General features: G+C 41.7%; 2 protein-coding genes and 1 long non-coding RNA gene across 4 annotated transcripts; 2 read left to right on the top strand and 1 right to left on the bottom strand.

Moving 5' to 3' along the window:
• Positions 1-9746: 9746 nt before the first annotated feature.
• Positions 9747-12857, top strand: LOC309486370. The gene is made up of 3 exons (XR_014201493.1): positions 9747-9874; positions 11050-11144; positions 12550-12857. It is a non-coding gene; the product is annotated as an uncharacterized lncRNA (long non-coding RNA).
• Positions 12858-36672: 23815 nt separating this feature from the next.
• On the bottom strand, positions 36673-39885 carry LOC309491210 (uncharacterized protein). Of its 2 annotated transcripts, XM_082160666.1 has the most exons (6): positions 39780-39885; positions 39131-39353; positions 38534-38685; positions 38126-38300; positions 37773-37987; positions 36673-37463 (listed from the first exon to the last, which is right to left on the bottom strand). In XM_082160666.1, exons 2-5 carry the CDS (start codon positions 39345-39347, stop codon positions 37845-37847), a joined length of 687 nt encoding a protein of 228 aa, XP_082016792.1. In that variant the 5' UTR covers positions 39348-39353; positions 39780-39885; the 3' UTR covers positions 36673-37463; positions 37773-37844. The 2 variants fall into 2 exon arrangements, with proteins under 2 accessions (XP_082016792.1, XP_082016793.1); XM_082160667.1 differs by lacking the exon at positions 39780-39885 and having other exon boundaries at positions 39131-39524.
• A 2767-nt stretch (positions 39886-42652) lies between these two features.
• LOC309483704 (uncharacterized protein) lies at positions 42653-52957 on the top strand. The gene is made up of 7 exons (XM_082149642.1): positions 42653-43030; positions 43181-43240; positions 43353-43412; positions 43547-43606; positions 43771-43830; positions 49464-49523; positions 50397-52957. Coding segments are annotated over exons 1-7 (351 nt in total). The 5' UTR covers positions 42653-43028; the 3' UTR covers positions 50446-52957.
• The last annotated feature ends 8182 nt before the right edge of the window (positions 52958-61139 follow it).

Below are 61139 nucleotides of genomic sequence, written 5' to 3' on the forward strand. Positions count from 1 at the left end.
TTCATATAGTGCACAATCACCCAGGGAACTCACAGGGAGTCCAGGAAGAGGGAGGGGCGAAGCCGCACTCTTCCACATATGGCAGCGTCGCTTAGACGCGAATTTCATCATACAGACAGGGCGGGGTACGGCCTGAACTGATGGGGAAATGTGGGTCTTACACAGTTTGCCCAGGCACATCTTTGTGCTACTGCTTTTCACTGTCGATCATCAAGCTGTGCTCAGTATATGCAGCATTCTGAGCTGATAGCATCAGGACAGATAATACTGGTTAACTAGACCGACAGCAGCCTGGCCTGCAGGGCGGGAACCTCTAGGTTGTAAAACCTTATAAATGTAGACGGGGAGGCCCAGCCCGCCGCCGTACAAATATCTTGCAAGGCAATCCCACTCGAACAGGCCTACGAAGAGGCCATGCCAAGCGTTGTTCTCGAGAACGCTGCTATAGCCGCCACATAAACTTTGAGCGTGGAAGGGGTCCTGCCCTTATCCAACAGCTCTTGTAGGAAGGAAAAGCACCTCCGTCACTCCACAGTCTGTGGGTGACACGCCACGGGCTGTGCACCAGCCCGAAAACACTGACCATTTCGAGGAGTAGAGACGTCTCGTAGATGGAGCCCTAGCCTGCGTGATCGTGTTTAACACTCCTTTAGGGAGTTCAACATATACCCGTTGATGGCCCAGACATGAAGGGACCACAATTCCGGGTGAGGATGCCAGATCGAGCTGTGGGCCTGAGAGAGGAGGTCTCTCCTCACTGGCACTGGCCACGGGGCAGTGCTCGCTAGCTGCATCACAACTGGGAACCAAGGTTGGTTTTCCCAGAACGGTGCTACAAGCAGTACTGAGCATCCTTCTTCCCTGATCCGCTCTATCACCTGAGGCAGGAGAGAGACGGGGGAAAAGCATAGAGCGGGCGGCGGGGCCATACATGAGTCAGCGCGTCCCTGCTCTTTGGAGAAAAATTCCGGACAGTGAGCGTTTTCTTGAGACGCGAACAGGTCTACTTCCGCTCTGCCGAATTTCTTCCACAGCAGTTGGACTGTCTGTGGGTGCAGAGACCATTCACCTGCCGGAACATTGTTCCTGGACAGTCTGTCTGGTCCTATGTTTAGGAGCCCTGGCACGTGCGCTGCTCTCAGCGAGCGCAGGTTGCGCTGAGCCCATACCAGGAGGCGTTCTGCCAGCCTGTGCAGGTTCCTGGACCTGAGGCCGCCCTGGCGATTTATGTAGGACACCACAGACATGTTGTCCGAGCGGACCAGGGCGTGGCGTCCTTTTATTTGGGGACAAAAACGCGTCAGCGCGTTGTCTACTGCCAACATTGAGGCAGTTTATGTACAGAAGCTTCTCCCGTTCTGACCACTGGCCGAAGAACGGTCTGCCCTCGAGCAGCGCTCCCCATCCCGAGGTGGATGCGTCCGTAGACACCACCCTCACCCTCGAGGAAGTCCCCAGGCTTACACCTGATTGGTACCAGTCGTCCGCTTTCCCAGGTTTCAGAGCTGTGACGCACTTCTGATTGACCTTGAGATGAAGCAGACCGGATGTCCACGCTCGGCGTGGGACTCGCGCTTTCAGCCAGAACTGCAGTGGGCGCATGCGGAGCAGGCCCAGCTGGAGCACTGATGATGCTGAGGCCATGAGACCCAGCATCTTCTGAAATTTCTTGAGCGGGACAGATGCGCCACAGCGGAAAGAGTTCGCTGCACGCTGAATGTCCACCGCGCGCTGTGGTGATAGTCGCGCTATCATGGACAGCGAGTCCAGCTCTGTGCCCAGGAAAGATATCGTCTGACTGGGGGACAGAGAGCTCTTCGCCCAATTGACTCTGAGACCCAAATTCTCGAGGTGATCGAGTAAAATGGTCGTGTGCTCTATGAGCACTGAGCGAGATTGCGCTAGAATCAGCCAATCGTCCAAATAGTTCAGTACTCGCACGCCCCTCATTCTGAGGGGTGCGAGCGCCGCATCCATGCACTTCGTAAATGTACGGGGTGCCAGGGACAAACCGAATGGCAGGACTATTTACTGATATGCCTGGCCCTCGAAGGCGAATCCCAAAAATCGCCTGTGACGTGACGCTATCTGTATTTGAAAGTACGCGTCTTTCAGATCTATTGACACGAACCAATCTCCTCGGCGAATCTGCGCGAGGATTTTTCTGGTCGTGAGCATCCTGAACTGTCGCTTCACAAGCACTCTGTTCAGTTGCCTTAGATCTAGTATGGGTCTGAGACCCCCGTCTTTTTTTGGTACCAGGAAGTATCTGCTGTATAGCCCTCCTTCGCTCTGAACTTGAGAGAGAGAGGCTCTATGGCCCCTTTGCTCAATAGTTTCGCCACTTCGGCTGTATAGCGGCGAGGGCGTTGGCGAAACTGCAGCGAATTGCCTCTTTTTATAATGTTTAGCACCCACTTCGAAACCCCAGGCAGCTTTGCCCATGCATCTGCATGAATAGCTAGGGGTTGAATACGAAGCGTGCTCCGTTCGCTCAGCGATGGAGAGGCTTCGGTGTGCTGTAACACAAGCGTCGCGCTCGTGACATTTGAGGCAGGGGCGCGCTGATAACAGCGGGCAGATTGCCCGCGCTCGACTCCTCTGCGAACCCTCTCGGTTGGGAACACCCCAACCGAGAGGGGGAGGGCTGGGCGAGTCCCGTAGGAACTGTCATGTCTGTGCGTGGATGTGGGCGCGGGATAGCGGGCACATTTATCACACCGAAAGCATTGTTCGCTTGAGTGAAGCGAATGCACGTTGGTTTCGTTTTTACAGAAAACGTGAGACATGCATAACGTAGTGTTTGTGGGCACTGGGTAGTGGGCACATTTACCACGTTTGATGCGCAATCGATCTGAGTCGATTTATGTGCGCGAGCCCTGTGTGACGGGCTGTGCTTGTGTGTAGAGATGGGCACTGGGCAGTGGGCATTCTTTCTACACATAAAAACACCATCGGCCGTGGCCGGGACACCAGCAAATTCACTCTTATGGGATTTATCTGGGTAGCCGTAAAAGCTCCGTTTGTGTGCAGGCAAGCGTGCTGCGTCGCCGACTTGTTTACTGCAGAATACACTGGAACAGTCACATTTACTGGAACTGAACGAGCGAGAAGTTGCCATAGAAACAGAGAGCGTCAACATGCTGGCGTTTATTGCAGGCCTGCGTGCATTACAACAGGCTCATTCACTGCAATATTGACATTTCCAGTCGCCTGAATTTCAGAGGGGAATGAGAAATGTATGAGAAAATGTAGGTCGGTCCGTCCGCAGCGGGACCAGAAACACTCTCTTTTCTCCTTACGCCAGTGACACACGGAAAACCATAAAAATGGTGTTTGGGTGCAGGCGAGCGGGTTGTACAACGCGCTCGTTGGCTGCAAAATACACATCTGCAGTCGCCTTTTCAGGGAACTGACAGAGCGAGCATTGACGGCATAATTTTATCTGCCGGTAGACCCGGGATCGAACACGGGTCTCTCGCGCGCAAAAAGCTGAGAGTCTGCCACTGGGCCACAGGGGGAGACACATTGTAACTCAGTTAGCTCGAGTATTATCAGAGAGCGTCAACGTGCTGGCGTTTGATTGCAGGCATGCGTGTATTACAACAGGCTTGCTCACTGCAATACTGACATTTCCAGTCGCCCGAACTTCAGAGGGGAATGAGAAATGTATGAGAAAATGGGGGTCGGTCCGTCCGCAGCGGGACCAGAAACACTCTCTTTTCTCCTTACGCCAGTGACGCACGGAAACCATAGAAACGGTGTTTGGGTGCAGGCGAGCGGGTTGTACAACGCGCTCGTTGGCTGCAAAATGCATATCTGCAGTCGCCTTTCAGGGAACTGACAGAGCGAAGCATTGGAGGCATAATTTATCTGCCTTTAGACCGGGATTCGAACACCGGTCTCTCGTGCGAAACACCAAAGATTCTGCCACTGAGCCACAGGGGGGAACACAAAGGCTTTCAGATGCACGAGCATATAAGAGCGTCAACATGTTTTCTTCGGCGTTTGCTTGCAGGCGTGCGTGTATATAACAGGCTCGTTTGCTGCAATATGCTGATCAGGGAACTGAGAAATGTTTGAGAAATTCAGGTCAGTCCAGCCTCGGCGGGACTATAAACACTCTTTTCTCTTTTCGCCGGTGAGTGACGCGTGAATGGGGCGCAGGGGCAGGGTAGCTTTCTTGTACGTAAAGAAAAAACTAACCCCGACCATCCGCTTCCAGCCTCCCTTGTGAACGGCGCAGTTTGCGCGGCTCGAACAGAGGGAGAGAGAAAGCTAGCCCCGTGACCGTCCGCTCCTGACATCCCCTGTGAACGGCGCGGTTTGCGCGGCTCGAACAGAGGGAGAGCAGGTTTCATCCCCCAAGCAGGCAAGGCAAGCGGGAGAACCGGCGAGCTTTGCGGGTTGGGGGGGGGGGGGGGGGGGGAAGGGGCGTCTTCAAAAAGACGCCCAGCTCTTTTAGTGCAATGAGAGTGTGTGTCGCGGCGGCGAGCACACACACATACATAAACACAGTAGCAGAGAAAGGATATAACGCCGGACAGCGCAGCAGGAAGGCAAGGAAGGCGGCGCGGCCAGCGACTTCAGTGACTCGTCCCGCTGAAGGTGCTCTCTCTCAGACGGCGCGGCTTCTCTCCAGCTCCAGCAATGTGTGTGCTTCGCTTGAAGGATGAAAAATCAGATAATTGCTGCCTGCGAGCGGTATTTATAGGCCTAGACCACGCCCGTTTCGGCGGGACGTGACGCAGCGGGCGCGAAGTGCCCTGATTGGGTCTGGCGTCACGCCAGGCCTCGCTCGATAGGCTGCTGCAGTTGCCGCAGAGCAGCCAATAGGCGCACGAGCTGCCTCGCCTATGTCTGCATGCTGCCGCAACGTGTTTTGCATTATTACAAAATTAAGGATAATTTTTGGCTTCAATATCTCGCGGAAAAAGGATTTTCCCCTAGCGTAAGATATCTTACGCAGTACGAGAGACCTCTCGTAAGAGAACTACAATTCATGAAGAAGCATTTAATAGACACGTAAAAATTGTCTTGTTTTCTGAAAGAATAAGTCAAAATTAAGTGAGTTTATGCTTAAAACAAACATAATTATATGCCAGTGCATTTTAGCATTCTAACAATTTAAATTTTTTGTTGAAAAATTTAATTCATAGAACTATGAATAGACAACTACATCGAACCACAGTGGAACCCACAGTAGTTATTTTAATTATTAATATAATTTTTTCATTTTTTTTATTCCATTACAGGTCAATCTCTAAGCAACCAGTGCTGGATATTAAAGGGTTAGTTCACCCAAAAATGAAAATTCTGTCAGTAATTACTCACCCTCTTGTTGTTCCAATCATGTAAGACTTTCGTTCATCTTCGGATCACAAATTAAGATATTTTTGATGAAATCTGAGAGCTATCTCACTCCTCCATAGGCTTCCAGAGGGACCGAAACTCGCCGGCCCAGAAAGTCAGTGAAGAAAATGTTGAAATAGTCCAAGTGACTACAGTGGCTCTACATTAAGTTTATCATGCGACGACAATACTTTTTGTGCGGAAAAACAACAAAAATAACGACTTTATCCAACTTTTAGTGTTCCTCAATGTGGGCCTCTGACGAGAGTTCACGGGAGCGCCAGGACGCATGCGCGAGAACTGAGCTTACGGCGTTCTTCTTCTACTACTACTTGTTACTGGCTGCTCACTCCTTCGGAGTATTACCGCCATCTACTGTACAGGATGACGTCCCGACATTGCCGGGAGCGCAAAACGGTCTGTTCATAAGCCGAGGAAGACGCGCACTGTATGTAAGCTCGTATGAATAAGTAATTCGACACTTATTGTGATTTCGGTCTAGATGTAGTTTTTACAATGGTTAAAAAATGTGCATTTCCTGGATGTCGGAATCGTGAGAAACCAACGAAAAAACGTAAAGGTGCTTTACCAATTCTGCAAAATGAACAGATTACCTTTCACAAATTCCCATTAAATGATCGTGAGCGACTGAAGCTATGGCTGCTGGCAGTTCAGCAGGATGTTAATTTACCGCATAAAGTCGTTAAGAACATGAAGTTGTGCAGTGAACATTTCTCAACAGACGACTTCAAACTAGTTCAACAAAACACAAGACGATTATTGAAATCAACAGCTGTGCCCAACTTGTTTTTACACAACAACAAGGTAATAAGTGGAATCTCCATGTGGTGTTTGTTAAAGTAACGATACAGTAATTTAGTTATTAGACTTTATTTACATTTCCCTATATATATATAAAAAAACTGCATTGCCTATGATACAATGAATTACATCCTTACAACAGTGACTTGAAATGTTTTAGGAGACAAAGGACCCATCACAGCTCAGTCAGGACCCTCAGTCAGCAGGTCCACTCCTTACCAGTCTTTGCCCTCAAGTAACTGATCAAAGTGAAAACACATGTACAGAGGAAATATTTTCGGCTGCATATTTAGCTGGTGTTCCCCAGTCAACACCAGTTAAGCAAAGCAAAATCCATAGTTCTACGCAAGAACCTGAATTTTATGATGGGCATAAAATGTACAATGGTTTAACTTTGTTATTTACTATTCTATTATGTTTTTGTTCTTTGTAATTTGTCAAACACAAATATAGTTTTTTTTTTTTTTCAGTATGAACAAACAGATGTTGAAAGTGAGAACCAATTTGAAGATCTTAGTCTTGATGTCAGCATGCTTTCCCTGAATCCTCAAACAGAAAAGAAGGACCTAAGTTTTGTTCCTCTAAGTTCGACCTCAACATCAACTCCAACTACAGAGGAAGATGAAGACAACAGTAGATACAAAGAGCTAAAATGGATTGTCAATGAGTCCAGCTTGATGGAGCTGTTTAGTAGATGCCATATTTGCGGAGCAGCAGTCATTGAAACCCAAAAAACAACCTGTGGTAGCCTCATATGTGTTCATTGGGAATGTTCGAATGGTCATAATGGAAAATGGAAATCGTGTGATGAAATTCGAGGAATGCCAGATAACAACCTTCTTGTGTCAGCGTGTACACTGTTCACTGGGGCAACATATACGGACATTGATGATTGGGCTACATTGCTCAACCTCCAACTACCAAAGAAAACAACCTTCTATGCTATCCAGTCCTCTTATCTAATCCCTGTTGTAGATGTTATGTACAAAGAACAACAGGATAAAATGTTGGAAGCCTTGAGGATGGAAAACATACTGCACAAAGGTGTGCATTTGTCAGGGGATGGGAGAAATGACAGGTACTGTAAGTGTAAATATAAATTGTGTGTATAAGTGAAACAAATTGTAACTTATTTTATCTTTATCAAAAAATGTTTTAACCCCATTGATGTTATTTTTGCAGCCCTGGATTCTCAGCAAAGTACTGTACATACAGTTTAATGGATGATTCAACCAATCTGGTAGTCCACTACGAGTTGGTGCAGGTCAGTGTATATATATGTTTTTACCAATTTATCAACATGTGTATTTAACATGCTTTTTGAAATATTGGTGCACTTAAAATATTTTTAGTATTATTATTTTTAAATGTTGATGATTATAAGTTATTAAGTCTTATGCAGGAATAACAATTAATGATATAATTATAAACATTCAAAAATTGAAATAAAGGTTACAGAAGCATCAAGCTCTGTTGGCATGGAGCCCATAGGCTTTAAGAGAAGTGTAAACTCACTTTTGGAAAAGGGAATTGAAATTGAGGTAATGACTACGGACAGATCTCCGTCTATAAGAAAGATCATGAGGGTTGATTATCCACAAATTCATCACGAGTTCGACATCTGGCATGTTGTGAAGGGTATGTACATTTTTCCTCAATAATTCATATGTTTGTTGACATGTATTGAATTTTATTTTTTAGGATCTCTACAGCAGTAGAGAACAGCTACTTTTCATAAACTAAAGTTTGACAATAACAAAATATAACTGCTGTTTGTATGCACTAGGCTTACCCCACAACCTCATAATGTTGAATACATAACTGTTTTACCGCGCAATATTGCAACAAAACCCAAACCAGGAAAGGAAGCAGTTATTGCAAAACATGTGTCAAGGTTTACCAAGTAAACGACTGTCAGCGGCATACTGTACTATTTTTTTGGATTTTCTTGTTGTTAGATTTTTCGTTTGGTAAAATGCTACCTCAACATGCATGTTGACGTATTTATTTTTGTTTGTGTAATAACAAATTTATTAAGTGTATAACTGCTGGGAATAACAAAAATTGCTTTTCTATTGCAGTGATATCAAAACAAAAAAGGTCCTTCATATGCTAAAGCCATACTCTGGCTGAAATTCTAAAACATTTCAACAAAACCGGTTTTATAAACTGTAATTGACAAACATAAGCCAATTTAAGTTTATGTACATTTTTATTTAACAAGTATTCATACAAGCAGTGCCCACACGTTTTATTTGAAAATATTTGTACTAATAGTGAAAAATAAAAATAAAATAGAAAATGTTTATTGTGTTGCTTTTCCTTTATTTAAATTAACCTGAAAGCTTCTTCGGCTTCCTTGAAACCAACATATGCACCAGATAATGACGGATATTTTTCCCGTATGGCTCGCACAACACATGACGGCAGAACTTTTCTGTTGTGTCTTCCAAGTCTTTGACCTTTCAGTATCCACTCTAGAACAACCCGGTAAGCCACCAGTCTGCACTGACTGTAAACAGAAAACAGATCAGAATCAGAAAAAGCTTAATTGCCAAATAGCATAGTAAAAAGATGCAGAATAAATAACTACAGTAGGCTGCATGTGTAATAACTCTACAATATAAACAAACCTACTTACTCCATAGATAGCGTGCCACCCGGTCCTTCTGGCCTCGGACGTCCCTTCCAGTTCACTTTTGGCAAATAAAACCGGGATCCTCTATTATACAGCGACATACACTTGTCGTCCCATTGTCTGCGCTATCCAAACTTTCGAGCTGTGGCATGACAGTGTCCCAATCGATGCAGCACACGCTCTCCTGTTCAGTAGGCATCGATTGGCACTGATTACATTTACACCACCAGCTGTCCATAGCTCTCTGTCTTTCAGAACCTTGAGACTGCGGTTGTGATGCAGCCTCTTCCATCTCTTGTAATTCAGTGTCTGTGTATTCTGGCTCGAATAAGTATGGTTGGTTAAAAAAACTCAAGTCTTCATCTTCATCTACATCGAAATCTGCGGACATATTGACGAATACAGTTTTACATACAGTGCGCGTCTTCCTCGGCTTATGAACAGACCGTTTTGCGCTCCCGGCAATGTCGGGACGTCATCCTGTACAGTAGATGGCGGTAATACTCCGAAGGAGTGAGCAGCCAGTAACAAGTAGTAGTAGAAGAAGAACGCCGTAAGCTCAGTTCTCACGCATGCGTCCTGGCGCTCCCGTGAACTCTCGTCAGAGGCCCACATTGAGGAACACTAAAAGTTGGATAAAGTCGTTATTTTTGTTGTTTTTCCGCACAAAAAGTATTGTCGTCGCATGATAAACTTAATGTAGAGCCACTGTAGTCACTTGGACTATTTCAACATTTTCTTCACTGACTTTCTGGGCCGGCGAGTTTCGGTCCCTCTGGAAGCCTATGGAGGAGTGAGATAGCTCTCAGATTTCATCAAAAATATCTTAATTTGTGATCCGAAGATGAACGAAAGTCTTACATGATTGGAACAACAAGAGGGTGAGTAATTACTGACAGAATTTTCATTTTTGGGTGAACTAACCCTTTAAGTTTGGAAGGTCAAGGTGTGTGTGAAGGATCACAGCCTGACTTCATCACTGGCCTGGCAGCGCTGTATGCCTCCTCCTATGAGTTCAGCTTGCAATACCAGGAAGAGGCAGCACCTTGAGTTTGTTCAGAGGTTAGTCATTGGCATATTTGCCATTCATATATATATATAAAATATATTTTAGACTGAATTGTGTCACTAACCTTGACTTGACAGTATTTATTATGTTGACTACTGGTATGAACAATATGGCCCTGGTTTCCATACAGGGCTTAGCTTAAGCCAGGTCTAGGCCTTAATAAAATTAGGGTATTTAAGCAGCTTTTATAATAATGTATCATAAAAAAATAAAAAAAACATTACTGGTGTGCATCTTGAGATAAAACAGTGGCAGTCATATATTTTAAGATATGTCAGTGCAAGTTGTTTTCAGTTGAAGGATTAGTGAAAATTCTGTCATTAATTACTCACCCTCATGTCGTTCCAAACCTGTAAGACCTTCGTTCATCTTCAGAACACAAATTAAGATATTTTTGATGAAATCTGAGAGGTTTCTGAACCACCCATAGACAGCAACGTCTTTGCAACTTTTAAGGCCCAGAAAGCTAGTAAAAACATTGTTTAAATAATCCATGTAACTAGTGCAACCTTAAAGGAGAACTCCGGTCAATTTTAACATTGAGCTCATTTTTTTGTAAATTTGGAGTGCTGTCAATACAGAGAACAACGACAAAAATCGGTGTTGCCTACACCGTGTTATCCTCTTTTTAAAATTTGCACCCTGTTGACTTCAATGGGGCAATGTTTAAACCTGCTTTTAGCCTCTTAATATCCTTGATGTGTCATACAAGTGCCCAGCCATGTGAGTGATTCCTTCAGCGTGAACACGGGTGAATCTGACTGCAGTAGATGTGAAAGATATCTTGTTGAAACATCTACAAATGTCCATATATAGGTGAAAATGCCCCTTGAAATCAATTTAAGGTGGCAAATATTACCCCTTAATAAAAAATGTTAATTTCTGTCACTGCTGTAAACTGACCACTGCATAGAATATGAAAAATATGAATATCTTTGTCATTCAGCTGTCAACAGGCCTAAACAAGCCATGGCACCAAGCACAGAAACACAATCAGTAAAATGTTATCTAATTATTATCAAGAATACGTTGAAAATATCGATCGAGACATATTTTGTCAATATTGCACACCCCTAATGCATGGTATTAATTTTGATTTCTTCGGGTCTTAAAAAGGTCTTAAAAAGCCTTAAATTTGACTTTGGGCTTACCACTTGGGCTTTGACAGTTGCAATGATATTGTTATCAATGGAAGGACAAAACTATCGGATTTCATCAAAAATATCTTCATTTGTGTCCCGAAGATGAACAAAAGTCTTGAGGGTGAGTAATAATGACAGAATTTAAATGTTTGGGTGCAAACATGCATTTTAGTCTGGTAAATCATGTTGTCATATATGCAATAAACATTGCAAGGCTTGCAATTAAGTTAAATTATTTCTGTCACAAAGGTTTGGGCTGGATTCTGGCAGTGTGTGCTCTATATAAATGGAGAGTCTAAAGACTGCCTTTCCACTGATACTCTGATGACACCGGATGAGGGGATGATATTGTTAATGAGCTGGGTGATGAGTAGACAAAAGTTGTAGAATAAAACTTTAAATCTGGCAACCCCACTTCCAAAAATTTAGTTAGTTGACAGTGTGCATGTAAACAGACACATTGGGCCCTATTTTAACGATCTGAAACGCAAGTGTCAAAGCGCAAAGCGCAAGTAACTTTGTGGGCGGGTCTCGGCGCTGTTGCTATTTTCCCGGCGGGATAAATGACTCTTGCGCCAGGCGCAAATCTAAAATGGGTTGGTCTGAAGTAGCTTCATTATTCATAGGTGTGGTTTGGGCGTAACGTGAAATAAACCAATCAGAGCGTCATCTCACATTCCCTTTAAGAGCAGATGCGCTTTTTCCATAGCGGATTGCTATTGTAACGGCGGATTTGCCAGGCGCGCGCCAGCAGCGGTTCACAGCCAAGGAGAGCAACGCTCTCGTCACGGCCGTAAAAGAGAGAAGTTACATTGAAATGGAGAAACCCACCCAAATTAACTTCGGTTAATTTGGGTAAATGTGTAAGCTAGATGTATGCTTTTATAATAAATTGTTTATCTATCTATCTATCTATCTATCTATCTATCTATCTATCTATCTATCTATCTATCTATCGTAATAATGTATGATTTGCAAAAATGAAAACTGCTGCTTCTGTGTAGATGAGAGAATCAAAGTGCGCGTTGTGCACACGCTACATTGATTATGGCCAAGCATGCGCCCTTAAAATAGCATATGAATAACATGCGCAACGCGCCACTGACTTTAAACTATTTTTTCCTGGTTAGTGGCGCAATTGTTTTCTAAACCTGCAAAATAGCAAGAAGGACCGTTTGCGCCGGAACACGCCTCCTCTTTGCGCTGAACCGCCCCCGGGAGCGCAAGTGTATTTCTTAGTTAACCGACGTGCTTCTGTGGAGGGAAAAGTCCGCTTTGCGCGGGTGCAAAATAGGAATGATACATGCATCGGTGTACAAAGTCACTTGCGCTGGGTGCAAGATAGGGCCCATTGAGTTGATGCATTTTACCAGGGCAGAAAAAATATCAGTTATTGATCACAACATCCAACATTGCATTTTTTTTTTTCATGTTGTTCAGTTTTAGACAGCTTTTGTGCTGTCTCTCTTTGTCAAAATATATACACTCAGTTAATAATATTTAATTGTTGTTTTTTTCTGCCTTAGACGCTTTCTTGACATCAATCCTGAACGTGGATCAAAAACAAAGAAAGGACAAGTAACTTCAAAGAAAACTGGCCAAGTTGTGCAAAACAAGAACACCACTGTAAGCCTACAGGTGTCCTCACTTCTGCAAAACCTTGCAGACTTTGAATGGGATTTCGTTTGCACTTTTATGGACTTCAAAAAAGAAACAGCATTTCACTGTCGTTATAAAGCTTGGAAGAGCCAGGACATTTTTTAATAGAACTCTGATTGTATTCGTCTGAAAGCAGAATGTCATATACACCTAGGATGACTTGAGGGTGAGTAAATCATGTGCTCACAATGGGGTGGCACAATGGATAAGACACATGCCTTTGGTGTGAGAGACCCGGGTTCGAATCCACTGTGAGACACCAATGTGTCCCTGAGCAAGACACTTAACCCCTAGTTGCTCCAGAGGCGTGCGACCTCTGACATATATAGCAATTGTAAGTCGCTTTGGATAAAAGCGTCAGATAAATGTAAATGTAAATTTTGCATATATTCTCATATATGCAGCAGACATACATGGGCACTAACATTATATATGTAATTTACATATATTGACATATATTACATTTCTGTATGGGACAGTATCCACACATTCTTCTCAAAACATTGTGTCAACATTGTGTCAACAACAACTCCCAGAATGCACTTGCTTCGCTTCTCTAGGAGGCCACGCCTACCGGTTAGAGAGCGCAGTTGAAAACAAGAAGGCTATGCTACTTGTGAGACTCCGTGACGAGTTTGCCCGGTATTTCGAGATCGCCCAAAATGTCCTGGATTCGGCTTTTGCGTTCTACAGTCGCCATTCATTATGTTTACTGTGGCGAGCAGGACGAGGCTGAGGGGCGCGGGAGAACAACGCGAGGCAGGTGGCGTGATTACTGATGAGCCGGTCTCGTATCTCTCACGGAGGAGCGGGAATTTTCTTAGCAATGTTAAAACGCACATCAACCGATCACTTGTTTAGCGTTCATGTAAACACTACATTCAGATTCACCGATCGGAATGAATTCAGTTAGATTGAAACAAAAGGTTTGCATGTAAACAATGAATGGCGACTGCAGAAACCAAAAGCCGAATCCCGGACATTTTGGACGATCTCGACGGCCGGACATGTACGGGAAAAAGAGGATGGTAACCCCTACTTACTCACCTTTCTCCTACTACTCAGCTTTCTCCACAGAACAAGAGCCTGCTAGCTTAGCTTCCAAAGAAAGACAGCTGATACTATGTGTACATTCTGTGAGTGAGATCCCACCCTCTATGGGCAGGCTGAAAACATGCGGGACAGCCCCTCCAACTGGCTGTAGTCTTTAGCCTCTGGCCAAAAAATCCTCCGATGACGCAAAATGACGATTTTTGCCTCATCGGAGGATTTTTTCCAGACAAAAAATACATAAATCTCTCATCTCAGGGGGATATGAGGGTGGAAAGCATGGTCATTCGAAAATACTACAGGTTTTCTACTAATACAAAGCTTAATGCTAAATCCTGAAGTATCCCTTTAAATATGAATCGCGTGTCTGCGTGTGAATGAATGAACGGCACATATGCACACTGTTGTTTACTATGTTACATACGAAATATGAAAGACAACATTTCGTTGACTAGATTTGGATAGATTATAATGTTTTTACTGTAAAATAGACTACTGCCACATCAAATAAGCTTTTGTTCGCCAGTTTCTGCTCATATGTTAAATATATAGTATGTTTTGTCAAAAATTTACTCATCAACTTGTTATTATAGTATCTGTTCCAATGTAGGCTATATCAAACTAATGAATCCTTAACTTTGAAATACGTATGATAAAATGTATACTTTAAAAAAAAGAAAGATTACGCCTTAAATATCCCATATGAAAAAAATCTGCATGTTTCACATACAGCAACCATATATCTTCCTTACTTAAATCGGCCAGAATTACCTTCTGTGTTTCATGTAAGGCCAATACATGTCCTATACAAAATCAGACCGATTATGGCCACTTTCATACTAAATAGCACACATACAACTTGTAGGGGATTTTTGCGTTATATATGAATATTGTAAAAAGTCTTATATGAGTTTTACATGACAAAAGTATGCAAAGGAGTATGGTTTTTGTATTAAATAACTGATATTCATATACAAATCATTTAAAGTTCTTGTATTGAATCACATGCTAGTCGAATTAAAGTCATGTAGGATTTATACACATTTTGTGTAATTTTTTATGCGTTTCATACAGATTTCATGTTTTGATGACCAACATCACTTATGTAGTTGGCAAATTTGGAAATTGTACAGTGCAGAAGTTGGTTCGATGATGTACTGTCAAAAATATCACTGACCTTTATGAGGACTGTTCATTTTCCTACAGGATTTGACAGAGCAGTTGAAAGGTTTTGTAAGACCGTGTATTTACATTAATTGTGAACTGTCTGGGCCTGTTGTTTGTGAACAAATTATTCAAAACATCTTATTGCAAATGAACAAAGTTGAGTCAAATATGTTTCTAGAACAGTGATTAAAATGTGGAAAATTGGCTGGAATATATTTTGTATATGTGACGAACTCTGGTGGTGATGCACTCTAAAAACTTTTAATATGATTTACTAAAAAAAATTGGTGAAACATTTGTACACTTAAAATATTGATTACATTTTAAAGCAGTGAAATCAATTACATAAACTGTATGAACTAAGTAAATGTAAGTAAAAAAAATTAAGTAGATCTGAGTAACTGCATTTGGTACATTAACAAATAAAATTGTGTAGAAATAATTGGGGAAAAAACATTTAAAAAAACAATATTTATGAGTGTAACGGTCATCAGCTGGAGTGCCCTTGAGAGCCACCTGAGGGCACTCCACATCAGACTATGGCCCTGTCCCAAATGGCACACTCCGGACTTGTGGACTTCCTCAGAGTCCACACTTTGGTGACGTCATGTAGTGCAGACCTATAGGGCCCTTGGCGCGAGTCCACGAGGGCGCATTGAGAGGTATTTTTGGGACAGACTCGATCGGCATGCCGGAAATAACGGTCTGGTTGTTGTTGGACAGGAGAAATCACATTTTTGCGCTCCGACGTCTTATCTGCATGTCCACTACACAGCCTAATTTTACAGTTCTATATTTTGATATTATGCATATCACCTGGGCATTAGACAATAGATAAATCATGCTTATTTAAATGATGTATACAGTTGTACATAATAATACATAATGTTCCATTTGAACTAAGATTACAATTTTAAAACATAATTTAAACATATTTTTTTCAATTTACAGGTTTCAATATTCATACTATGTTTACATATGACTCAGTAAAGCCCTGCCATTCGGTTCTATTAATTTAATGAATCATAATGCGATCGTATTATTAAACACGCTATTATTATGTTTGAGACATCAACCACTGGTCGATGACCATAATGTTTGTATAAACTGTAGGTAACAACTGGTAAAATGTACATTTAGGTCATAAAAACAGTAATATTTTCTTCACAGCCATGTCAACAATTATCCGTGAGTGAAATCTCCTCCCATCTGTTGTCTGATTGGCCTTTCGCAAGGATTCCTGGGTAGTTTAAGTGCGTGGAGCCTGCATCTATGCGGGCTTCGTGGAAGACCGCTTCAAGGGTACAAAGGGGGCGCTGCTGAGCACACTTCAGAGCGGTAAAATGCTGAATGGGGACGGCCTACGGACTCGTAGACTCAGCGAGCACGCGCAATTCAAGTCCACGAGACCGAAAGTCCGCATGAAGTGCGCCATTTGGGACAGGGCCTATCATTATTCACTCACAACTACAATATCCCATAATTCACTGCCCGGACTCATCATCCCTGATTATCACATTCACCTGTGACTCATTATATTGTTTAGTTCACCCCATATAAGCCTGGTTCACCTCATCATTCCCTGTGAAGTCTTGTACGTTATTACACTGCATTTCTGAGCGTTTCCTTTGTTGTCATTGTTCCTGGTTCTTGATCTCTGCCCGTGTCCTGGTTTTCCTGTTTCTGCCTCACTCTCTGGATTTGTCTGTTTGTTGGATTGCTTGCCTGTGTATGACCTTTGCCTGGATTTTTACTACGACTCTGTATCCCCTTTAAATAAAACGTACTCGGTTACCTAACGTAACCTCTGTTCTCTCTAGAGAGGGAACGAGTATTGCGTAAGTTTAGCTTACGCTACGGGTAAAGTCATCTTTTCTCGAGATATGAAGCAAAAAAATGATCCTTAATTTTTATATCTTGTCAACGCAGTGCGGCAGCAAGCAGACCTAGAGCAGGCAATCTAGCGTGCTCATAGGCTGCTCTGCGGCAACTGCAGCAGCCTATCACTGAGCCCTTGGCGTGACGTCACGCCCAATGAGCGCGAGCAGCGCGCCTACGCGTCACGGCCCGAGGCGGGGCGTGGCAGAGGGTATAAATATGGGCTGAGAGGCTGCTTTCACTGGTTTTTGTCGCAGAAGCGAGTGAGCTCGTGGCGCGAGCACGGCGGGTTACGCAATACTCGTTCCCTCTCTAGAGAGAACAGAGGTTACGTTAGGTAACCGAGTACGTTCTCTTACGAGAGGTTCTCTCGTATTGCGTAAGTTTAGCTTACGCTACGGGAACTCCCTTGTCAACGCCGTGTGCGCCCGGCATCCACTGAATGAGTCCCAGGGAAGCCCGGGGAACACGAGAGTGTGAGCCAGGCGGCCAATGATATGGCTAGCGCAAGTACATAAGCACATAGTAGGGGGAACAGAACGGCGCGGCCGGTCTGACTAACCAACCCTTATATTGTACAGCTCAACCAGGAGGGCTAAATCAAACAGCAGTAGCCCGCGCACAGAAGTGGGCCGGCCTACGCGAGATTTAGACTGATAAAAGTTTAGCCTGCAGGGCGGGAACTTCTAGATTGTAAAATCTAACAAATGTAGACGGGGAGGCCCAGCCCGCCGCCGTACAAATGTCATGAATAGAAATTCCGCTAGTCCAAGCCCATGACGAGGCCATGCCTCTAGTAGAGTGGGCTCTGATGCCCAAAGGGCATTGCAGGTCTTTAGACGCATAAGCAGCTGCAATAGCGTCCACTATCCATCTGGACAGAGTATGTTTCGAGGCGGCGAGACCCTTGGTGCGCCCACCAAACGAAACGAAAAGCTGCTCCGAGCGCCTCATGGCGGGGGAGTGCGTAATGTAATTTCTCAGCGCTCTGACAGGGCAAAGGAGATTACTGTCAACTTCGCTGCCGGTAGCCGGCAAAGCTGAGAGAGAAATGACCTGTGCTCTGAAGGGTGTGCCCAACACTTTGGGGACATAACCGTGTCTCGGTTTGAGAATGACTTTAGAGTCATTAGGTCCGAACTCGAGACATGCCGCGTTAACTGATAACGCATGCAGGTCACCCACACGTTTGACTGAAGACAGGGCTATCAGAAAAACGGTTTTGAGCGTGAGGTATTTCATATCCACAGTTTCCATGGGTTCAAAGGGATGCGCTTTCATGGCCTCTAAGACCAGGGAAAGATCCCAAATAGGAACCGAGGGGGGTCGCGGGGGGTTCATCCTCCTAGCTCCTCTAAGGAAGCGGATAATGAACTCATTCCTCCCTAATGCGCGGCCCAGCGCCGAGTCGGAAAAAGCTGATATGGCCGCAACATATACTTTGAGCGTGGAGGGGGACCTGCCCATGTCCAACAGCTCTTGGAGGAAACAAAGCACACGCTACACCTCACATGTTTGTGGATCCAGCCCTTGGGCGGTGCACCATTTATTAAACACAGACCATTTAGATGTGTAGAGCCGTCTCGTAGAGGGAGCTCTAGACTGTGTGATCGTGTTCACAACCCCTATTGGCAAGTCAACGGGTATCCGTTGACTATCCATACATGCAGAGACAGCGCTCTGGATGAGGATGCCAGATCGAGCCGCGGGCTTGAGAGAGAAGGTCTCTTCTCACCGGTATCGGCCAGGGGGGTGTGTCCGCCAGCCGTATTAGATCTGGGAACCACGTTTGATTCTCCCAATACGGGGCTATGAGGAGCACCGTGTGGCGCGCTTCCCTGATTCTCCCGATGACTTGTGGCAGCAGAGAGACAGGGGGAAAAGCGTAAAGCGGGCCGCTGGGCCAGGTTTGGGCCAGCGCGTCCTCGCTCTTGGAAAAGAACCGTGGGCAGTGCGCGTTGTCTTTTGACGCAAAGAGGTCGACTTCCGCTCTGCCGAAACGGCGCCACAGTGACTGGACTGTTTGGGGATGCAAAGACCACTCCCCCAGGGGAACATTGTCCCTGGACAGTCTGTCTGGACCCTCGTTCAGGAGACCCGGCACATGCGCGGCTCTCAGCGAGCGCAGTGAGTGCTGAGCCCACACAAGGAGGCGTGTTTTGGATCTGACACCGCCCTGACGGTTCACATAGGCTACCACTGACATGTTGTCAGTGCGGACTAGTACATGGTGGCCCTGTAGGTATGGGAGGAAGTGCTTGAGCGCTTTCTCGACCGCCAGCATCTCTAGACAGTTTATATGAAGGTGACTCTCCTGGTCTGACCAAGGGCCATAGACCGGTCTGCCCTCTAATAGCGCTCCCCAACCTAGGTTGGACGCATCTGTCGAGACAACTTTCCGGTGCGAGACAACTCCCATCGTCACTCCCGTGCGATACCATTCGGCTGCTAGCCAGGGCTGCAGGGCTGAAACACAGCAATGATCCACTCTGACTCGTAAGCGGCCGGCCGTCCAGGCTCGGTGAGGCACTCGCGCTTTCAGCCAGCGTTGAAGCGGGCGCATGCGCAGTAAGCCCAGCTGGAGCACTGCTGCAGCTGAGGCCATATGCCCCAGGACTCACTGGAATGTCCTCAGCGGAACCTGACTGCCCGTCTGGAAAGACGCGGCGAGATGTCGAATGCGGCGCGCGCGCTGCTCTGACAATCTGGCCGTCATAGCCACCGAGTCCAGTTCTATTCCGAGAAAGGAAGTCGACTGGCGGGGCAGTAATGAGCTCTTGGTCCAGTTGACCGAGAGACCCAAGCATTCCAGATGGCTGAGAAGCGCTGTTCTGTGAGACAAAAGCTCTGCCTCTGACTGCGCGAGGACTAGCCAGTCGTCCAGATAATTCAGTATCCGCATTCCTTGTCTCCTCAGGGGAGAGAGAGCCGCGTCCATGCACTTCGTAAATGTACGGGGTGCTAAAGATAGACCGAACGGCAGGACGGTGTACTGATATACCCGACCGTCGAAGGCGAATCTCAAGAATGGCCTGTGACGGGGTATTATCTGAATCTGAAAATATGCGTCCTTTAGATCGAGAGAGATGAACCAGTCTCCCGGGCGAATTTGCGCGAGGATTTGTCTGGTTGTGATCATTTTGAACGGCCATCTCATGAGAGCTTTGTTCAAATGTCTCAGATCTAAAATAGGTCTCAGCGCTCCGTCCTTCTTGGGTACGAGGAAGTAACGGCTGTAAAGCCCGACTCGCTCAGAGAAGGATAAACCTGTTCTATAGCCCCTTTGCGCAGCAGCTTCGCTATTTCTGCTTGAAGCAGGTGCGCTGCTTCTAAAGTCACTTTTGTCTCCGTCTGCGCTAGAAAGCGCGGGGGGCGACGAGCGAATTGAAGCGAATAGCCGTGTTATATAGTATTCAGCACCCATTCTGACGCGCCCTGAATAGCTTCCCATGCTTTTGCACGCATAGCTAGGGGTCGAATGGTCTCTGGGTTCAGATCGCCGCGCTGAGCGGGATGGGGAACCTGTATCAGAGAGGATGGGGCGGCGACGCGCCGCCAGTGCTCGAACACGGGGGCTGGAAAACAGTGCTGACTGGCTGTACAGCATATGATGGCTCGATCGCTACGGATGGAGCGCGTTTTGCTGCTAAACACCCCTGGCGCGAGAGTGGCGTGGGGGTTGTCATGTCTGAAAGTGGGTGCGCGTGCTCGTGAGCGGGCGCATAGTTTACACTTATAACACGGCCAGTGTTTGGGAACTTTGTAACCCGAGGTAACTGAGTGGCAGAGCAAGCAGCGGGTAGTTGTGAGCACAGGGTTGTGGGCACATTTACTACACTTGGTACTCGAGCGTGTGTCCGCTTTATGAGAGTGCGCTCTGAGCGTGTTACCATGGGGATAGTGTTTGTGTGTAGTGGTGAGCACATTTTCTACACTTATGACACCTTCGGCCAGAGCCGGAATGTTTGTGAGCTTTGGAGGATCTGCAACCCGGGGTAACTGTGTAACAGAGCGGGCAGTGGGTAGGTGTGGGCACAGAATTGTGGGCACATTCTCTACGCTTAGCACTCGAGCGACGCATGCCCGCCATGAGAGTGCGCTCTGTGAGCGTTACCGGGGAGACCGTGTTTGTGTGTAGCAGTGAGCACGTGGGAGTGGGCACATATTCTACACTTATAACACCATTGGCGTTATAGGAAACTGATAGAGCGAATGCTTTGATGGCTCATATGTTTAGACGCTCATAAATACTCAAGCACCATCCTGTGAGCGGGAGGGTGCGAGATGCGGGTTCACTTTCTGTATGTAAGAAAGCTGCCGCGAGCTCGGAGAAGCCAGCAGAAAAAATATATTTATCTGCCGCCAGAGTCGGATTCAAACTCGGGTCTCCCGCGCGGAAGCCTAGTGTTCTGCCACTGAGCCACAGGGGCACACATAAGCTCTCAGTTAGCGCGAGCATATGACAGAGCGTCGTGTTTCGTTTCGGCGTTTGTTTGCAGGCGCGCGTGTATTAAACAGGCTCGTTTACTGCAGTATTAGTATTTCCAGCCGCCTGAACTTTAGAGGGGACTGAGAAATATGTCAGGAACGGAGTTTAGTCCGACCTGGGTGGGACTTCCTCTTTTCGCCGGTGCTCGTGACGTCCGCTCTGATATCCCTTGAGAACGGCGCGGTTGCGCGGCTCGGACAAAGGGAGAGAGAGCGGGAAGATGTCATCATGTGCTGTGACATCGTTAGTTTGCAGACGTGCGTGTATGAAAACAGGATCGTTTACTGCAACATAGATATTTCTAGTCGCCTGTAGCTTAGGAGGGGACTGAGAAATGGAGGTGGCCGGTAGGTGACGCGCACGACCGAGACGCGGGGTAGCTTTCTTATAACGTAAAGGAAGCCAGCCCGTGACCGCCTACTTCTGACATCCCTTGTGAGCGGCGCGTTTGCGCGGCTCGAAAAGAGGGGGAGAGCGCAGGAAGGGCGAGCGTCGTCATGTTTTGCGTAGCGTTAGTTTGCAGGCGTGCGTGCATAAAAACAGGCTCGTTACTGCAATATATGTATTTCCAGTCGCCTGAACTTAGGAGGGGACTGAGAAATATGTCAGGAATGGAGGTTAGTCCGCTAACACTCTACTCTCCTTTAGCCAGTGACGGGGGGGTAGCTTTCTTGTAACGTAAAGGAAGCTATAGCCCGAGACCGTCCGTTTCTGACATCCCTTGTGAGCGGCGCCGTTTGCGCGGCTTGACAGAGGGGTCTGACGTCATCTGCTTCGTCCCCTGAGGCGACGGCAGTGCGGGCAATGGCCGGCCGCTGCGCGTCGGTGAAGGGCGGGGGAGAAGGAGAGAGCGAGGCTCGCGGGAGGGGCTCCGGCGAGCGCTCAGCTGTCATACCCGGCTCGCTGTACGCAGCCGCCCGGGTAGAAGGCCAGGCAGAGAGCGCAATCACAAGGCGGTCTCCGTCGCTGAGTGTGGCTCTGCACGAGCCACAGGATGAGCGAGGCATTTGAAACAACGCCTCGCGCTCTTTTAGATGCAAAGTGTGTCGCGGGGCGAGCACACAACACACACACATAGAGCAAATAAAGGATATATTCGCCGGATAGCGAAGCAGGCAGGGATAGCTGAAGGCGGCGAAGGCGGCCGGCTTCCTCAGGCAGAATCCTCGGCTTGCAAGGCGCTGGTTTCAACGGCGGCTTCCTCAGAGATCAGCGATGCCTAGAGCTTCGCTGAAGAGACAAAAATCAGTGAAAGCAGCCTCTCAGCCCATATTTATACCCTCTGCCACGCCCCGCCTCGGGCCGTGACGCGTAGGCGCGCTGCTCGCGCTCATTGGGCGTGACGTCACGCCAAGGGCTCAGTGATAGGCTGCTGCAGTTGCCGCAGAGCAGCCTATGAGCACGCTAGATTGCCTGCTCTAGGTCTGCTTGCTGCCGCACTGCGTTGACAAGATATAAAAATTAAGGATAATTTTTTTGCTTCATATCTCGAGAAAAGATGACTTTACCCGTAGCGTAAGCTAAACTTACGCAATACGAGAGAACCTCTCGTAAGAGAACTGCATTTGGGTCCTCGACCTTCGTGTCTCGGAGCAGTACGTAACAGAAGACTTCGCCACCATGGATCCAGCAGTTTGTCTCTTCGACCTCCGCCAAGGTAACCGTCCAATTGAGGATTATATCAAAGAGTTTTGTGAAATTAGCCATGGGATTAACTTTAATGATGCTGCCTTAAAGGACATTTTTCGCCATGGACTTAATGACCTTCTAAACTACCTCATGCCAGACAATACCCCTCACTGGACTTTAGTTCACTATATTAACATTGCCCTTTTGCTGAGCGGCTCATCATTTACTGTGGGCTTTACGGATGTGGAGCCTCGCAAGCCTAAGGTATCTTCTACGCCTGAACCACTTCATGCCATGCCCACTCTAGTGTTGGCAACTCCTGTGCTAAAACCGCTCACCAGCGCAGTCACACCAGAGCCTCATCCCGCCATGGCCTCTGCCGAGCCAGAGCTTCACGTCAGTCCTGCCGAGCCAGAGCTTCACGTCAGTCCTGCCGAGCCAGCGCTTCACGTCACGTCTGCCGATCCAGAGACTGTTCACGTCACGTCTGCCGATCCAGAGACTGTTCACGTCACGTCTGCCGATCCAGAGACTGTTCACGTCACGTCTGCCGATCCAGAGACTGTTCACGTCACGCCCGCTGAGCCAGTGTCTCCGGACAAGATGGTCTCCGCCGAGCCAGTGTCTCCGGACAAGATGGCCGCCACCGAGCCAGTGTCTCCGGACAAGATGGCCTCCGCCGAGCCAGTGTCTCCGGACGAGATGGCCGCCGCCGAGCCAGTGTCTCCGGACGAGATGGCCGCCGCCGAGCCAGTGTCTCCGGACGAGATGGCTGTCGACACACCTGAACCTGAGCCCTCAGCAGAGAAAGCCGCTGCCACTATGTCTGTCCCTGAGACGGTGTCTGTCCCTGAGCCGGTGTCTGTCCCTGAGCCGGTTCCTGAGCCGGTGTCTGTTCCTGTGCCATGGTTGCCTGAAGGATCGTCTCCTCCTTGGCCTCCTGAACCTTCGTCTCCGCCCTGGCCGCCTGAAGGGTCGTCTCCGCCCTGGCCGCTTGAAGGGTCGTCTCCGCCCTGGCCTCCTGAAGGGTCGTCTCCACCCTGGCCTCCTGCACAGCCTGATCTGCCCTGGCCACCTGAACTGCCTGGTCCGCCCTGGCCATCTGCACAGCCCGCTCCGCCCTGGCCTTCCATCCCGCCGCAGTCTCCAGGTCCTCTTCCGCTCCACAGGCCTGGCCCTCCATCCCACCCCCATGTCCGCCTCCGCTCCACCTCCCTCCTGGAGTATTTTAGGAGAATCTGGAAGCTGCTCCTTTGAGGGGGGGCTATGTAACGGTCATCAGCTGGAGTGCCCTTAAGAGCCACCTGAGGGCACTCCACATCAGACTATCATTATTCACTCACAACTACATTTCCCATAATTCACTGCCCGGACTCATCATCCCTGATTATCACATTCACCTGTGACTCATTATATTGTTTAGTTCACCCCATATAAGCCTGGTTCACCTCATCATTCCCTGCGAAGTCTTGTACGTTTTTACACTGCATTTCTGAGCGTTTCCTTTGTTGTCATTGTTCCTGGTTCTTGATCTCTGCCCGTGTCCTGGTTTTCCTGTTTCTGCCTCACCCTCTGGATTTGTCTGTTTGTTGGATTGCTTGCCTGTGTATGACATTTGCCTGGATTTTTACTACGACTCTGCATCCCCTTTAAATAAAACTGCATTTGGGTCCTCAACCTTCGTGTCTCGGAGCAGTACGTAACAATGAGTAATATTAACTGTTTTTATATACAATTAATATGAACTTTTTTACTTCCTCTAAACCTTTGTAAAAATATTCCATACAACCACAGTATAACTACATGACATTGGCCTTTATTGTCAATGAGTAGCCTACAGCAATACAGCATATACTATTTTAACACGTTTATAATATTGCCTACATTTAAACTCATGTAACAAACATTTTAGAAGTAAAAAATTAAACAATTAGGCCTAAACATTCAAGTAATTCAAGTGTAATCAACCGGTCTGTTATCCAATATCCACCGTATCAGAGCTGGTTCTCGTGCCGGAAATTGACTCGCACTCTGCGGGTGAACCTCTAACTTTAGACTGCCGTCCTGCGTTTCACTCTTAGCCGAAAGATGCTGCGACGCGACTGACTGCCTATAAACAGTGCACAGTTCTGAGAACATTTTATCATCGAAATAAGTTATATCATTATCTTTATGAATATAGTCGTGTGTTATTTTATGCCAGGTGTTACAATCACGCGAAAAGACAGGCGCGACACTCATTTAACTTAGGTGAGTCAAATTGCGTCTCTGTATGTTCTATCACATTAAATAAAAGGATTTAAAGCACAGTAATGATTATACAGATCAAATAAAACATACACAAACTTGAATTTCACAGAGGAAATGCACCAATTCTGCGACGAAGAGAAGAGGAGAACTGTTCTGGATACTGAAGAGAATTCAAACAGCCCGCGCTCACTCAACCGTTGAGTTGTCGTCACATAAGAGGGTGAGGAAGGGGTGCATGGTTTTAATTGAGTAAACTTAATCAATTTCTTATGTGTGTTAAATATGAATAATATTGTAATATTATATATATATAGTAATAAAGTAATATTTGTGGTTCTTGAAACAGATCAGTTTAATTATCCATTTTCAAATATTATGATGGAAATTTCACAAATATTTTAGCTAAGTTTATTTTAAATAGCCTAAATAATTGGTTAGTCAAATACTAAATTATTTTAGTGAAAAACTTCAAACTTAAATATAACTGTAAATTTCAGACACAATTAATTGTTGGATTTTTAGTCAATTATTTTGGTATGTTCAACTCAAACTATCAAGTAAATGATATTCAGAGAATTTATTAAGTTAATAAAGTTAATTATTACTGTGATATTTACTAAGCCACTGAATTATTTTTTAGAGTGTATGCATAAGAATCACATCGACATTTAGGACAGGTTTATGTTTGTAGGTTAAGAATAGAACTGTTGTATACTAAACTTAGTACTGTGATAAAGTTTAGAGAAATTGTCACAAATGAAAAAAAAAATATATATATATATATATATATATATATATATATATATATATCGTTGCTGTCGGGCGGAAACCTCGTATGTCCAAATTTTGTCAATTTTATATTTTTTCACAAATCGATGCTATTGGTCAGTCCCCGCGTGGTTCTGTTATTTTTACAATTTATTAACCAATCTAAAGTGTTGAAAATAGCTTGAGAGCAAATTGGACACTTCAACTGTCTGAGAATCCTTGTAACTCCACCTCTTCTTCCCTCGCGGCGGGAGCCTACGCGGCATTTTGTCTCCTCATTCAAGATTGAAAGTCGCAGAGATTAAGAAATCCTCGTTGAGCAACACGTAAAGCAAGCCTTAACTCTGATTTTATCTGTATTAAACTATGATATCAGTTATTAATGTATTTTAAATGTCTACTTATTACTAGGCTTATTATTACTAGGCTTATTATACATGTGCATTGAAGTTTTCAAATGTATCTCTGATATAATACTTGAATTGAATTAAATGTTTTGAATACCAGCATTAAATTATTGTTTTTATTATTATTTTACTGACTCGAAATTGGCAATGTGCATGTAAAATACCCCAAGTAGCAGGTTTTATTTATGGGAGAAAAAAGAGCCTGTTTTTTAGACGATAACGAGTTAAAATAGTTAGGTTAGATACATTTGAGTAGGCTTGTTTTGTTAAAAATCGATAGCTGTAAGGCTTCGGTGCAGAAGGAAGCCCGTGAGCTACGGAGGTAAGTTTGCTTGCAGATTAGGCTAATTTCCGCCTATTCGACAGCCTAGTCAGCTCATAGTTTTTTGTTCTGCTTCACTTATAGCTCTTAAACCTTTAAAATGTAGTTTAGGAAGACGTATGTAACCACAGTTGTTAGCTTTGGTTAGCTATTGAAGCCTTTTCTCTTGTCAAAAGGCTCAACGCGACCTCCAAATTTGTTTGCGTGCAGATTCATTTCCGCCTATTTTAGACAATCTAGTATTTTGGTATTGCATCACTCATATCTCTTAAACGTTTAAAATGGAGTTTAGGAAGATGTATGTAACCACAATCATAGATTTGAATAGCTCTTAAAGCCTTATCTCTTGTCAAAAGGCTCAACGCGACCGAAGACTTTGATGAACTCTGCTGGCAGCAGCAACGTCTGTGTCCGTACCATTCTTATCAATGACTACGTTTACAAGCTGTTAAAATTCGGGTTATGGTCGGGTTAAGGTCACTATTTGGGTTTCTGAAACATTCGGAATAACCCGTTTACATGCGTGAGCAGAGAGAGTTACTCCTGTATACATGGAATCAATTGGCAATATCCCGATATAAACGGCGACGCACGGTTAGCGTCTGGACGTACGGACAACCTTAAGACGCAATATGCGTCATTTCCGATTCTTCTTCCTGTATCCAAAGACAACAACAACAGCAGCAGCACGCGGATAATGAATAGTTCGGGGCAGATAGCGATCGCCTTTGTTTGCGCTTTCCTCCTCGCTCCAAAAATGTGGTGCTGTGCTGCGTCTCGCCATGTTTACCTCTACTTCTTGTTTACTTCCGGTATACTGCACGTGGGTTTTTGTATGCGCCGTCTCTACTCAAAAGACCAAGATTCCTTGCGATAGAACATGTGCAGAACACAAATCATGTTCCTTTTGATGGGGATATGCCGATACGCGTTTACATGACCAAATATTCGGGTTAGAAAAGGGTTTACATGGCCGTGCGCGACCGGGTTATTGCTAATATCCCGGTTTTGAACGGGTTATTGGCTGCATGTAAACGTAGTCAATGACAGCATAACCTCGTATCTCCCTGCTCCCAAGTCATAAATCTCGTATCTCCGATTAAACATGATTTTGGGGAAATGTTGTGTTAATGTTGGTTCACAACAGTATATGATAGCAATATAAGGTATAATAACTTTAACGATACAGTGTTTAATAACTAAAAAAATATGCTGTTTTTTTTTATTTCCTGAAAAATAATGGTTTTGGAGATACGAGGATTCCGCCCGAAAGCGACGATATATATATATATTAGTGGTGGGCCGTTATCGGCGTTAACGTGCTGCGTTAACGCGAGACTCTTATCGCGCGCTAAAAAAAATATCGCCGTTAATCTATTCTCCAAGTTGGGTTGGGAGATGGCTCTATACTACACAAGCTATGATGACGCAATCTACCCGCGGCCGCGAGGTAAACCCGGCTGCAACGCATATTCGTCGTCATCTTAACTAAGTAAACACGGCTGAAAGTGAAAGCTGGTGAAAAAGATCGGTGCAACAACCATTATTTGGACTTGGTTCGGGTTTAAGCCGTCAGACGAGCAGCAGCAAACTATATACAGAGTGTGTGGGGTAACAGTTCGGTAAGTTAACACACGACTAATCCGTTCTACCACCTCAAATTCAAAACGAAACATGATATCACTGAATACCAGCGCGCGCGTATTATTCCCATTCCAATATATCTTAGTGGTGTAGCACATAATCTCGATTTTAAGAATCGTTGTTGTGTTTCTTTTTAACTGAAAAGACATCAGTTAGACAATATTCTAATTTTAAATTTGGGGTTTCATAAGCTCCAAGCCATAATAAACATTAGACCTACTTAAGTCTCTGCAGCTAGTGTACTTACATTTTATTTATCTGCAAAATTATTTTGTATACTTACAGTTTTGCACAATATATGTTCTCAAAACTACATACACCCTTTAAAAAAAAAAACATTTAGCAGTTGTTTAGCATGGGTCTGTGTAATCTGTTCTGAAATGGTTTTATTATAATATACTGTATATCGTTATCGCAAGAGGCTGCAATGTATATCACAATATAGATTTTAGGCCATATCGCCCATCCCTAATTGATAGCCTATAGTAGTTGATAATAACATAGGCCTACCTAATGTTGCCTACGGACGGTAACAGTACAGTAGTAACCTTTTACAGTCTATGAGTAGAACAGCTTTCTCAAGCAGTTTGTGATGCATTTTGGAAACAGGAGATGAGCCCCTGGTCTAATGCGCCACCTGGCTTGAGAAACCCGTTCTCAAAGACTTACTTTTATAGTCATTATTTGGGTAGCACACATATTCTGAATGCCTTCGGCAGAATTCAAATGAGCCATTTTAATCTAGATTAATTTCAAAATTAATCTAGATTAATCTAGATTAATACAAATTATCTATGCCCACCTCTAATATATATATATATATATATATTTTCCTTGCATTCTATCTTGTGTGACACACTTGAATGAAAGGCTCATTATGCAGCTCATTATGCTGCATAGATATAGATGATCCCACAGTAGCTGCATGGATCTCAAGCTGTCTGGCTGTCTGGCACATGGATGAAGGAACAAACCTGGCAAAGACGGAGCTTCTCGTCCTCCCTGCCAATCCGTCTCTACAGCACGACTTCACTATCCAGCTAAATTAAGCATCAATCACCCCATCAAGGTCTGTCAGAAATCTTGGAGTAATATTGGACGACCAGCTGACCTTCACAGACCACATTTCAAAGACAGCTCGATCATGCAGGTTTGCACTGCACAACATCAGGAAGATCAGGCCTTTCCTAACTGAGCATGCAACACAACTTCTCGTCCAGGCCCTAGTCATTTCTAGGCTTGACTACTGCAATGCTCTTCTGGCTGGACTTCCATCATGTGCAACTAAACCTCTAAAAATGATTCAGAATGCTGCAGCTCGTCTTGTCTTCAACGAGCCAAAAAGGGCCCACGTCACTCCTCAGCTCCCTCCTACTTTCACTCACTCCTATGAGTCTACATCCCTACCAGAAGCCTGCGATCGGTCAACGAGCAAAAAGGTAGATTCGACATCGTTTAATCATAGCCAGCTTAAATGTTTTTGGTACGTATCCTAATGACAAAGATGAATTAATGATATTAAGAATAGAATCTATGACCTCTGGTAGCATCTCTTTCAATAGCTTAGTCGGTATAGGGTCTAACATACATGTTGTTAATTTAGATGATTTAACGAGTTTAGAAAATTCTTCCTCTCCTATAGCAATGAATGAATGAATCACTGCCTGATGCGATACTGTAGTAGACGGTTGCATAGTTATATTTTTCTCCATGATATTATCAATCTTGTAAGTAAAGAAGTTCATAAAGTCATTACTGCTACGTCTGGGGTTGAAGCTTTAGTTTTCGTTAATTTAGCCACCGTTTCAAATAAATGCCTAGGGTTTTGTTTATTTTCTTCTAATAGGGTTGAAAAATAAGCAGATCTAGCAGCTTTTAATTTCGTGGTCTCTTTCCATGAAATGCGGTAAAAAACTCTAGTTTTGTTTTCTTCCAGTTGCGCTCCATTTTTATGTTTGCTCTCTTAAGGGCCTGAGTGTGCTCGTTGTACCATGGTGTTTGAAGACAAAAATTTTACGTTTTAATGTTATTTATTTGTATAATTTTTCTTTATTAATTTTCATAATAATTTCATAATGTATTTTGTGAAGTCAGAGTATGTTTGTACATGTGTGCTGATGAGAGATATGGGATGAGCTATATTTTGCATATAAGTATGTGTGCAATGTAACATGTTCACTGAGCAGAGATGTTCCAATGATGATGATACTTCAAATGTGTACAATTGGCATGTTCTTTACAAGGAAATTAATGTTTTTCAACTGATGCAAATGTACCACAAATACACCAAGGGATAGTTTCTTAATATGGAAAGTGGATTGTACCATGTGTAAGCATGAGGTATACGTTCCATTTTTAAACATAAGCAACATGTTTTGCTACCTTAGTTGTAAGTCCCAGAGTGGTGTATATAAGCTCAATCCTTACTGTACCACTCCAGAGAAACATAAAGGCATGAGTGGGTGAGAGGAAGGAGAAACACAAAGAAACCATTACAGCTGGCATGATGGGGTGAGGGAATAGAGAAATGTGGAACAGAGACATTTGGAATGAAGACCATCTCTCATGTAGCCTTATTCTTCTATGCCTGTTTCTCTCCTATGCTGACACGTGTATATTAAATAATAAATAAGAGATCTCTTGGCAAAATATCTGGTTAAGCTTCCGTGATTCAACAATAATGGGGAAAAGCATGATTTTTTAAATCTACAGCGTTGGACTATTTTCTTTAATCTTCTTTAAGCGCAAAGGATCAACTGTGTCTAAAGTGCTGGAAAAGAGAGAGTCAAAAGTTTCTGTTGCAATATCCAGTGCTTCTAAGCTATCTGGGATGCTGAGGAGATGCAACTGATCAGGGCTGAGTTTCCCGATAACGTTGTCTCTTAGCGCACTACGAAGTCTCTTAAGGTATAACTTAACTAAAGGTTGCTAGGCGTGTTCCCCGAACCATACCTTAGGAAGCTGCTTAAGATATACCTTCTTACGTGCGACGTTACCCGGTGCTGTCCGTGGCGATGGTGCTGAATTGGTTGATATCGATGGTTCGAGAATCAATTATTCTCTCGTGCAGGGGCTGTTTCACTGCATTATGCGAGAAAGCGGTGTTCTTTATAAAACAAGCACTTCAGAAATAGTTGAAATTGCATTTATTAGGACTCATGGGATATTATAAAAAAAAAAATCCTAACTATAATAGCCTATAATAGCCAAGCCTACATATTTTAAAATTGTATCATATATTGCTGCCATGATAACCATTTCAAATTTTTAAGTGCTTTCTTCTCTTTCCCATTTTTGTTCGCTGAGGTCGAGCTGCGATGAAATATTGTTCTTGTAAATACTTTCCAGCATTTCAGTAATAAGTGTACATCTTACGTACGGTGCTCGGCAGTGATCAAAAAGGATTTAAACAGTGAATTTTGAAGCTCTTCTTGTAAACTCAGAGATTTGGATTCAGACGGCAATTAAATTACCACACGACCTGTTTGTCAAAAAACAGTAGGTACTAATTTGGCCAGGGATTTTTACGCGGGTTGGGTGAGAAAAAAACACTGATATTATGGATTTGGACGGCGCGACTTACCCCTGTAAATGTTTAAAATACCGGACGAGCCCTTGAGAAAAAATTAGCATCTGAATAGGACTTAACTGACAGTAGCCTATGCTTTCACTGGCCTTTAAAAGCGCTCTTTTATTAAATTAAAAATATAATATATATAATAATATAATAAAAATTCTAACAACAATCAGTGTAATGACAATTTTATTCTTTGCATGAAAACACTTGAATTAGCCTAATTGAACACTGTCTGGGTGTATTAAAACTTCAGAATTATATTCGTATAGACCTGCAACAGTGATAAGATGAAGCTAAGAGTGGTCCAGACCAACCTTCTGAACGTATGACTTACAGAAGGTGTACTTAAAGGGTTAATTCACCCAAAAATGAAAATTCTGTCAGTAATTACTCACCCTCATGTTGTTCCAAACCCGTAAGACCTCCGTTTCTCTTCTGAAGACATCTTAAGATATTTTAGATTTATTCTGAGAGCTTTCTGTCCCTCCATTGAAAGTCAATGGACGGTATACTGTTCACGTCCATAAAGGTAATAAAGACATCATCAAAGTAGTCCATGTGACATCAGTGGGTTAGTTAGAATGTTTTGAAGCATCGAAAATACATTTTGGTCCAAAATTAACAAAAACTACGACTTTATTCAACATTGTATTCTCTTCCGGTCTGTTTTCCATCCGCGTTCACGAGTCCACATTGACGCTGCTGACGTAAGACGCTGCTGACGTGTTATCTGGTGCGCCCGAGCTTCGGTTACAGTCTGAGGGAGAAGCACGGTGTATTCAAGCTATTCTACATTGTTTGTATTTTGGTATCGCTATATCTTTTAAAATGGTGCGTAAGTGTGCATGTCTCGGATGTCCTAATCGCCAAAATCAACCATGGCGACGTAAAAGTGCATTACCAACGCCAACATATGAAAGGATTCACTTTTACTCTTTCCCGCCGGTAAACGATCCAGAGCGACTAAAGCTATGGTTGCTATGTGTTCAGCGAGATGTTGATTTACCTCTTCAAATCGTCCGTCAACTGACATTGTGCAGTGAGCATTTTTCACCAGACAACTTCAGACTGGGTACGGGCAAGATATGTCGAAAACTGAAAAAAACAGCTGTGCCCAGCCTGTGTTTACCACACACAAAAGTATGTAAGCAGTATAGTGAGATCGTGCAGTGTTACAGTTACTATACAATTTATTTAAATTGCTTTAATTCTTAGTTTTATTAAAAACGTTTGCTAAAAGTTTTATAATACTATGCTTTAGATTAAACTGTAAATTACATCCAAAATATAACTGTACAATAAAAATTTTTAATAGACTCCGACTTATCCACTGCAGCTCAGCCAGGACACCAATTCAGAAGGCCCTACCCCCGTACAGGGTACAGAGTCAGAATCACAGGAATCTCAGGCAGCAGCTCCCATATGGAAAAGAAACAGAAAAAACTTGTAAGAATTTCCCATTGCCTACAATAGTAAATGTTTATGTTTTATATGCATTATATGTCTTATGAGAGTTATATGTCTCATATTATGATTTACTCATGAAAGTGGCCACTTTCGCATTTTTCTCATACAACGTAATTATATGAATTAAGTATGAATCAAACAAACAATATATATGCTGTTTATAAGGATAGTACATGGCAAAGTATGTTTTTCGTATATGTTCCATATCATTTTTGCATTTTTATTACTATGTAAAACATGTCTTAGTTATAAAGACATAAAATTTATATATTAATATTTACAATTACATACATCTTTCTTGTGCGTAAAGTATATCTAATTTAAACGTAAACTATGCTTTCTTTATATGTTTTTTATAAGTTTGTTATATGTCAGCCAAGTAAAAGCATATACTTTTTATATATGAATATATACCATTCTATATAGGTTTTTTGTATGTAATGTCTATTAATATTTTCATGTAAACTATGCTGCATTTATGTTTTTTAAATAAAATTCTTACGTCAGCCAATGAACATAGCAGCATTAAAAACATACTTTTTATGTATGAAATTATATAATTTCATATGAGTTTCTACAGTCAAAAAACATTTGATGAAGCAGAGTTAAAACTGGCAAGGGTTTAGTCAACACCCAGATCAACTACTTTCTACCACACAATGACATAAATGCAGTCCGAATACATCTGTAATATTAAAAACAAAGCTGCTAGGATATCTTTTCAATAGTCTTTATTAACAGTTAAACTCTTCTGGGATTACAGTGCTGACAGCAGTAAACCCTAATCCTAAAAACAATGTTTTCAAATATTAGATTTAAATGAACTTGTGACTACATAGGAATATCTTTCACAATTTGATATTTTCACACACTACAAGCCTGCATACAAACCTGAGGAGCACATGCTTATCCTATTCCTATTCTAACATGGGAACATTGACTACGTTTACATGCAGCCAATATCCGGGTTATGGTCGGGTTAGGGTCACTATTTGGGGTTCTGAAACATTCGGAATAACGCGTTTACATGCGTGAGCAGAGAGAGTTACTCCTGTATACATGGAATTTAAAATATCCCGATGTAAACGGCGACGCGCGGTTAGCGTCTGGACGTACGGACTTCCTTAAGACGCAATATGCGTCATTTCCGATTCTTTTTCCTGTATCCAAAGGCAACAACAACAGCAGCAGCACGCGGATAATGAATAGTTCGGGGCAGATAGCGATCGCCTTTGTTTGCGCTTTCCTCCTCGCTCCAAAAGTGTGGTGCTGTGCTGCGTCTCGCCAGGTTTACCTCTACTTCTACTTCTAAACGTACGTTTACATGCAGCCAATAACCCGTTCAAAACCGGGATATTAGCAATAACCCGGTCGCGCACGGCCATGTAAACACCGGCAAAAACCCGGATATGCTCATATCCCGGTTTTTAAAAATCCGGATATTATACCTGGGGTACCCCCTTTCTAACCCGAATATTTGGTCATGTAAACGCGTATCGGCATATCCCCATCAAAAGGGACATTGATTTGTGTTCTGCGCATGTTCTATTCGCAAGGAATCTTGGTCTTTTGAGTAGGGACGGCGCATACAGAAACCCACGTGCAGTATACCGGAAGTAAACAAGAAGTAGAGGTAAACATGGCGAGACGCAGCACAGCACCACACTTTTGGAGCGAGGAGGAAAGCGCAAACAAAGGCGATCGCTATCTGCCCCGAACTATTCATTATCCGCGTGCTGCTGCTGTTGTTGTTGTTTTTGGATACAGGAAAAAGAATCGGAAATGACGCATATTGCGTCTTAAGCAGTGGCGTATCCAGGACATTTTTACTGGGGTGGCCAAGATGGGACACAAAACTAGAGTGGGGTGGCCATATATACTATAAAGTAATGTTATGTAAACCTTTAAACTCTTATTAACAATAGAGGATTTTAATAATAGTAACAAAGTGCAAACTTTATTTTTAAATAATGGTACTATTTCATCAAATGTAAGATACAGTCACAGGCCTATTTAGGAAATGTGATTACTATAGTCTGTTATTAATTGCCATAGTGGGGGATATGATTTACTCAATTAACTTGGCCATTAACTTGTCCGAAAATGCATTTGTGTTTATCTGCAAAAAGGTTCACATACACTAGATTGCAGCCTAGGCTACTGTTAATGTAAATATAATGTCAGTGGTTTGTTTTTAAAGTCTACATTAGAGACCTGCGCGGGACGGATTTCTCACTTAATAATTCCTAAAAAGCTGACATCTCAGTTCATCGCCATCTCACAAATCTCTGTTTGTTATTATCAATGAAACTGGCTGCATAATTAATCTTTCATATTATCTACACTTTGTTTGATATAATAGATGATTTGCCAGTATGCAGAATTCAGCACTGAACAAAAAGTCAATTTTGAGTGGTGAGGGGATTCTATCTTAAATGCATCTGATTGGCCATTGCGTTCAAGAAATCAACACATATGTCTGTGATTGGTTACATTGTTCAACGCTGCAAATATGTTATAAATAGAGACTCTGGCCTGTAAATCGTTTCTATTTTGTTTTAGTAGTTCTTGTTACTTTTGTGCAACAGATGAATGACAATTTATTCATTTTTATTTGTTCAATTTATAGATAATTCTATTTTGCGGGAGTCCCGACTCCCGCGAATCGACACACGAGTGCATTACCGCCCGCGCCCGCACTCGGCCATCAGATCTATATTCCCGTACCGCACTCTGTTGCGTTGGGTCCCGACCATACCTCTCAATCGACTGATTCCAGCGTTTGTATCGTTGTTGTATTGTTGCAACTGTGTGACCGTCCTCTTGTTTCACGGACCAGCAGCAGCAGGTGCACCGTGCAGCGCGCGTGCTCTTATCTCATGGGTCATCTGACCTGCATGGCCAAACGTCCGCTGAGCAGAAATCAGCTCTGACAGTCTCAGTACGACCGTTACTGTGTTAGTTAAAAATGTGAAACTGGCCCTAAATCAGTTGATCAGCTGTCATCACTGATTGACAACATTTCTCGTTTCTTGTGTTGACGAACTTGACCTACCTATCAGATCTGGGGTGGCCACAGGGGTGGCCAATGAGCTTTCAGGGGTGGCCCCGGCCACCCCAGGCCACCCCCTAGAATCGCCATTGGTCTTAAGGAAGTCCGTACGTCCAGACGCTAACCGCGCGTCGCCGTTTACATCGGGATATTGTAAATTCCATGTATACAGGATTAACTCTCTCTGCTCACGCATGTAAACGCGTTATTCCGAATGTTTCAGAAACCCAAATAGTGACCTTAACCCGACCATAACCCGGATATTGGCTGCATGTAAACGTAGTCAGTGTCACCAACAACTAAACATTGTCAATACAAACAGGTGTATTCACATTCAAGGAACGAGGCATGGGGCTTAAGTGCAATCAATCGCTCTGAGCATAATGCTAATACTGCCAATACTGTTTACTTAGATATTTTGAGTATACTCGATTTTGAAATTGCAAAGTACACAAACAAAAACATTTTAGAATGTAAACTTAAAATGCCTTAATGGCTTACATATATGCCAGTTTTGTTCTTCTGCACACTGGATACCTCAGAATAAACAGGCACTATAAGCACTAAATACCTGTTTTGCCCCAGGGCCAAGGACTATGTGACACACCTGTGTGAAACTCAGAGCAAACAAAACAGTTTAATGTGGAGCTGTGTACACACCAACATTTTTACTTTTTGACCGGAGTTCTGTAATCTTGGCATTGATCGTACTTCCAATGCTGGAAAGCTGGGTCCCTGGCCACTTCTCAAGAGTTGCACCTAAACATAAACAAAAAAACAATGCAAAAATTATTACAGAAGGCTGGAATCAGGAAACACACAAAAGCAGAGACTATTGGTCAAACACCCATTAAAAAGAAGAAAACATAGTGTAAATGGCATCCAATTTATTTTTGTCTAATGGTTGACGAGCCTCTCCTCCGCCTCGTTTGTTCCCCCGAAGATTGCTCACCAGCAGTATTTCCACTGGAAAGACTGCGGTGAGCAGATGCCTCACAAAGACTGTTGCCGAATTGGCATTGATGGCATAGGCCCACGCCAGTTTCTCAACCATGACTCCGGTCCCAGGATGGATCTCAACCTGGACACAAGGTGGGCATTAAAGTTTAAAATACCAGTATGTCTGACTTCTTCAGCCCAACAGACTTTAGACATAAGCACATTAGATCTGCCATACTCATTACTTTACACTGTAATTACTTGTTTAATGAAATGTATGGGGTTGATTGTTTTTATGTGGTTTGTGGGACGCTTTGGCAATATTGTTGTTACATTCATGCCAATAAAGCACATTTGAATTGAATTGAATTGAATTGAATTAAAAGCAAGTCTGGCAAGCAGTAGATCTATTTTATATGCTGTATTTATTTATTCTTTAAAAAACAATTACCTTAGAAGACTGGGAGGCAGTCAGGGTCCACACAGATGTGGAACTGGACAGCGTAGATCTGGGGAGGGACAGCTAAGAGGCACATGGAGAACTGGACCTGGACTGCGGAGACCCTGGGAGGGCCGGTAATGCTTTGGTAGGCTCCACCCTGGATCTCTTAGGAGGTGCAGCCGAATCTATTATATTCCTCAAGCTCAGTAGGAGTCCTGGCACATCTAGACACAGTACATCAAAAACAAATAATTTATTATTATCACTCCTTTAGGACAATACAGCCAATTTAGCCTACAGTCATTTAGAGAAAGGTTTGTTACTTGTCTGATGGTTCAATATTTGATATGAATCAATGATACCTTGAAGAACAATCTCCCTCAACTTCACGTTCTCTTCTTTCAAGTCCTTGATCTCCTGCTTTAATTCAACCACAGTCTGAGTCGGACTGTTGTGATTATCTGAAGAAGGCTGTGATTGACCGTATAGCCTAAGAAACTCTTCTGCAGGGTCTATCCTCCTGGGAGCCTTTGACTTCTGGGTGTCAAGAGATAGGAAAAAACCAAAACCAAAATAAAAAGACAGGTATTGCTGGTGTTGAGCAGCCATTATGTACAAGAGAATCAATATCAAGAATCAAGAATCCTTACAGATTTAGCTAGATAGCAATGCCTATTACACAATAGTGCCAACTCCTTACACATTCTATGTACATTGTACCACTGGGAAATATGGTCATTGCATAGGAGCTAAAAGTAAATTAACGTCACCTTTGCTTGCTGAGACTGAGTTTCAATATCAGTTGAGCAATCTGAATCGTCCCCATATTTTTGGGGGGCCACTGAGGCCCTCTTTGTCAGCTCTGTAGGTTCTTCTTCCTTCAGCAGTGAGTTCAGTTTACGGATTGTCTCAAAACGAGTAGCTAGAAAACAAAAGCAAATAGACCAGAGTTATACTCAAACAGCTGATTACACCAGATCACCCTCTTGTAACACTAAGACTGAAAATATACTTGAAGTTAGTGATGTGTGCTCCAAAATAAGTGCAAGCACTGCATGCATGCTCTGTATGCATTGCTCATATACTTGTATACTTGCATACCCTATGTATACTCTACGCAAATATTCAGGGGGTTATGCATAAGGTATACATGACACCTGACATAAACAACTATTCAAAAAGCTTTATTCAACCTGGTTTCAACTGTCAAAGTGTTATTATCTCATCTCATTTTTAACATAGTTAAATTTTTAGTTCATTTTTGACATAGTTGTCAGATGACATACTGATTGTGGCACTTACAGCGTCAAAACCACATAGTACTAGTGTTTGTGTGAATTAGAGTAAGTTAGTAACTCTTAACTTACCACTAACAAAAATGACAGTGCCTCTGTAGTGAGGCCAGCCTCCTCGTTGTTTCCTCCCATGGCGCCATTCAATTACGGCTGAGTAGGTGGCAAAGGGATTCCCATCCTGGTCCATCTTGGAATCATCATACCCCCTTATGTCATCAGTTTTTATGTCACTGAGCTTCCCAAAATCCCCCCCTTCACTCCACCGCACCACTGCAAACTTCCTCTCCATTGTGTTCTAAAATTGTCAAATAAATAAAAATCATTGTTTGGCTTAGCAATCAATAAATGACTGGCAGACAGAAACTGTTATTAAGCTAACATTTAACATCAGTATTCTGACAAAAAACACTTCTACTATTAGGTATCTGCACAGTTAGGCAAGTTATATTTAAGACTTTATTGCCACTCAAAATGAAATTTAAGACCCATTTTGAATATATTGTGATACACAATTATGTTATCTAAATTGATAATATCAAGCACATATTAAACACATTTCTTTCTTAATTTGATTTGAAATATCCAAAGGAATATAATCTGAAAATTGCAGATTAGGTTATTGATAGGTTAAGTGATTTAATAGAGGTGAGCAGATAATGTGATATGTCTTTATGATTCTTGTGATATTAATTTCTCTCATATAACATTAGCCCAGTCCTACCTGACAGGTGCCTCTATAGCCTACAACCAACCAGAAAGGGTCCGGTGGGTCCGGTGTTTCCTATTAACAGACAGTAACGTTAGAGAAATACTGAAAGCACATTAACGTTAACTTACTGACTACAAGATGTTCTTGAACATGGATATTTTGGCCAAAGGCTGTGCAACCAAATGTAGTAAACATATAAATAATCATTCTATTTACTGGTTTAAAAACCTTAGAATCAAAAACAAAGGTTCTGTAATATTGACATGAAAATAAAATGGTGGAGACCAAATATTTATGCAGACATTGAAAAATTTTTAACTTTGCCATGTTATCTTTGCCTTCTGCCAATGCGTTACTGGATCTGTTATAATTGTTTATATAGTTCTTCTTTTGCTCTCAACGAAGGCGGTCGCATTTTCTTACCCTCCTCTCCCTTATCTCCCCTGCTTTGCTCCTCTCGTCTCGTCTAGTCTACTTGTACTTTGAGAGACTCTCTCCGCACTGCTCTCCAAACTAAGAAATTATGGAATTGATCAACTGGTCTCTCAGCGCAATTGACACCATCTTCTCGACGAGAAGCTTGGGTTCGGGGGAACCTGACTGCCCTGCCGGAACGTTTGCAGCTGGCTACACGATGGACGCGTGGGGGAAGTGGCGGGTCGTGTGTCTGGCGGCTCTTTCCGTGGAGGACATTGAAGACATCTACCTATTCGGAACCATGATAACAGGTTTTCTGCTGTTTGGATTAGGCATTGCCCTGGTTTATCGAGGAATTAAGAAGACGGTGACAGCTGTCCAAAACCCCATAAGGCTGCCCGTCATGATTGAAGCAGTGGGCAGAGCTGTCAGCACTCAGACTGTGACTTTGGTGACTTTGAACCAAAATATGGATAACATCTTGGAGAAGCTTACAGCTTTGCAAAGGCAAATGGATCGTTTCGGAGACCAAAATGGACCAGGGGCTGCGTAAATTGGAATGCAGCTACTCGTCCCAAGACCAAACAACCCCAATCTTATCTGCTTTCGGCCCCCCTCAACCAGCACTGGCCTTGGCCGAGGCTGCTGCTGGAACTACAACTCCCCCCGTGGAGCACTGCAGCGTGAGGCTCTTGCGTTCCTTCCCCCATCCCCCACAGACACCTGCTGATTGTTGAATCTGTCTGGGACCTGATCAAGGCTGTCTCCATAGCAATTGCTGTGTTTCGCAATGAAATCCTGCGGACTGAGGCTAGATTAGGATGCCAGACGCAGCGGCTCTCCAGGCCTACACATACACGCACTACATATATACAGATATGCAATCACCACCCCATACCCTCATCCCTCGCCTTCGACGCTACATACCACCAGTCTGGCAGGCGGGTCCGACCAGCGCCGAAGAATGGCTGCAGGAACCGGATGGCTGCTTGTCTGTGCTGGGTTACCTCCATCCCCAACTATCCTCCCCTTTTGCAAGTCTTGTGTGTTCATGTTGTGTACTGATTATGTGCCAATGTTGCTGAGGTGTTTTTTACTGTTCCCAAACTGGACTCCTTACAGGAGCGTAGTCTGGGGGTGGCCTTTTTTTTCTCCTCACCTCTCCTCATGTTATGCTGTATTCTTTCCTAAAATGCTCTGTCTTCCTGTCCTGTCTACCCCCTTGTCATATTGTATGTATGTTTGTATGGACAGGTTGATGGCGGAATTTCGCTGGTACTTGTGACTAGTGACCAATAAAGCTATTCATTCAATTCAATTCAATTCAATTCAATCAATAATCTAAGACTCATCCAACGTTACACTTGTGTTATTATCATATAAATATTATTAAAATAAGGATAATTAACGTTAACTTAACTAATCTTGCTAAAATGCACCACTTTGGGTAATATAAGCTGAAAGTGACTGTGAGCTAACTTAATTTAGCTAACTACAACTGTAACATGTAATGTTAAACCAGTTAACGTTCGCCATTAAAAAAATCAGTTGCTACTTAAATAAATGTATTTCAAATTTAAGCTCAAACATTGAAGCTTAAATCGTAATGTTAACTCTAGATTCACCAAACTATGTCGTCTGTTGGCCGTTCGTCGGTCGTGATTCAAAATATGCCTTCTTTTTCAACCTTCTACTTTTTTCCCTCCATGTCCCTCTACGGTGTTCTGCAGTGTACTCGCTATCTATCTATCTAGCGGCCCTGCGCATGTGCATTACCCACAACCTCACATTGGCCGCTCTGTAGTCATTATTTTCGAGGAACGGGAACGTTAGCTAGCTGAAGTTTCCGGTAACTTTCTAGTGGTAAAATGGTCACATCGTGTTGACAAGGACATTAGCTAGCTTCACCAGCAACCCTAATAGACATTTTACTGGTAACTATGTCGAAAAGAAAGCACAACGTTACTGCTAACACGAAAGAAAAGGTTTGGTTGAGAGAAAATGTTCCGATACGTACTTTGACAAGATGGAAGAAAAGGTTTGTACTAAATTACACCTGTTTCCTAATCCAGCTCGTAACTTTTGGTTAAAGGAGAACTCCGGTCAATTGTAACATTGAGCTCATTTTTTTTGTAAATTTGGAGTGCTGAGTGTCAGTACAGAGAACAACGACAAAAATCGGTGTTGCCTACACCATGTTATCCTCTTTTTAAAATTTGCACCCTGTTGACTTCAATGGGCACGTTTAAATAAAATTGATGTTAATTCTGCCAGCGAAAATACCTGAAAAACTTCCTGTTTTCAGTCGAAGTCCACAGTAGTCAATTGTCGAGTTCACCCGCGCGATCATTGGTAACTAAGCAATTCAAGAGAACGCGCCTGAACTTGACAATCGACTACTGTGGACTTCGACCGAAAACAGGACGTTTTTCAGGTATTTTCGCTGGCAGAATTAACATCAATTTTATTAATATTTTTCACATCTACTGTAGTCAGATTCACTGTGTTCACTCTAAATAAACTCACTCACATGGCTGTGCACTTGTAATGACACATCAAGGATGTTAAGAGGCAAAACGCAGGTTTAAACGTGCCCCATTGAAGTCAACAGGGTGCAAATTTTAAAAAGAGGATAACACGGTGTAGGAAACACCGATTTTTGTCGTTGTTCTCTGTACTGACAGCACTTCAAATTTAAAATGTTAAAATTGACCGGAGTTCTCCATTAAGGTTGCAGTGATTCGTTCCCAGTTAGCGTTAGTTACCGTAACGTTACTGTCCACTGTTTCTTTAGGAAAATCAACAGAACTTTGACTGACATCGAAAAACATACTGCGCAACAACATGTAAGTGTTATCCGGTTCATGTCCTCTTGATCTTATTAGTGATAGTTACATTGTAAAAGTTATGTAGTTTATACGATGATACTTATTAAGTGATCTCTCGAACGTGTACTCCTGTCTATCTAATAATTTGTTAATTTGTATCCTTCCTAGGAAAGTGATGAAGATTCCCAAAGAGAAGAGCAGAGTGCAGAACCTTTCACATTGGCACAGGTGAGACAAAACTACAGTATTCTCTCTTTATTTCTCTCTCTCTCTCTCTCTCTCTCTCTATCACTCTGTCAATCTATCTATCCAACAAGTTGTTGATTTGTGTCCTTCATAGGAAAGTGATGAAGATTCCCAAAGAGAAGAGCAGAGTGGAGAACCTTTCACATTGGCACAGGTGAGACAAAACTACAGTATTCTGTCTCTCTATTTCTCTCTCTCTCTCTCTCTCTCTCTCTCTCTCTCTCTCTCTCTCTCTATCACTCTGTCAATCTATCTATCCAACAAGTTGTTGATTTGTGTCCTTCATAGGAAAGTGATGAAGATGCCCAAAGAGAAGAGCAGAGTGGAGAACCTTTCACATTGGCACAGGTGAGACAAAACTACAGTATTCTGTCTCTCTATTTCTCTCTCTTTCTCTCTCTCTCTCTCTCTCTCTCTCTCTCTCTCTCTCTCTCTCTCTCTCTCTCTCTCTCTCTCTCTATCACTCTGTCAATCTATCTATCCAACAAGTTGTTGATTTGTGTCCTTCCTAGGAAAGTGATGAAGATGCCCAAGGAGAAGAGCAGAGTGGAGAACCTTTCACATTGGCACAGGTGAGACAAAACTACAGTGTTCTCTCTTTATTTATATGTATCTCTCTCTCTCTCTCTCTCTCTCTCTGCGCATGTGCGGGCGTTTGTTGAGTGGAGTGAGTGGTGTGGTGAGTGTGTGGTCTTTTTTGTGCCCGCCGTGGCTTTAAAAGATTATTTCCCCCTCTTTTTTTGTTTTGTTTGTTGTTTGTTGTGAAATTAGTAGAGAAGCCTAACTGAGTGCCTGCTTACAACCAGTCTTCGCACTGGGAAGCATGGCGACTCAAGGAGTTAATGTTCTCGATTCACTCACGCGGCGCCACGGTGTGAAGGTGGTGGCTGCGGGGAGTGTGGAGGAGTGTAGTGTAGCGGTCGGTGATGTAGTGGGTCATGAATGTGTGTTAGCGGCGTCCAAAATGAATAATTCAATTGTACTGTTCTTAAATACAGTAGAGAAAGCGAATGAAGTCGTTGGAAAGGGAATAAACATACGTGGTTTATTTACTCCAGTACTACCTCTTTCTACTCCCGCTAAAAAAGTCACCATTTCAAACGTACCCCCCTTTATTAAAGATGAGATGTTGATGAAGGAATTGTCGCGCTTTGGCAAACTGATTGCTCCCATAAAAAAGATCGCTATAGGATGTAAATCGGGGTTAGTGAAACATGTAGTGTCGTTCAGGCGTTTCACTTATATGATTCTGAACGGAAATAGAACTGATCTTGACGTAAATTTTAAATTTAAAGTGGATGATTTTGATTACACCGTTTTTGTAACTACAGACACGATGAGGTGTTTTGGTTGCGGAAAGTCTGGTCATTTGATCCGCGGGTGCCCGGAAAACAGCGCTCATCACAGTGGGCAGAATGATGGTGAAAAAGGTAACGCTGAGCAGAATGAAGACGGAGAAGTCGCCAGTACTTCCAATGCGCCGCATTCTAGTGGTCCAAAAATAGTGTCTGTAGAAAAAAATGTTGAATCTGAGCTAACTAGACAAAGCGTTGAAATTGATGAAAGAAACGCAAAAAAAAACGAAATTGTAACACGTGAGAGTGTTGAAAGCAACAGTATTGATGGTGGAGAAGCTCTTGGTAACACACAAACGAGGTTAAATCAGTTTTCTGATACTGAGTCACAAGTGGAGAGTGTAATTCAAAATGAGGACACATTAGTGGATATGGATCAGGTTGTTTTTAAAACACCGCTGAAGAGGAAAAAAAATGGCAAGAGCATGGTTTTGAAACAGGCTAGAAAGAACCAAGAAGAGAATAAAGTGGACAATGAAAGTAGTGAGAGTGACTGCTCTGATTCCAGTGGCTCCGTTTGTTCTCAATCTAGTTGGTCATGTCTTGAATATGGAGTGGATGAGATCAAAAAATTCTTGAAAGTGACCAAAAATATGAGAGGAGTGAAAATTGATGAATATTTTCCAGATCTCAGAAGACTTCTGGAAAATATTAAGTGTTTAATGAGTGAAGGAAGATTTGCAGATAAAGAAGTATATCGTTTAAAAAAAATCGTCACAAAAATTCAACTCCAATTGAATAATGATGATGAAATGGTTTAGTATTTATGCCCTTATTGGATGTATTGCTCTCTGTGCTGTAGTTTCTTTTTCATTTTCATTTATGAGTGACATTCGCATTGCTTCTTTAAATGTGAATGGGGCTAGAGATTGCAGAAAGAGAGCTCAGATATATGAAGTAGCGAAACAGAATAAAATTGATGTCCTGTTTTTACAGGAGACACATAGTGACGTGAAAATTGCTGTTGAATGGGCTAAGGAATGGGGAGGTCTTCTTTTTCTGAGTCACAATACTTCACTAAGTGGAGGAGTTGCAGTTCTGTTTAATAAAAATTTTGCTCCCTCATCTTGTTCAGTAGAGGAGATTGTAAAAGGTAGATTTTTAAAGATAAAAGCTCAATTTGAAGATCGTGTTTTTGTTTTTATTTGTGTATATGCACCAACCTCACAGATAGAAAGAATGTTGTTTTTAGATCAATTGAATACAGTAATAGAAAAATGTGACAATGAAGAATTTTTGGTTGTGGGAGGAGATTTTAATTGTGTCGAAAGAAATATAGATAGGAATCATGTAGAACCACATATGGCTTCACGCCGAAAACTGATACAAATGATAGAAGGGAATGAGCTTGGTGATGTATGGAGAAATTTTAATCATGATGTTAAACAATACACATGGACGCATGTTCGTGAAAATGTGTTGTCAATGGCACGATTAGATAGATTTTATGTTTTCAAACATCATCTTAGTTTTTTTGTAAATGGCTCAATTCTTCCAGTAGGTTTCTCTGATCATAGTTTGGTTGTGTGTAGAATGATTGTTAGTTCTGTCAAATTAAGTAGTTCTTATTGGCACTTTAATGTGACATTGTTGTCAGATTTACAGTTTAAAGATGTTTTTAGGTTTTATTGGGAGTCTTTTAGAGAACAAAAAGATCAATTTTCCTCTTTACAGGAATGGTGGGACATTGGGAAAGTAAATATTAGGCAACTATGTCAACAATATACTCTAAATGTCACAAGAGTTTTAACCCAGTCTATAAAGAAGTTAGAAGAGGAAATTATAGATATTCAAGTTTTAATTCAAGAAACAGGAAATCAAGACCATTTAGATTCTCTTTTCATGAAAAGATCAGCCTTGTCTGAATTCTATAAAAGAAAGGCACAAGGGGCATTGGTCAGATCCCGTTTCCAGGATGTAGAGCAGATGGATGTTCCATCAAAGTTTTTTTTCGGATTAGAAAAAAAGAATGGTCAAAGACGGTATATTCAGAATTTAAGGTCTGAAGCTGGGGTTCTGTTATCAGACCCAGTCGAAATGAGGAAAAGAGCAGTAACATTTTATGAAAACCTTTATAGTTCTGATCATAGGATAGATCAAGATGTTGATGGTTTCTTCTTTGAAGATCTGCCAAAATTATCAGAAAGTGCCAATGCAAAACTTAGTGAAGATATAACTTTAATTGAACTGTATGAAGCTCTCCAGAGTACGCAAAACGGGAAAGTTCCAGGGTTAGATGGGATTCCTTTTGAATTCTATAAAGCATACTGGGGCATTATAGGAGAAGACTTGCTTGCAGTTCTTAGTGATAGTTTGGTTGGTGGTTTTTTACCACTTAGTAGTCGGAGAGCAGTTCTTACACTCCTCCCAAAGAAAGGAGATTTGAGTGATATTAAAAATTGGAGACCAGTGTCTTTACTGTGCTCTGACTACAAAATTCTGTCTAAGGTATTGGCGATTAGATTAGGGAAAGTTTTAGATGATATAATTAGTCCTGACCAATCCTATTGTGTGCCTGGAAGATCTATATTTGATAACATTTTTTTAATCCGAGATTTGATGGATTTTTCAAAGATTTGTGGTGTTAATTTTGGCTTGATTTCCATTGATCAAGAAAAGGCATTTGACCGTGTAGAGCATGATTATTTATGGAAGACTCTAGATGCCTTTGGTTTTAATTCGGTTTTTAAAGGTTATATTAAAGTATTATATAATGACATTGAGAGTATGTTGAAATTTAATGGTGGCTTGTGTTTTCCTTTTAAAGTTCAGCGTGGAGTGAGGCAAGGTTGTTCATTATCAGGCATGCTCTATACATTGGCAATAGAACCACTTTTGCAAAGATTGAGAAGGGTAATGAAAGGCCTCACATTGATGAACTGTGGAAGTACTTTTGTTTTATCAGCTTATGCTGATGATGTTGTTGTAATTGTAAAAGAGCAAAATGATGTGAACCTTTTAATGAAAACTTTGGATGATTTTGAAATGGTATCAGCTGCAAAAGTGAATTGGTCAAAAAGTGAAGCTGTTTTGGTGGGAGAGCGGATAACAGTGCCCCCCAAACTTCCTGGTGGTTTGACATGGAAAAAAGATGGGCTAAAGTATTTGGGAGTTTATTTGGGGGATGAGTCTTTTCAATTAAAAAATTGGGAAGGGATGATTGAGAAAATAAAGGGCCGCTTGGATAAATGGAAGTGGATTAAGAAAATACTGTCCTATAGGGGTCGAACCCTTATTATTAATAACCTTGTTGCTTCATCTCTTTGGCATCGACTGACTTGTGTTGACCCACCACTACTTTTTCTTGCTAAGATACAATCGATGTTGATAGACTTCTTCTGGGATAAGATGCACTGGGTGATCCATAACATCTTGTATTTACCAAAGGAAGAAGGTGGACAAGGACTTGTGCATCTACAAAGTAGGACAGCAACATTTCGTGCACAATTTATACAACGTTTCCTGACAGGCCCGGAGTCTGTAAGTTGGAGACCAGTGGCAAGTGCTATTTTAAAAACTGCTGCAGGTCTAACTCTGGACAAATCCTTATTTTTATTGGATCCAAAAACTTTAAATGTGGAGAAATTTCCAGTTTTTTATCGGAATCTTTTTAAAGTATGGAGTCTTTTTAAACTCCAAAGGATAAGCAATCCCACATCGTTGTATTGGCTGTTGGAAGAGCCATTGCTTTATGGTGCAAGACTGGACATTACTAATGCATCAGTGTCACTGACAGAAGCCTTTGTAAAGGCTAAAGTGGTGACTCTTCGTCAGTTAATGAGTCTGGCAGGACCAGATTTTGTTGAAGTGGATGCGGTGGCGACACAATTGGGGTTTAGATCCACTCGAGTGGTTGAAAAACTACTACGAAAGTTACAGACTATCCTTACGGTGGAAGAGACCGATTTACTCAAGAAACATTGTGAGGGAGAAATTACTCCCAATGATAAAGATTTTTTTCCAAGATTGATGGTTTCACCTAATTTAGAGGAGGAAGGTGGAATTTTTCTGGAATCAGAAAAAGTTGTAGTCATGGACTTTGAAGAAGTGAATGGTAAGAGATTGTACAAGTCATGTGTGAAATGTTTTAATAAAAAAATATTAAATGGAAAAACTGATACACCTTGGCGAAGTGTGTTAGGTTTGGATGAAGTTTTTAAACCAAATTGGAGAACTTTTTACAAGCCACCATTGAATAAGAAAATTGGAGATTTGCAGTGGAGGATTTTACATTGTATTATTGCTGTAAATGCCTTTATATCTGTGTTGAATCCTGATGTAGGCCATGAATGCCCATTTTGCTCACAAAGGGAGACTGTGTTTCATGTTTTTATGAGTTGTCATAGACTTAAACCTTTATTTGAGGTTTTACTAAATTTGTTTAAGTCTTTTGATGAAGAATTTTCAATGCAAGCTTTTATCTTTGGTGTTAAATATACAAAGAGAAGAAAGAGAGAGTGTCAGTTGTTAAATTTTGTTTTGGGCAAAAGTAAAATGGCGATATACATGAGTCGGAAAGATAAAATTGAACAAAATCAGGAATTTAATCTGGTGTCTATGTTTGGTGCCATGGTGAAGTCAAGAATTTTGATTGATTTTAGGTTTTATAAAGCTACTTCATGTCTTGCCATGTTTGAGGATGTGTGGTGTTATGGAGGGGCTTTGTGCTCTGTTGTGGATGACAATCTGTATTTTACTCAATTTATGTAATTTATTTTAAATAGTTTGTTTTTAATGTTTTAAAACACTTAATTTGTAATAAAGGTGTTTTCAAATTCTAATTCTCTCTCTCTCTCTATCACTCTGTCAATATATCTATCTAACAAGTTGTTGATTTGTGTCCTTCATAGGAAAGTGATGAAGATGCCCAAAGAGAAGAGCAGAGTGGAGAACATTTCACATTGGCACAGGTGAGACAATATTACAGTATTCTCTCTTTATTTATATGTATCTCTCTCTCTCTCTCTCTCTCTCTCTCTCTCTCTCTCTCTCTCTCTCTCTCTCTCTCTCTCTCTCTCTCTCTCTGTCAATATATCTATCTAACAAGTTGTTGATTTGTGTCCTTCATAGGAAAGTGATGAAGATGCCCAAAGAGGAGAGCAGAGAGCAGAACCTTTCACATTGGCACAGGTGAGACAAAACTACAGTAAACACATTTATGAAGTTAATTACATAATTTGATATGACATTAAATAATCATGAGACAAACAATGCTATGACAAAATGCACAGATTATCTCTGCAGCTCATGGAAGTAATAATAATAGTAATAATAATAATAATAATCATAACTTTATTTGTATAGCACTTTTCAAAAACAAGTTACAAAGTGCTGTACAGTGAAACAAACATGATCCATACTTAAAAATGAAAATGAAAAATCAACAATAAAATCAGAAAATACAATAACAACAATAATATAATGTTTATAAAAATGCCATACAGCAAAGGCTCGGTCACCTTTAGTGACAAGACTGCACGCAGTAAATCATTGGTGACCTTGATCAGAGAAGTCTCTTGAGTTGAAACGATTTTTTATAAAATTTTAGATAAAAATGGCAGCTTGGAAATGGGTCTAAAATTATTTAAAACAGAGACATCTAAAGAGGGCTTTAGATGTGTACAGACACTGTCTGTCTTTCCTCTTTTTGTTTGTTTCTTGCATGTGTTGTGGCTTCCATTACATTTTTTGTGCTAAGTACAGTAGAGCAAAACAAGGTTACCTTTATGGTAAAGCAGAACCTTATAAGTTTTAATATGGTGCTTCTTTTTTTGTAATTTTAGGAAAATGCCCCTCAAGAAATACGTGATGATATCCACTCTCATGGACTAACGGAAGGGCAAAGTTACATCTCTATTTTCTCCTTTGCATTGAGACACAACACTACTGGTGTATTGATGGAAGACCTGCTGAAACTTCTAAAGTTACATTCTGCTGGGACAAATGCAGTACCAGCAAGCAAGTATTTTTTGGAGAAACCATTAGCTGGTATTATAGATCAATTAAAACGCCATCATTACTGCAGAGTATGTACTAAGTACCTTGGCACTTCACAATCACAAGAAGAAACACTTGCATGTGTGTCATGTTCCTCGTCCATAACAGTAAATGACAGTTTACAGGAAGGACATTTCTTTATCAGTATTCCATTAAAGGATCAACTGAAGGATGTTCTTGAGAATCAAGGTATGCACGATCTCTGTTTTCGTCCTGATGACAGTAGTAGGCATGTAATAAGTGATATATGTGATGGCACCTTATATCAGACCTTGAAATCAAACAGTGAAGAGGATTTCATCTCCCTTACATTTAATTGTGATGGTGTACCAGTCTTTCAGTCCTCTAAATTTAGTATTTGGCCTATACTGTGTTGTGTTAATGAGATACCCCCTGAGAGTAGAGATAAGCATGTGCTTTTATGTGCTTTATGGTTTGGAGCAAAAAAGCCAGACATGACCTGCTACTTCCAACCATTTGTAGAGGAATGTGCCAATCTTTCACAAGCTGGCTTTGAGTGGCAACATCCTAGTGATCAGTCATGGAGACACGTGAAGGTGCACCCATTGTGCTGTGTGTGTGATGCAGTAGCAAGGCCATTACTACAAAATTTTAAGCAATTTAATGGTGAATATGGCTGCGGAGTCTGCCTTCACCCTGGGGTGCAGATGAGGAAAGGAAAAGGAAAGTCAAGGGTTTACACATGTGCAGATGAAAAACCAAGTGACAGAAATCATAAAACCACAGTAGAGATAGGACAAATTGCTGAAAGAGAAGGGACAACAATATTGGGCATAAAGGGCCCATCTGCCATTGTAGATTTACCAAAGTTTGATGTAATCAATGGGATGGTCCCTGACTATATGCATTGTGTGTTGCTTGGCGTGTGCAGACAAATGGCAACTTTATGGATCGATTCAAAAAACTATTCTGAGCCATGGTACATTGGCACACAAACAGCTATCTTGGACAGACACCTCTTGTCTATAAAACCTCCAGGTATTGTTGCTCGAGTTCCAAGATCTCTGACTGAACGCAAATTCTGGAAAGCCCATGAGTGGCAACACTGACTTCTGTACTATAGCTTGCCAGTTCTAAAAGGCATACTTCCACAGAAGTATCACTGTCATTGGGCATTACTGATAGAGGGCATAAGCATTCTGTTGGGATCTGAAATAAATACAGAAGAGATAAATCATGCCCATGAGGCATTAGTGTACTTTGTTGGAGGTGTGCAGTCGCTGTATGGGGAAGAGCACATGACATTCAATGTTCATTCACTTCTGCATTTGAGCAAAAGTGTTGTGCATTGTGGTCCTTTGTGGGCGCACTCAGCCTTTATGTTTGAAGATTTCAATGGATACCTCCTGAAACAAGTAAAAAGTAGCCAAGCTGTACCACAACAAATATGCAAACGAGTTCTGTTTTCCCGAGCTTTTCCCTGTTTAGCAAAGCAATTTTTAACAAATGCACCTGCAGAAGTTACAGATTTCTGTAATGAAATGAGAACCGAAAAGCATCATGTCAAGAAGTTTGCGAAGTTCACTGAGGTAACTGCCCTTGGTCCACCAAATGTAAGATTAATGTCTGTTAGTGATCAAGCTGCCCTCCACACAGTGAGAGAGGTTTCCCCAAACTCTGTGGTAAATTACTACAAGAGAATTGCTGTAAATGGAGAGGTTGTTCATGGTCATACCTACAGCAAAACAAAACAAAGAAACAACTCTATTGTGCTTTTGAAGGATGGGAGTATTTTTAGAGTGTCCCACTTTATTGACATGGGTGATCAGTGTTTATATGCCATAGGAAACTATGGTAATTGCACAGTTCAGAAGTTAGCCAGAGGCTCTCTTATCAAAACTCCACTGAGCTACATGTCAACTGTCCTCTTTCCCACAGGCTTTCACAAAGCCATAAACACTGCTCAGGTAGTTAGACCATGTATGTATATTCAGTGTCCACAGTCCAGCTCAATTGTTTGTCGGCTACTTAAGACATATTACTGTAAATGAACTAAATGTGAAGATGGTCACTTATTCATTCAGGGTTGCTGAGCTGGAATGTGAACTAATTGCTTCTACTGTTACTGTAATCTAATGTGAGAATCTGTCAAAATGATAATGAAAAAGCACACAGCAGTGTGAAAAGTTTACTACAAAATGTAAATGTATTCTTCTTTAATACATTTTGCAATGCATGTCATCAACATTTATGTATTTGATTGTAACATCCAAAAGGACACAAGTGCAAGGTATGATTTCAAAACAATTATTAAAGTAGCATCTTAATAAACTTAGCTAATTTAAAAATATGTATTGCCACTTAAATTTAAAATGTAAATATGCAACTTGTATAATGTCATATACTAATTAAGTGCAAAATTAAATCTTTCTACGGCAAGAAATGAGTGACTGGGTCTTTTTTATTTTTACATGGCAATTTTGAATATTTGCTGCATACACAAGAACTTGAAAATCTAACTGTAAATAAAAATTTTTTTTGACTATTTTATTGGATAGAATTACTCATAAAATCTTAAATAACAACAAATATAACCCATGTAATCATTTTTGGAAAAATTCACTAATTGAGATTGAAGAAAGTGTGATCTAAAAACCTGATACAATGCTAGTGTCATAAAATCTTAGAAATGCCATAAATTATTTTTGGTAATCTCATCATGTGCTTTTCCATGTACTTTAATGGCCCATATATGTGACATCTTACATATGTCTATTGTCTTGTAAGGTTTTTATACAATATAACAAGATTTTGGTTTCACTAATGATTGCCCAACTCATATAACTTTGATGTTACGTGTATCTACTAAGAATATTGTATGTGGATTTACTGTCATACATAGTAATTATAAGTTCCCAAATTATCTCATATTACACAATTTTACTAAGGATTTTGTGTCTTGTTTGACTGTTGTATATATTACTTACAAATTTCAGATAAAAGATATAAACATTTAGTAAAATGTATCTATATATTTTCCATATGGGCTACACCTTCTACCAGTCTGCTTCCAGTAGCAGCTGAGAAAGAGGGGAACATAGAGGGTTTTTTAACCACAGTTTTAGCTGGTTCCCCAGTCAACCCCACTGAAATCTTATGACAGGCAAAGTTCTGTGCGAGAAGCTAAGGATTCTGTGTCAAAACTTCGGTTGGTGCTATAAACTCCAGAGTCAGCGAAGGACCCATCCCATCTGTCAACAACATCAGGGACATCGCCATGCCTGTCATAAAGTCCTTTCAATCTGTAAGTATATATCAGAACAATATGTAGTTTACAAAATAACTATGCAAGCTATTGTTTCACATGTAAAAAAAAAAATTGTTCTGTTGTTGTATTGTTATGGTATACTTGTGTTCAACTTATATTATTTTTTTAACTGAAGCACTACAATTTTAAACAGTGTTTTTCTTATTTTTTCTAATTGTAGGATGAACAAGCATTAGCTGAAAATCTTTCTGAAGAGCTTTCTTTGGATGTCAGCATGCTTTCTCTGGATCCTCCATCAGACAAGAAGGACTTGAGTTTCGCTCCACTAAGTTCCACTACGTCTACATCAACTCCAAATCCAGAGGAACAAGGAGGAAGTGGTACATACAAAGAAAACAAATGGATAGTCAATGAGTCAAATTTGATGCAGTTGTTTACCAGATGCCCTCAATGTGGACAAACTGTAATTGACACTAAAAAGTTTTCATTTGGTAGTCTCCTTCGTGTCAGTTGGGAATGTATAAACGGCCACGAAGGGTCTTGGAACTCATGCAACGAAACTCGCGAAATGGCAGACAACAACCTTCTTGTGGCAGCCTCTATTCTATTCACTGGTGCTATGTTGACATCGCAGATTGGGTTGCCTGCCTCAATGTACAAATCCCTAGAAAACCAGCTTCTATGCGATTCAGTCCTCGTATTTAATCCCTGTTGTTGATGTTTTCTACAAGGAACAACAGGCAAAACTACTTGAAGACTACTTGAAGGTGCAAATTTGTCAGGGGATGGAAGATCTGATAGGTAAGCAAAAATAAAAAAATGTTTAAAAGTTCAACACTGTTAAAATACTGTGAGATTTCTAAATTTGCATCTTCATTCGATTGTCTTTTCAGTCCTGGATTCTCTGCCAAATACTGCACATACAGTATGATGGACGATGTCAACAAAAACGTTGTCCACTTCGAGTTGGTGCAGGTCAGTAAGCACATGAGTTTTTTTCCCTCTTTATGACATGGTGACTTTACAAATTATATATTTTTTAATAAATTTAACATTATTTTTTTTTTATTGAAACTTTTTTTTATTTTATTTTTTATTTTGTAGAATTAAATATGTATTTATTTTTATTTTTATTACTGGCTACTGAAGCAACAAGCTCTGTTGCCATGGAACCAGTAGCCTTCAAAAGGTGTGTAGACTTTCTTTTGGACAGTGGATTAAAAATAGACGTGATCCCAACGGACAGGTCCCCCTCAGTAAGAAAGACTATGAGGGTCGATTACCCTCGTATACAACACGAGTTTGACATCTGGCATGTAGTAAAGGGTATGAATAGCTTACTTTACAAGTTATTATTGTTCTTATAGAGTAGTAGGGCCTATTACATGAATGTTACATAATACTATTTTAAATGCAGCTTATATTTGTGATGTTGCGGAAACAGCAGGTTCACAGTAATACTGAAGTACTGAAAATAGAGAAAATAGTGTCTACATGCTCTGTTTTGACCCAAAAAACATATTGATCTGAAATAATATTATTTTTTATTTTTTTTTAGAAAAGGGTTATTAAAAAGATTCTGTCAATTGCCAAAAAAAAAAAGAATCAAGACCTCCAGCCTTGGATAAAAAGTATATGCAACCATTTGTGGTATGCATGTGCATCCTGTGGCGGTAACCCCCATGTATGTTATCTGCAATATTTAACACTAAATATACATTACTGAATAAGTAAATGTATGTAATAATTTTTTTATAATAATTTTTTTTTTCAGGTATTAACTGAGAAATGGAAATCCCTTCTCCACCACATTTGTGGTGTACACAGATGGACAGAAGAAGGACGGCAAAAAGAATGTGATCACGATGACCTAAGTCCTGACCAGCAGCGACGAAAATGTTGGCTGACAAAGGAATCTCCTTCATTTCGCACTCTGTCAACACTAATATTAAATCCAAGTCTCCTCAAGGACCTGAGACAAATGGCCTTATTCAAGCATACAGGCAAGTTGCTTGTAAACAACACATTTTAATATTTGTTATGTAATTGTTCAGTGTACATTGTTTATTTTGGTTTCTCAGGCAGTCTTGAGGTGTACCACTCTGTTCTCCTGAAGTACTGTCTGAAGAACCTCCACTTTCACTACTCCTCAATGGCTGCTCGCACACAACTGGCTATCCTGGACCACAATGAGAATGTAAACCGTGAACAGGCCACAACCTCATCAGGCAAGTACACAGCATAAAAAAACATGTTCTACAAGTAATTTCATTTTTTAAAGTACACGTACATATAGACATATTTCTGAAGTAGGTGAAATGTACAGGTACACCGGGTTATGCTTGGTTATTATTTCTTGCAGTAAGTAATTTTTGACTTTTTTTGGACTGTGTTTTAGGTGTTCCACGATACAATGTGGTTTTTCCCAAACAATCAAAGGAATGGGTGGCTAGGAAAATTTACGAACCCACAACACAGATCTTTAGGGAGGAACTCCTGGAAAAAGTTATGGAGCGGCGCAGTGACCCCACTGTTGTTTTCAAGGACCCAACCTCGCAAGTTGTTGTTCAGGAATTACCACCAAACATTGCTACCAAACCCAAAATGAACAAAGCAGCAGCAATTGAAAAGCATGTTTCAAGGTTTCCAGGTATTTTTGTAGGATACATTTCACAATCTAAAAAAAGAGTGCTGAGAGCACCAGATAACTGAATGTAAATATCTAAATGCATATCATAAATAAAAACTTTTTTACTATGGATTGACTCTGACTGAAGTTGAATGTGCTACTGTAACAAACGTTTTTGATTTATAGCCTCTAGGTAACAAATTGCACAACAGATAATTTTTATTAAGACATTTTTATTTAATAATTCACAAAATAAACTGTCCACATAAAGGGTTAGTCTTCAGTAACAAGAAAAATATAAAAATTATTATAAAAAAAATCAAATCAGTCCAAAAGCTTCTTGAACTTCTTTGAAACCCACATACGTTCCAGATGATGATGGGTATCTTTCACATATACTCCACACCACACACGATGGCAGAACTTTCCTGTTGTTTCTTCCCAGTTTTTCTCCTTTCAGTATCCACTTCAGTACAACACGGTATGCCACCAGTCTACACTGACTGTAAACGATAAAGAAGATACATTGTTACTACAATGGCGGTATGTGTAACAAGTAATAGAAAAAAAATAACATTAAATAAATACTTACTCTACAGTTAGTGCAGCATTTATACGCCCACGTATAAATCTAATTAATTATTATTCATAACGAATTATGATCAATAATTAATAATTCAATTATTTTTAATTATCTTCAGAATTTACCGTAGCAGAATCAATAGTATGATCATTTTATCAGTTCATCCAATGAACAGAAAGCATAAACAGTTATTAACTCTATCTTCCTGGCCAAGAAAGAATTAATCCCCAGCTAACAATAAATTAAGAAATAATCACGGGTAAAAGCAATCGGTAACTTAGATCGAAGTTCAAGACAATAAAATGTATTAAGCAAATTAACACAAGTAATCTCTTTGTTCAAATACAAACAATACTTTATTGATTATATACTAACATAAAAACTAATATCTAACACAAACACACACATTCATACGAGTTGCAGAAGGAAAAAGAGTAAGGAAAGATTAAGTTTTAAGGGTGAGTTTAAGAGTGAGATGATGAAATCACAAGTTATGTGGATAAGACACATGCCTTTGGTGTGAGAGACCCGGGTTCGAATCCACTGTGAGACACCAATGTGTCCCTGAGCAAGACACTTAACCCCTAGTTGCTCCAGAGACGTGCGACCTCTGTCATATATAGCAATTGTAAGTCGCTCTGGATAAAAGCGTCAGCTAAATGAATAAATGTAAATGTAAAAATGTTATAAGGCATGAACTGGAACGAACCTTAAATCATTAATTTAACCCTTCTATCGTTTCTTAGACAGGTTATTAAATTTATACCAATACACCAGTTCAGCGTTTAGTCTGGAGATACTTGCTTGTCTTTGCTTTTGGGGATTCCCTTTTGTTGCGTGAAAGGGGTTTTCCCGGTCCGTTCATTGGCTGGTGTCCTTGTGCCTGGGTCTGCGGCGGCCAGTCACGTGGTGTGCTGGCGGAATGAAAGTCTTTGTTTGAAGCTGGCTTTGCAGAAGAAACGTGGCTCGAAATCTTGTCGCAAAACTTAACTTAGAACCGAGACTCACAACGGAAAATAAAGGAAAACTTTAGAAAAGAAAAGACAACTTAGACGAGAGTAGTAAGATGGCTTGAATAAAGCTGTTGAACCCGTTCTTCTGATCTTCATTTGGGTTCTTTGTCTCTGCGTTTACATGGTTACTCGTCTGATTGAGATCTTCATCCTTTTTCTGCCCATCTCTCTTGAGAGTGGTAGCAGAGCGTTTCTTGGGGGTGAACCCAGAGAGCTAGAGTTAGAAAGCAGATCGAAGAGAGAAGAGCAGAGCTCTTCTCTATCAGAACATTTTGAACGAGCAGAGTTGGAGAGCCGAGAGAGCGCATGGAGAGCGAAGAGAGAAGAGTCTAGAGAGAGAAGTTTGTTTCGGGTCTAAGATTTTAAACTCAAAGTTTGTCCCCCCTCCTGAAGAGAGCGGACCAATTAGACACTGGCTTTGTTTGCAAAGTCATAAATCATGTCTTCCCTGAGGGTTCTCTATTTAAAAACCAGATGCAACAGTTTAAGCATGATTTCTAATTATCAGAATATGAAACATTTGACACAAATTTAATTCCAGTCATCTTGCTAGTTGTGTTCGTAAGATAGCATTGATATGAAACAGTACACACTTTCATTCATACTTCTAATAGTTATAACACTTACATGAATTATATGGGATCAAAACATATTATCTTATTAAAATATGCATATAAGTGGTGGAAACCACACATGATTAGGTAGTTGCATGATTGTTTGATCCTGAGTCCATTGAAAATTGTTCTTGAATGATTTTATGTATAGTTATTGGTAAGAATCAGTTCTCTGGATTGACGAGAAAAAGAACTCTGTTTGTTCGTTCAGAGGTCTTAAGGGGGAAGGGGTCAGGAATGTTGTGGGGGAAAACAACATCTGCTGGTATCGATCCGTCTTGCACTATCAAAGTTGACCAGTTCTTCAGTTGGTCAACTTCGACTTTTATTCAACCAATAAAAGTCTTTGGTTACAGACTCTCTGGAGCCTGAGTGAGTTATGGCTCTGGGATGTGAGATTTGAATCTGGAATGTGAGGACACTTGTGTGATGCCTTGGTCTCTGTCTTTCTCTTAACCAATCAGTAATTTGGCAACAAAGCTAGTCATTGACCAGTTATGTGTTAGTGCTGGGGGCTCTTTTAAATAGCCAGACCGGTCAGCGCCTGGATCCCGTGACAAGATGGATGAGGATGGAGAAGTCCTGACCAAATCTTCCTCTTTGTTCGGCAGGAAGTGGAAAGTTTGAATTAATCTTCTGGAAGAAGATTAGTCTGCGTTTGGTTCATACCCATTGTCGCTACATTAGTGTGCCACCTGGTCCTTCAGGCCTCGGTCGTCGTTTCCAATTCACTTTAGGTAAGTGTAAAAACACGTCTAAAACACTGCGGCTCAGCAGGGGCGGAAAGCCGGTATCCTCCGTTATACAGTGCAATGCCATCTCATCTGCTGAATGTTCCACATGTTCCAGCTGCGGCATTACTATGTCCCACTCGGTGCAGCACAAGCTCTCCAGTTCTGTAGGCATCGTATGGCAATGGAGACATTTACACCACCAGGTCTCCATTGCTCTTTGCCTTTCCGAAGCTTGTGACAGCGGTTGCTGCTGTGTAGGAGCTTCTTCCATCACTCTAAGTTCTTCGTCCGTGTATTCGGGTTCAAATAAATGTGGTTGGGCAAAAAAATGCAAGTCTTCCTCTGTGTCGAAATCATTAGACATGTTTGCGAAGATTGCTTTGTTCACACCGTGCTTCTCCCTCAGACTGTAACCGAAGCTCAGGCGCACCAGATAACACGTCAGCAGCGTTTTACGTCAGCAACATCTTACGTCAGCAGCGTCAATGTGGACTCGTGAACGTGGATGGAAAACAGACCGGAAGAGAATACAATGTTGAATAAAGTTGTAGTTTTTGTTAATTTTGGACCAAAATGTATTTTCGATGCTTCAAAACATTCTAACTAACCCACTGATGTCACATGGACTACTTTGATGATGTCTTTATTACCTTTATGGACGTGAACAGTATACCGTCCATTGACTTTCAATGGAGGGACAGAAAGCTCTCGGAATAAATCTAAAATATCTTAAGATGTCTTCAGAAGAGAAACGGAGGTCTTACGGGTTTGGAACAACATGAGGGTGAGTAATTACTGACAGAATTTTCATTTTTGGGTGAACTAACCCTTTAACTAAGAACATTTCGGGAAACACGTATTAACGATAAGGTACAGCTTAAGATGTAACTTAAGAACGACGTAGCGTTAAGAAGGTTTCGGGAAACCCAGCCCAGGAATATTATTAATAAAGCAATATTTAGTGGCAAAAGTGATAGGTCTAATAGGACTCTGTAGAGTTGGCTTTGCAACCTTGGTTAGATGGAGTATACACAAGAATAGATAATGATCTGAGATGTCATCGCTCTGCTGTAGACTTTCAAAGGCATCAACATTGATTCCATGTGATAATATTAGATCTAGAGTATGACTACGACAACGAGTAGGTCCTGACAGGTGTTATCTAACTCCAACAGAGTTCAGAATGTCTTTAAATGCCAATCCCAATGCATCTTTTTTGTTATCTACATGTATATTAAAATCAACAACAATTAACCCATTTAATCTCAAATTCTTCCCAGACACAAAAATATCCAAATCATGTGTCATTAGTATCCCTTTGAAACAATCAATCATCATTTTTAGAAATGTTCTTGGAAAAGTGTGTGAAAAAGTGTGTTTTATGATCGGTGTGTGTGTGTGTGTGTTTGTGTGTGTTGTATCAACCATTGGACAGAATGAATATAGGTCTATTTGACCTGTGCAGTGTGTTTGTGTGTGTTTTTTTGTGTGTGTGTTTCTCTGTGTGTGTGTGTGTTTGTGTGTGTTGTATCAACCATTGGACAGACTGAATATAGGTCTATTTGACCTGTGCAGTGTGTTTGTGTGTGTTTTTGTGTGTGTGTGTGTGTGTGTGTGTGTGTGTGTGTGTGTGTGTGTGTGTGTGTGTGTGTGTGTGTGTGTGTGTGTGTGTGTGTGTGTGTGTGTGTGTGTGTGTGTGTGTGTGTGTGTGTGTTTGTATGCGTTGT

Source organism: Leuciscus leuciscus (assembly GCF_965113295.1).
Source record: "Leuciscus leuciscus genome assembly, chromosome: 2".
Classification (NCBI taxonomy): Eukaryota; Metazoa; Chordata; class Actinopteri; order Cypriniformes; family Leuciscidae; genus Leuciscus; species Leuciscus leuciscus.

Bases quoted from the DNA above. Each gene is read 5' to 3' on its own strand.
- LOC309491210 (XM_082160666.1), bottom strand. From the start codon at position 39,347: ATGGAGAGGAAGTTTGCAGTGGTGCGGTGGAGTGAAGGGGGGGATTTT. The intron at 38,301-38,533 runs GTGACGTTAATT...CTTGACACCCAG, and splicing joins CTCAGTCTCAGCAAGCAAAG to AAGTCAAAGGCTCCCAGGAG. The intron at 37,988-38,125 runs GTATCATTGATT...TACTGTGTCTAG, and splicing joins GAGGGAGATTGTTCTTCAAG to ATGTGCCAGGACTCCTACTG.
- LOC309483704 (XM_082149642.1), top strand. The intron at 43,413-43,546 runs GTGAGACAAAAC...TGTCCTTCATAG, and splicing joins AACCTTTCACATTGGCACAG to GAAAGTGATGAAGATGCCCA. The intron at 43,607-43,770 runs GTGAGACAAAAC...TGTCCTTCCTAG, and splicing joins AACCTTTCACATTGGCACAG to GAAAGTGATGAAGATGCCCA.